We start from the raw sequence: 72,089 nt of genomic DNA on the forward strand, positions 1-72,089 counted from the left end.
TCCACAGACTACTCTTAGACAGGTGTATATGAAAAAAAAAATTATTATAGGCCTTTATAACTAAATCACATATAAACCATAGTAATAATTAACATTTACCACACACGCCGTACACTATGTAACATATATACAAATGTGTTTCGCCTAATGCAGATAAGGGGGAGAACACAACCATGACCTATAACAGAAGAGGTAAGATAAGTAAACACAGTTATCACATTAGGCAGTTCTTCAAAGTCGATCCCTAGCCTATGCAGTCCAGCCCTGCGAAGTGGGGAGCCCTGTGCTCAAACGTACAGCAGTGCGTTAGCAATGCATGGTTGTGCGTAAGAGTGAAAACGGGTCCTCTTCAGGGAGCTGTAGCAGTTGAGGAAGGGGGTTGAGGTGATGAAGAATAAAGCCCTATTATTCGAGGAGGATCTACCCTTGCAGATAGAGCTACTTTCGGAGTTCGGGAATAGCTGGGGAGAGCAGGCTAACCCAGCTAACGTGAGTATCTTTTCAGGGAGTCTCTTGCGTAAAATAAAATAAATGACTGTGCCAGGGGGCCACCCATAAGTGATGCAAGTACTCAACGACTCTCAAAACAGTCCGGACCAAACTTTGTAAGTCTAGTCCAGGTCGCTTGTAGGTTTAACCCCTACAGTTACACGTCACTCTGGGTCTCAGCGGCTGCGAGACGGGACGATCGTCCGTGGGGGGACAGTAGCCTTTTCTCTGCTCTCGAAGAAGAAAGGAAGACAGTTCCAATGCAGCACGTCTCAGGGTACAGAGGGGCAGGTCTGCAAGGCACCTACAGTGATCGTCACAACAGCGGGTGACACAGGGAGCGCGAATGCTTGTGGCGTGGCGCACTCTCATGAATCGGGACCCAGAGGAGCTAGGACAAGTTTTGGCGGGAAGGGGTCCAGGACCACCTGTCTGGACTCGGGACGCTCCTATGCGATACCATGGGTTTAAGCTGGTCAGTTCACTGGATGGCCGAGGAACACTTCTGAAGGGGCTCTTTGCGAGGGTAAACACGAGGTGCCAAGACTGGTTGGTCCCACTACTCAAAAGGGTTGAAGCGCCCTTGTAGGCCTTCTAGGTTTGATGCAAACTCAGGGGTCCAATGGGACAACAGCAGGGTCAGGGTGCCAAACCTTCCAGCACGTCTTCGGCGGTTCCACGGGTCTGCTCTTTCGTTTCAGGATACTTGGCTCCTTCTGTAGTTCGGTGTGAACTTCAGTTGTTCGACCTGGAATGGATGCAGAACCCCTTCTCTTATCCAAGATTCGTTTCACACTCAAATCTGGGATAGCCAATGTACAAACACCAAAAAATCCTTAGAGGGTGGCTAAGGCCATAAAACAAAAGGACCCCTATGAGCGGTATTGTAAGATACTTGGCACATAGATAAAAAGTTACCAAGAAATGGCAACATAGTCAACGTTTAAGGGAAGGATCGTTTGCCAGTAATGACAGCATGGAATCAATTGCGAATCTCTGATCAAACCTTGCATGTATACATTTTAATAATGCCCTGGACCTGCTCCACTTCTTTAAAGCCTTGGGGGGGGGGCAGACACCTGGAGAGTGCTACACCCCAATGACAGGGACGTCTCCTTCTTTTTTCCCATGTCCACAGCTCCTCCTCCCGATTCGATCTCCTCTTGGCTACTCTCCACCTTCTCTCATATGTAGATGAGGCGTGAATCGAGCCAAGGTTTTTATCTGACCATGGCCCGGTTCAGTTGATGGCCCGTATATGTGACCCGGCGCCCCCTCCCAGGCCCCAATGGCGTTTATTTGACCCCATTCTGAATTACATATCACAGAGGGATGCAATAGCAACAACCATTCACAATTATTATCAAGAGAATCCTACCAATCTCACGTCAGTGGCAAACACTTGGGATGCGATGAAGGCAGTTGTTAGGGGCAAACTCATAGCTCATTCAGCGGCCTACCGAAAGCGAAAGAGGGAACAGCGGACCCAATTAGAGAGAGAGGTAGCTGAGGCAGAGGAGAAACATAAAAAGAGATGGTCCCCTAAAAATCGCTGGTCGCTGCAGGTGGCCCGTAATAAACATGAAGCTCTGTAGGTGGAGGAAACTGCTCAATCCCTTTTAACCACAAAGCAGGGATACCATGACAAGGGAAACGAGGCCAATAGATTTTTAGTTAGGAAATTGGCAAATGTTAGATGGTGCAATTTTATAAGGCACCCATCTATGAAGGTGCAAAACGCAGACGATTTAAAGCTCCAACTAGCAGCCGTTCACCAGACCGAAAACATGTTGGCACACCCGTGCGATTTGGTAGAACAGATGCAATAGATACGTGAGGCATCCCTCCCGTACCTTTCCGGTGTGGATAATGAAGCCTTAGAAGCCCCAATTACCCTAGAGGAGGTGGACTCTGTAATCAAGTCCCTGAAGCCTAGGGCCCCAGGCCCGGATGGGTTCACAATCAGGTTTTATAAGATTTTCTGGGCCCAGCTGCTATCTCCACTCACGGCTCTGTTGAACTCCTTTCAACAAACCGGAGCCACAAACCCTTCCATGCAAATCTCCTCAACAATTTTGTTTTAAGACCGGGAAAAGACCCTAAAGATTGCACCTCTTTTCCGCCAATCTCATTACTTGACATCAAGGCCAATATCTATTCTAACGTCCTGGCCAACCGGTTGTCTCGAGTCCTCCCCCAATTTATTGATCCAGACCAGATGGGTTTCATTCAGGGTAGGATGACAGGGGATAATATACGTCGTGCCCTGAACCAAGTGGAGGTGGCGGCCTTTGAACATCAGAAGCTGGTGCTGTTGGCCCCGGATGTAAGCCACCCTTAAAGCTTTTTGGTTCGGGCCCACATTCTGTAAAATGATCTTAGCCAACTATAGCGCCCCTAAAACTTCCTTACAGGTTAACCTGAGACATACAGCTCCCATACCACTCAACTGTGGAACACGCCAGGGCTGCCCCCTGTCCCCATTGCTATTCACCCTAATAATGGAGCCCCTAGCCAAAAGAATACAGAACAACCCAGTCATAGAGTCTTGTAGTAATTGGCCATATGCAGCACAAGATATCCCTTTACGCAGATGACGTGCTACTTACCTTACCCAACGCGCAAGTCTCACTACAACATTCCCTTTCAGAATTAAAATCCTATGGCCAAATGGTAGGTTTCGAAATTAATTATAACAAATCAGTTGCCCTGGGGTGGGTATCACTTCCAATTACATTCTCTCCTTAAAACCTGTCTGCCCAATTAAATGGGATAGGAAATCCATAGAATACCTAGGGGTACGCATTGCAGTTTCCCTTGCGCAGCTTTACGCGACCAACTTTCCACCTTTTTTCAAAGCATTGGAAGCTGATCTGGAAAGATGGTTGGCCCAAGACATCTCGTTAATGTGGCGAATTACGACCTGTAAGATGAATCTCCTTCCCCGGTTTCTATACCTCTGCTCGGCCCTCCCAGTGAAGATCCTGCTGAGCCCCCTCCTCCACTTGCAATTGAAGGTTTTTCGGTTTATCTGACGGGGCAGAAGAGCTAGAATTCCCAAAAGGGTGATGATGGGTGGTCCCGCCTCAGTGGTTCCAAATTTACATCACTATTATACCGCTGCACAGTTGGCATGGCTTTTTACCTGCCAGGTTCCCTCTAACAAAGGTGAAACGGGTTAACATCAAACAATCCAGGACTTCACTCCCTGCCACATGTTCCCCTCTCTGCACGAAAGTCCTGACATTTGCTGCTCTCCTCCACAAAAGCAAAAAGCATTCGTAAAAGTCTGGGACTGGGTTTTGAGGTATAAAGGGATCCCAGGATGTATAGGTCCACTCATGCCAAAATTTCATAACCCTTCCTTCACCCCGGCCTGCAGCCGGGTCACTTTGGGCACTGGATCCAGGAGGATTGCTCACCGTAGCAGACTTGTTTGACAGAGCCAGCCTCGTACACTTGAAAACTGCAAGCAAAAGTTCAATTTGACTGAAGCGGACAGATTTACATACGCCCAACTTCGTCATTGGATCACAAACCCTACATGTAAACAGGGGGCTACTCACTCTCTGGGGCCTATTGAACTCACTCTGCAAGAAGGATCTCGGGGGGAAACATATCTAAACTATATAAACTCCTACAAGAAGACTTGCCTCGCTTCTCGGCCCAAATATATGCCCCAATGGGAGGAGGATCTGGATCATCCGATGGACGACCTGCTGTGGGTAGACATTTGGACGAGGTGCCACTCTTCCTCTCTTTGTGTGACGAACAAGCAGTGTGCCCTTAAACTGGTATTTCAGTGGTACCCTCCCCCAACACGGTTACAACATATGCAGAAGGCCTTGGACGCGACGCATTGGCGAAAATTTGGAGCACAAGGCTCGTACTTTCATATGTGGTGGAACTTCCCCCTAACTCGAACATTCTGGAAAAAGATTCTTGCCTTTATTAAAGATATCACCCACATTAGGGTCCCTCTTAAGCCCGAAGCACTCTTGCTGGGGGAACCAGTTCGGGGATATACCCCAGATCCGGGAGAACCGCCAAGCTGATTACCCAACTCCTTTAGGCCGCCAAGATTACAATAGCCCGGGCCTGGAAATCTCCAGAGGGCCCAATAATTGCCTTATGGTGGATTAAAATCTGGGATATTTTGGTGGCAGAGAAAATTACGGCAGCCAAGGAGGGTAGATTAAACCAGTTATCTGATATTTGGTACCCACTCCTAGGCTACGATGCAGAGTACCCAGCATTAACACAATCGCCACAACTGCTGAGACCATTTTTACGGGCGTAGCGGCCTCCACAGGCCTCAGGTTGGAGGAGAGGGGTGGAAGGTTGGGAGAGAGGGGGGAAGGTGCCTATGTGTTTTGTTATTTGTGGTCTATTTTCAATGCTTTAAACTCGTTGCATGAAATGTCACTCCATTTTGCAACCGACTTAAATAAAGTTGTTAAAAAAAAAATGTTTGCAATAACCACTGTCAGCACACAATAGAAAACTACCTTGATCTTAAAATCTTGGCATGTGATATACCACTCACACCTGTCTGCCCCCATCAAAAACTACATGTACGACAGCCACCGCCGACCCCCTCAAAAACCACACGCACAACAGCCACTGTCTGCCCCTGAAAACTACACAAATGCGTACAGCTACCGCCTGCCCCTTCAAAACCACACATGCACTACAGCCACTGCCTGCCTCCTAAAAAACCACACGCAACAGCCACTGCCTGCCACCCTTAAAAATCACACACAAGTGACAGCCACCACCTGCCCACCTAAACAAAACCTCTCCACTGCATGCACAAGCCACCTCATGCAAAATCTACTCCATCAATTCATACCCCAGACTGATCACCTTCTAAGCACCATCCTTCCCACCAATAAGTCAGTTTATCCAACATAACCATCCCTATACACCCTCCACCCATGAAATGCAACTGATGCCGTCCACACACCACCCGCCAATAAAATATTGAGTCAACAGCGTCCAACATTTAGTAGTCTGAACCCATCACAAGAGAACAAGAATCCCTCCCACTAATGTATTTCCATCTCAATCACTGCACGGAGGACATTAACTTAAATGTAGGATGTAAGGATTAAAGTGAGTCTACATGAGTTGCGCCTTAACACCCACCAACACAGAGTACAGAACAGAACACCTACAAGCTCATCGGGCCGAGTATGCCAAACTGAATGCGCCGGATGGTGCACAGCAGGCATGCGCTGTCCCCGGAGGGTGGACTGCTGCTCATCTTGACGCATGCGCAGCAAGTTACAGCCTCAGATGAAGGCTTTTGTTGGGTTGAGAGCTAGTGTCTTCAGGGAAGCGTGGAGGTGCAGTGTATGGTATTTACTATGGTGTTTCTGGTAGGCCTATACCCAATACCCAAAATGCTTGTACAGGGAGTGTGGTTGTGGGAATCAGCCATTCCAAGATGTCTGCTACCTCTATTTACTTACATATATTGCTGAAGGATTTCTCCGAAAACTGCATTTGGTGGAGTAGTTCCTTCCCTGTCACTTGGCTCTGTGGAGGTGTAAAAAGCTGCTTTGTGACATATGAAAGATTTGTCCCAGCACCCTTATCGCTTCAATACAAGCTACTGTATTCTTGATGTGTTGTTACCAGCTTGTTGGTTTAGAATTCTGGCGCATACACTCTACAACATTTTCTTTGTGCCTGGTGTTTTTCTCCCACAAAGAGGGTCCCCTCTGGGACCAGGCCTCATAACTCTGGCTTCTACACAGCGGTGACAAAGTAGCTTCAGGGAAGGACCACCAATATCTACTTACAAAGAAGATCCGATGGGCTTTGGATGCCCTGAATCTGACTCTTTGGCACTGTGATTCACTTGAAGATTTTCATTTTGCTGCTCTAGTAGGATGAGACCGAATGAGTGACACAGTCAAGTTGTGCGTTAATATTGGGCCCACTTTTACTGTGTAGTCCTCAGGACTGGAGGGAGGAAGCACTGGAGGAGGCAAAGGTAGTGATGGGTTGCGCTGATACCAGAACCTATCTGGGTATTGAGTCATTTTCGAGTCCCAGATTGTGATTCCCAGATTGTGATTCCCAGACTTTGGGGCAGCATTCATTGGCTGATCCAGGGTAAGTTATTTTGTTTTGTTAAACTCCTGTCATCCATGACACAATAGAATGCAGGTAGATGTCTGTGTTTGGTATATGTTGTGTTTGTTGTGATGCAGAAGTAGAGCTGAGTGTCATGATCATATAAGGTGCATAGTACTCTCTGATCATCTGTGACCGGGGCAGCAGTATATGTTGAAAATACATATAATAACTTAAACAACAAAGGCAACACAGCCGCGAGCCCCTGGAGTCTCCCAAAGAGGGGTAAAGAGTTTCATGGGTGAAAAATATGGCCCAACCGGGGAACCTTGCTCATGGGAAATTTTACACATTTGTGGCAATGTTACTTGTTTGTAAACCCTTGGATTAAAGTCTTCCAATGAGCACAGGACTGGCATGAGGCAAGACACATGTGTTTATTCAAATAAACAAATGACCAGCATCCTAGCTAATATCTACTTTAATTACTGAGCTCACACTGCAAGTCACTACCAATGTTCCAAGGAACTGGCTAATGAGAAAGGAAGACTATTGTCACTTAACAGATTTAATACATGGAGTGATTGCCGGTGCCCCTAAACAGGCTCTTAGGACATTTACATTTTAGGCAGGAAAATAAAATCAACATCGGAAAAATAAGTGAACGGAAAAAGGGAGATAAAGTAACTTGCACAGAATCAATCATTTTATATTAGAAAGGGAAACCAAGATTTAGATAGTTCTTCTGATTCCAAAAGTCTGTAAATTGGAACTGGACTTCTCCTCGATTTCTTCTTTTCACCTTGCCTTTTGTTTTTGAAATAACACATAACATGTTCAGTTCCATAAACTCCAATCATTCTCATATTTGTCATAAGGTGAAGCAGATATGGAAATATATTTGGCCAAGATCACACCGTTTCGGCCAACTAGAGAAACCATGATTAGAATCAGTTACATTATTTCACAAAATAGGACCCTTGATGCCCTAGTCTGAAGTCACAGGAATGGGAATCACATGATCCCCATGAGGGCCGAGTTTATGCGTTTTAAACTATATTTATTGGAAACCTGAGTTTGTGGCCATTATGTATCATGTTACTGACATGCTGAAAACACCTGCTATTAAACATGCAAAAAGATAAAGACATGCTGGCTTTACTACATCCGGAATCAGATTGGTTATTTCAGGGAGGTTGCAAATAAGAAACTTGTAGCTAAACTGAGATGACCAAGATCACATTTGTGAAGCCAGGATTGGAATCCAAGCCGTTAAACAACTGAATCCCTGTCTTGGCAAGTCTTTTTGAAAACGTATCCATTAGACCTCTTTTTGTACTCGCTTTCCTTTTTTATCCTCTCCACCTCTTCCCTCTACCTCCCTCTTAATTTTGTCCCTCTTCTTTGGTTGTTGGGACAGAATTGAAGGATGGAGGAATGTTCAAATTGCAGCATAGCTGAAAGCTGGTGGTTTGTCAGGGCGGATTGAAGGCTAGTAGACCGTGGGGTCTGCTTGTAAGTGATGGGTTGGAGTAGTGGGCTATGCAAGTGGAGGGTGTGGCTAAAGCGGTGCTATACCTGTGTCAGTTTAGATGGTGGACTGAGAAGGGGGACTAGCTGGTGGGAGTGTGAGAAGAGTGGTGGATTGCATCTGTGTAGTTGTAAATATATACAGGTTTGGTACTTCCTCGCCCTCCTTACCCAAGAATTTTTTTTATATTTAGCTAATTATCGCTCTTGTTAAAAGATTTGGTCAGTTGGCTGCATCAGTTTTTTCAGAATGTGACTCCAAGCCTATTGTCACAACATATTTAAATTGTATGGTTTGACACTACTAATGCGCCAGAGACCTCGAATTGGTTGTGTTTGTAACATTTCTTTTTTTACAAAGGTTTTTGGGATTATAAATTGCTGTACAACCTAAAACTAGTCAATGGTGACAAACCTTTTGCCAGTCATGTCACACAAATTAACAAAACATGAATTTGTTGTACAACATCTATTTTGTTTGTTACAATCCCAATACTTGTCTTGCTGTCCAACTAATTATCACAATTTGACTTTATTGTGCATCATGGAAATTGCGTGTTACAATCATAATGTTGCCATTCCTGCCTACATGTGTTTCAACCTTCAACTACAGGTCTTCATCAGGGATTTAATAAGTCAATAAAGTCAAATTGTGATAATTAGTTGGACAGCAAGACAAGTATTGGGATTGTAAGAAACAAAATAAATGTTGTACAACAAATTCATATTTTGTTAATTTGTGTGAAATGACTGGCAAAAGGTTTGTTTGTCACCATTCACTAGTTTTAGGTTGTACAGCAATGTATAACCCCAAAAACGTTTGCAAAAAATAAATGTTACTGGAAACTGTTACTGGAAACTGTGGCAACGCTGGAAGCATGCATAGTTTCCTTTGCTTGCCATTAGCGGTCTAGTGTTCCCCCAAGATGGCCGCCGGATATAAATAGGGGGCAGAGACTCACATCATTGCGTTGTATCCATCTTAGGTGTATGCTCAACAATGCTCTTTGGTTTAACTACTGCTGCCTTTTCCCGTGTATTCTATCTATCTACTTTTTCTGTGTTTCTCATTGTTTCCTCCTGGTATCTACCACCTTGGCAGGCACCTGTTTGACCTCTCGCTCATTTTTCACCGTTCAGGGATTTCAGGTTTGCAAACTTCGGGTTTTCCTGTTACCTACATCTATCTAGTGGTTTGGGCTTTTCTTCCTATTACTACTTTGTAACCCTTCTCGTTGAGTATTTTCTCCCCGCTTCTTGCAGTCCTCCATCATCTGATCTTGTGGACGGAGCCGTAACCTCTTGTTTTCCATTTACTTCCGCTCTTTCCTCTTGTATTCCACTTTTTGTATTCCTTTCTTCGCTGTCCTTACCTTCGATCCACGTACAGCTTCCTCTCTCATCTCGTCTTTTTCTGTGTTACCGCGCGTCTGTGATTAGACCGTTTCCTGTGTATTTCTACCTCCGGTATCAGTCTCTTGTCTTCCGGAGATTGTACCTGATCAAAAACAGCCCTCCAGACACCTTCAGGCATCCCAAGGTATGGAAAGGACCCCCTTCTCGCCTTTTTCTGGTCCCTGACATAAAGAAGGGGACAGTCATGTTGCCTGTCCAGAGCCCAGTCCCAGGGGTCCAGTCCCATCAGGGGAGATCGACCTTAGAGGTTTTGACTCTGACCTAACCCCTTGTGATAGCCTGCAGGTTGGTTGAAAGACTTCCCCAAAACACCCCAATTGAGAGAGCCTATCACGTGCCCTAGCCAGACTCACATTTTCAGTACCAATAAGGAAGGCTTTCCCTTCAATGGAAACCCTTTCTGTGTGATCCATGAAGGTAGAAACAACACATTCCTACTATTGCCATTTCGCTTGGAATTATGTTTCAAGGTCCACGAAGCCCATAGATTAACACCTAGGTCAGCAGATACAATGTTTCAAGCCAGCAGTCTACCATTAGAGGCATAGATTGAGTTGTATTAATGGTTTGCACTTGAGGTTTCTTTTGCAGCTATTCTGCGCAATTTGCATACCTAAAAGGGAAAGGTATGAGAGTTAGTTCAGAGTTAGTTATGTGATGTGATATGTGATCGGTGTCCGGTCAAATGGTCGAAAATAAAAGACCGAATGACCATTTGATCGAAAGTCAAAATGGTCGAAAAAAAAATTATTATTATTTTTTTAGTTTTGTTTGGAAAAAAAATGATACAGAAAAAAGGGGGTTGTGGGGGAACCCCCCCCCCCCCATAAAAAAAGAAATGTTAAAAAAAAAAAAAAATCGACCATTTTTTCGACCATTTGACTCTCGATCAAATGGCATTCGATCATTTGGTTTTCGACCAAATGACCTACAACCTATGTGATCATATTAAGCTGCTCTTGCTGAGTTGCGATAACTGTTCAGAAGACAGGGGTCCAACAGTGTTTCTTTGTTCGAAGCATGCAGGGTTGGAGATTGGATAAACCTTAGCCCACAGTCAGTTGTCAACTAATTGCCTCTCAATCGTTACCCTAAATGTTCAAGGGCTCAATGTACCCATTAAACGCAGATCTATTATACAGAGGTTAGTTTCACTGGGAGTATCTGTAGCCCTCCTCCAAGAGACACATTTACCTAAATGAGATGGAAAAAGATTGTTGCACAAATAATTTCCCAACATTTACTTTGCATTCAGTGGTACCAAACGTAAGGAAATAGCCATTTTACTACATAGGGAGCTTCTTATTCGCACTACAAGGTGTGGCAAGTCAGAAGAAGGACACAGACTCATTAGGGACATTGTATAAGTATTCTATTGAAATAAAAGGAATAACGCCTATCCTTCCCCCTATTTTACTATCTAAGGTGCTCGTCAGTCAGTCGTGATTGTCCAATCAAATAAATCGGCCATCCAAAAGTACACTTGCTGACCCTACCACTATGCAAAACGTACTTAAGTCATTAGAAAGACTCCCTTTTCCCGAGGGTACTTCTATTACCAGACTTTCTGTAATTGATTCAAAAATAGTGTCTTGAAAATGATTCTTGAAACTGATCTGATACCACTCTTCTGAGGGTATTTCTAATACCTGTCATTCAATAGATGACTTGTGAATAGTCTCTTATGACTACTTTCATTAAACTCTTCAATTCCTTAATTGGATTACTTGGCTATCTCTCTTCAGGGATTATTATCCCTCTAGGGATTCTCTTATTTATCCATGTTTCTTGTCTGTGATTCTCAACATGTGCTTTTCCAGTCTCTTTGTATACTTTATTTAATTTGTGATTCAATTGACAACTTATCTAGGTTATATTTTATAATTTGGTGTGTGGAGAGTTGTAACAGTGTTTTCTCACTTTTTTCCCTTGTGACAAGTGCTGGAGGAGGGGTCAGCTTAGATGCAGCAGCAGCTGTGAAATATAAATCTTCCAGTCAGGCGCAGAGCGCCATGTGTGTAGAGCCAGTAGGAGAGTGCCATATGCAGTCTGCGCAGTCAGGACGAGGACGGGCAGCAAATGAGAGGCAATCTTCGGCAGTCATCCATCGTCTTCTAGATTCTCTGGGTAAGACTCAAGCCCTCATTGTCCGGTCTAAGTATACTTTTCTCACGCCTTTATCTTGACAAGTGTCCTGCTGTTTGGCTGCTCACGCTGCCTGTTTCCATTGTGGGCTGCTTTGCTGTTTTTCCTACTCACCTTAGCCAGAAATATGGGACACGCCCACCACAGCTGAAGGCACTATAGAGACTCCAGGCGTTGCACATTGTGCACACACACCTTTTTGCAAGTGGCCCACTGTTTGGCTGTGCCGCTGCCCGGTAAGGACATTGTTTTTCCCCATTTGTGAACTCACATCTGTGCGAACTATTGACTGTTAACAAGTTTGCTGGTAAGCGAGTGAGGCACTAGCAGAAAACATGCCAACATGTACAAAATCATGCGGTGTCCGGTCAAAGATTCGAATCCAAAAGAATCGAATGCCATAGGATCAAGTCAATTTGACATAAAACAAAAGGGTCAAATTGTTTTTTTTTTTTACATATTTTTTTTTTGGGTTTCCGTTTTGGAAATAAAAGTGGTTTTTACCCAAAAAAAGGGGTGGTTGGGGGGGAACCCCCCCAAAAAAAAATGTAAAAAAATCTAAAAAAAAATAAATCACCCTTTTGTTTTAGGTCCTTTTGATTCAACCCTTTTGTCATTTGATCCTTTGCATTCAAATCTTTGACCTATAACCCAAAATCACGGCAGGAAACGTATAACCTGCGATCAAAACCTAAAAGAATGAAAAAAAAAAATAAGCAATCGCTCTGTACAAGATAATGGTGGGGCGTTGCAGCTGGTTGATGAAAGAGAAGCCCAGGCTGGAAGTGACCGCAGGAGCAAGATAACTAGCTTTTTTGAAGTGGAAGTCCATTGCGCCTCCTGCTGACCCTCTGACGTTAACATCCACGGAAGGAAACCTCCAAAATCAATCTGGATCGACAGGGATTGACAATAATAATACACTACTTGAATTATGTTATTCACTCCAAAAGAGCATTAATGGACATACTGAAGTAACAGTGGAGAGTGCATGGGAGCCAGCATCCACCATGGGGGAGATGGTCCAACAGAACCCTGTGAGGCCATCCATCAGACTCTCTGCCTCACCTATGCTCAGGATAATGAAGAAGTAACACTGACAGAAAGTAGTAAAGTCACCTGCAGTGAAAGTCTGGCACTCAAGGTGACTCAGTTTGCAATAAAAGTGTTGTTAAAACTATGCAGTAAGATGCACGAGGATATCAATTTGCAGGGTATGGCTCCAAGGCGCATTTAGAAAGGGCAACTAATTCTAAATAATACTTGTGAGGAGGGCAGATCGATGGAAAAGCCCATAAATGGACAAGAGCTGGCAGGGGGAAGAACAAAAACAATTGTAAACACTTAACGACCATTAGCACCCGGGGGCGCAGTCAATCAGGTTCTGCAGAACGGGGCTGAAACCTGTAATCTCAGCCCGCGTTCCACAGAACCCATAGTCTGCCTCCCCCAGCCCTGTCCTCCCGGATCTTTTCTTTTGTTTAAATGTCCCAACCCCCATCCCCACTTACCTGATTGCAGCGGTGGCCGCCCGCCACTGCAGCTTGCCTTCTCCGGCCGCCATGGTCATAGAAGAGGGGTTTGGTAACCCAAGGTGCTAATGACCTTAACAACCTCGCTGGCGGGCCGGATCGGGCATTAACATCACCACAAGAGCTAGTAATAATGCAAATGGTAAATTTAGATGAAAGCAATGGCAGCATCTGTCTAAGAAGAAAAGAAAGAAGACCGAAAAAGAGGGCTGCAATGCTGAAATCAAAATCGGTCCCGGATGGATCGGCTGACTGATTAAATCAACTAATTGTAGAGACGGTGGTGAACCGCGCAAAGGTAACAAAAAAATTATGAAAATGCCTCAGTCATAAACTGAAAAGAGCTAAAAAAAAAAAGAACAGAATTCTAACTAGCTGGCTCATGCAAACACATCATTCCAACAAAGAGCCTGAAGTGGAAGAGGCCAAAGAGGATAGCGATATAAAAATTATTGACAGCCTGGCGGAAAAATGGATTGAAATGGGTGATGGAGCTACTCCTCTGACTGTGAAAACTGGCAGGGACATACAAAACACTACTATGATATTTAAACCTAATTTGAACCAGACCCAGGATGGTGCCCCCTCTGGTGACAGTAAAGCATTTATGATCCATAACCTGTTCCCCAGTACTGCAGAAACTTGGCTCAATAGGTCGGCAGTACTGAAAGTAACTACCTTAATTCCACAATTGCGTGTAATTAGATCTAAGGATCTGGACTATGTTGAACAACTGGAGGATGGTTTTAAACAAACCGCAGTTGTACAATGCCACTCATATAACACTGTAGAGCTTATAGAACAAAACCCATCGCACCACCCTGAGTAGGCCTGGCCCCGTGGAACACGCTTATCTCATGCCTGCACAACCGCCCACCCACATCCAACTGACAATGGCCGATAGGGACATCAGGAAAGGAGGGGTAGGAATTACATCCCATGCACCAGGATGCCTATCCTGCTGAACTATGCAATACACCACAAGAACTTTGTAGGAAACTGTTTGTTTTCTTTTTTCTTTGTTTGAAGGTTATTATTAAAACTTGGCATAAATATATGACCTGAATGGTAAAAATGACACGTTGAAATGCATTGCTGTAACTAATTAAATGCCAATAAAAACACTTTAAAATAAATAGAACAAAACCCATCGCGACTGCATAAAATGGTGTATGATCTTGAGGTTGTTAAAAACAAAGCTAACTCTACTCTTACCCATGAGGCTCGTGACAACAGAAATAGGAAATATGAATGACACAGGCAGAGAAATACACACAGTGAAGAAATGGAAGAAATGAGGAACTTTGGAGTCTGTAACGCTGTTAGTGATAACGAAGAAAGAAAGGCAGTGATTGATAAGATAGTAGAATATTTCAAGGTTGCCCTCCGGGAGTGGAGATAGCTGGAGGGTTACTGTAAAAAATGGCAGTACTCGGCCATGATATGTTAATATCCTCTCCTGGAATAACCAGGGACATAGTCATTTTGTAAAGAAACCGAATGCACATAATATTCAGTTTGGATACAACATGTTCCTACTGCAAGAGACTTGGCTATGTCATGAAATACTGGTGGATGGCTATACGCTGCATCATGAGTTGGCTGTAAAAGAACCTAAGGGGAGGCCGAAGTTGGGCTGATAATTGGCCTTAGCAAAGAATTCTCTGCAAAGATACTGATATAAAAGAAACATTCAACACCATACAGTTGAAGTTCAGTTTAGGGGGAGGAAACTGCTCTTATTCAATGTTCCCCCATGGCTAAATGGTGAATATAGACAAGCAAAACGATTGTCCTTATTGCTAGGGACTTCAATGCTCATGGTATAGAAATACAGCCTACGGCCTCCACTGGTAATGCTACTGCAAGTAATGGATATGTAAGGCCACCTAGCCAAAAAGGAAGACACTGGCTAAAGTTTGTGGTAGAGTGGGGTCTGACTATAATTAATGGTAACTGCAGGTCAAAGGGAAACATCAGCGAGAAAGGTACTCGGAAGGGCCCCAGTGGAACGGCCATATTAGATTATTCTGTTATTAATGATGACCACTTTGATCATATTGAGGAGTTGGACACTAATTTCACTGAATACAGTGACCGTGCTGTTATAGCGCTACAAATGAGTGTCAAAAGAACAATGAATACACATTAAAAAAAATTGGGGATGTGGAAATAAATGGGAAAACCGCTTTACTTGGTCAGACAAAAACATTGAGGCCGTAAGGAGATACATGAGTTATTCGATAGATGTAGAATGCCCTGATTATGCAGAAACCACTGGGGATGAAATAGTGGCTTGGTATCAACGCCTGATAAGTAGAGCGGTTCCGGTGGGTAACAGGTTTGTGTCTAGAGGTAACTGGAGAAAGACAAGATGTTTTGATCCCTCTATTAGAGCAGCAAGATGTAAGTTTAGGCAAAGCATCAGAGTAATAAAAAGACAGATTCCCGACCTGCAGATGGCTAAATCCATGGATAGGAAAGAGAAAAACATCTATAGAAACTGTTTAAAACGCTATCATGCAAATATTAAGAGCGTAAAGTGGCTGAAAATGTTGAACATTCTGACCACCATGGACTGCAAGCGTACGTGGAAAGTATTTAACAAAGAGGGATTAAAACTGAATGTATCATAAAATCAGTTGATAAACAGACATGGGTAGACTATATCTCTAAGGTTTTCAGAACTGTGGATCATCTTGATACTAAGGATGCCCCTCTGAAAGTACTCCTTATAATATGGCCGTTGACAAATTAACTATTATCATGAAAACAAAGGCACTAAAGGGTTCTCGAGCCCCTGGTCCTGATGGGCTACCAAATATAGTACTTAAAAGCGATCCTGAAAAATGGGGGGGAATCCTTTTGACTTTATTCACCAATATCTGTAAAAATTGGAAATTGACAGAAATGTAGCATCAAGCCATACTTATCCCAGTTTTCAAAAACGATCAACAAAATGATCCATCCAACTACAGATTACTCCCCATGTTGGATTCTACGGGGAAATCGTTTGGGGCCTTAGTGCTGGGTTGGTTAAATAAATGGGCCGAAGAAAATAAGATAATTAGCCTGTTTCAGATAGGGTTTAGACCGGGTTCCTGTACCACCCAGGTTGGACAGCATGGGTGCCTGCACTAAAGAAGTTTTAATTAATAAAGGCATAAAGCAAGGCTGTGTGCTGGCACCCATGCTCTTTAATTTATATATGGTGGATTTGCCACATCACCTGACCTGCGTGAGCTATTTTCCACCTAAAATTGGTTGTCATCAGGCCATATGTATAATAAATGTGGACAATGTGGTCCTTCTACATCACACTAGAGTAGGTTTCATCCATACAGCATGAAAACTATTCCAATATGCAGTATCGAATTATTTAGTTATAAACCAGGCAAAGACAAAAGAGTGGGAGTATGCATATGGATAACTTACTGATTGAAAGGGTGACAGAATACAAGTATCTGCCTAAGTGAGAAATTAAGCGCTGCAATAGTTTTACAGGAGAAAGGGAATAAAGATCTGGCCCATGTTCATTAACTAAAAAATGCACTGAGCAAACTGCAGGATTCAGCCTAAAAGGCATTATTTCCATCTATTGACAGTGCATTGTACCCAATTACTTATGGTTTAGAGGCTCCTTTTCACTTAGGGTTTGATAGCCTGAATTGGTTGTCAGGTCGGATATGGAGGAACCTTTTGGGTATGGCGCAATGTGTATCTATCCAGGCGATGCGGTTGGAGTTGGGGTTCACCTCCATAATGGGTCTGTTACTTTTCAAACGTTGCCTTCTGTATACCAACGCTATTAAGGAGCCAAAATGTCCCCTATTATCTTGGGGACTTCTCTGAAAGGCCACATGATGACAGACATGAAGCTATTTATGAATTTATGTCTGCCTTCTTTAGGTGTGTTTGTTTGTTTATTTGTAGGGTGCCCAAACCCTTAGGTAGCTGGGCGCACAAAGTATCAAGATTACTTATAGCTTGGTTACAATTGACATAAATGAGGCATATACATATAAACATATATATAGTTACAATTTACATGGCACAGATGTATACTGGAGCGTAGTGTGCTTACGGTTACTAGATCGTTGAAGCCTGAGAAGAAGGAGGAGGGGGGGAGGAAGTGGGGCAGTGAGTTATCGATCATTGAGTCGTAGCCAAGAATGGGTGTTGCGCCTAAAGCTGTTGTCGGATTGCTTACTTCTTAACTCATCTGGTAAAGCGTTCCAGTACTGGGCTGCTTTTACAGGGAAGCTATTTCCACCTGTTTTTTGTAGGCGGAATCTGGGAATTTGGAGACAGAAGGAGTTAGCTATTCTGGTTGGTCGTGAGGATGATTTCCTAGTTATTCTTTCCGTTAGGTATGGGGGAGCTGCATTGTTTAGGCATTTGAAGGTGAGAGTGACCATTTTAAAAAGAATCCGATCAGTAATTTTTAGCCAGTTTTGGTTTCTTCTTAAGTGCGATATATGCTCTCTGGATGGGAGGTTCAATGCCGTTCTTAGCGCGTTGTTTTGCAGCATTTGTAATTTGTCGGTGGAGCATTGCAGTAGTCTAATTTAGATAGGATTAAGACATTGGCTAGGATAATACAACTAGCTGGTGAGAGGGAGGGTCTGCAGGCTTTGATAAGTGTGCCAGTATAGGCGGTGGAGGAGGCCAGGGAGTTTACTTGTTTTCTTAGGGATAATGTGGAGTCTAGGTAAAAACCTAGTGTCTTCACTTCTTTGGCAACTTTAATAATATTGCCATCGATATTAAAGGCACTATAGTTGTCGCTAAGCTTTTTTAGGTTGTTAGCTGAGCCAAGGATCAGGATCTCTGTTTTATCGTCATTCAGGCAGAGGCCATGGGTGGCCATCCATGCCTGAATGAGGGAGTAAATCTCATTCACTAAGGCTGTATCTGACGTGAAATTGCCCATAAGGGGGATAAGGATCTGAGTGTCATTCGCGTAATTTGTATAGGTGACACCCAGCCTGTCCAATTTGTCAAATAAGGGCTTAGTGAAGATGTTATACATGGTGGGTGAGACACATGATCCTTGGGGGACCCCGCATGTGGTTAACACCGGGTCTGCGGATGCTGCCGTGGAGAAGACTCTCATGCTTCTATTGTCAAGAAATGATCGGACCCAAGCTATTGCTTCAATTGAGAAGTGGGCTGCCGTTGCAAGGTGTTTGCATAAAACTGCGTGGTCCACCAGATCAAAGGCCGCCGAGAAGTCAAGGAGGAGTAGCATAGCTGTGTTTCCTTTATCATTAAGTTCATCAATTTGGGTTTTGAGGTCTATTAGTGCTGTCCCTGTGCCGTACTGGGGCCTGAACCCAGATTGGCGTGAGCCTAATAGTTGGTTGGACTCAAGGTATTTTTGGATTTGTATATAGGCCACTTTGTCGATTATCTTCAAGAGAAAAGGGACAGTCGTGACTGGTCTATAATTTGTGGGTATGGAGGGGTCTAAGGTTTGTTTTTTGAGAAGGGGTAGTACCCAGGACTCTTTAAGTCTACTTGGGACGGAATTGGATGTGAAGGACGCATTAATGAGTTTGGATATGAAAGGGGCTAGTTCTCTAGCTGCATCCTTGATTATTTGGGCGGGGCAGATATCACCTTTGTAGTTAGATGGTTTTAGTGAGGTAATGATTTTTTCTGTTTCAAGAATTGAGATTTTGGAGAATTTGAATGGTTCTAGGTGAGGTTGTTTGTTACTCGGCTGGTGGTTAGTGGGGGTTTCTGTTATTATGAGCAAGGTTTTTTTTAAATCAATTTTAGTTTGTAGAGTTTTTATTTTGTTTGCTAGAGCTTTTTGAATGTTGGTACACCATTGTATATCTTTAGGCAAGCTATCCGGTGGAGGTATGGGGGATTCTAATTCGCGTAGGATAACAAATAGTTCCTTGGTGTTGGAACCTGCATTGGATATTCTTTCATTATAGATTTCTTTTTTGGTTTGAATGATTTCATTTTTGTATTCAGTGGCCGAGAGTTTGAATTTGAATTTATTTTCTTCTGAGGGTGTGTGTTGCCATATGGTTTCTAGCTTCCTTTTTTCCATTCTAAGTTCTTTTAAGTAGGGGGTGAAACAAGAGTTCAGGTGTGCCTGTTGTTTGCTTTTGCAGTTCTTGAGTGGGGCGATGGAATCTAGGATCTTAGTCATAGTTTCATTATAGATGTCTACTAACATATCTGGGTCAGAGTTGCTTGGTATGGCGTTAATCACTAGAAGGAGACCAGGTAGGATGTTATTTGTCGTGATATTTTTCCTTGATCTGGTAGGGAGTGGGGGTGCCATTATTTTCTTAAGTGTTAGATTGAAAGCAATCACAGAGTGGTCGCTCCAGGGTAGAGGTGTGATTTTAGTGATCTTAGTTGGGCAGTTTGCGGTGGCTACCCGGTGTAGGGTCCTGCCTTTGTCATGGGTAGGGGTGAAGACTTCTTGGGCTAGCCCATGTTCGTTAAGCATGGCAGCTATAGCTTGAGCTTGTTTATCATCTGGGTCATTTAATCCTAGGTTAAGGTAGCCTAGGAGCATTATTTGAGAAGATTCTTTCGTACTACTGGCTAGTAAGCTGGAGATATCCTCCTCGAACAAGCCTTGGGGTCCTGGAGGTCTATATATAAGGTAAATATTCAGAGTGCGACATGGAGATATGGCCAGTTTAGCTTATAGTAGTTCACAGGATTTTAGTGATGGTAGTGTAGAGAGTCTTAATTCTAGATTAGGTTTGGCGATAATGGCTAGTCCATCTCCTTTGGACCCATTAGGTCTGTCCATTCTTAGGAGTTGGTACTCTTTTAGTATCGCCAGGGACAGCGCTGGGCCTGCTGCATCATGTAGCCAGGTTTCTGTCACTGCTAGGAGATCAAGATTGTCTGAAGTTAGGATATCTGCTATATCTATGGCATGGGCCACAGCTGATCTGGCGTTTATTAGAGCACCTACTACAGTGGTAGTTTTGGGTAGGTGTTCAGAGTTCATGGATGATGGGGTAGGGCCGTTCGATTTAACTAAGGCAGCTGCTTGAAACTTAATTTGTGGCCAGTTTCTAGGTGCTTTTTTAAGGCTGTTATGTCGATTTAGGTATATTTTGTTAGGTGGCTTGGGTTCGTGTAGGGGGAAGAGTCTAGACCGAAGTCTAGTTTTCCTGGTCATGGTAGGGCATGGTGCGTGTTTGGTTTGCTTCATGGTTGCCAGTGTTAGGTGTATGAGGAGCAGGGCTGCAGCTACCAATAGAGAGGTGCTGGGGTGCATAGTGCGGCAGTTTATGCCTAGGGGCTTAGATGTAGTTTACACAGAATGGCTGTAGTCAAATAACCGGAATGACTAGAGTCAGTTTTGTATAGGCGGGTAGGAAACTATATATGGCGTAACTAGGCAGTTAGCATGGCAAGGCTAGGAGCGAGTTTGCAAGGGAGAGCTAATATCGGCTGTGCCTGGCATAATTAAAGATCAATTGTACCTGGCAATTAGTCATGGAATGGCTAGAATCCACTTTGCATGGAATAGCTAACATCAACTTTACATAAAGTGCCTAGAATCCACTTAGCATGGAGTAGCTAACATCAACTTTGCATGGAGTGCATAGAATCAGCTTAGTATAGAATAGCTAACAGCAACTTTGCATGGAGTGCCTAGAATCAACTTAGCATGGAGTGCCTAGAATCCACTTAGCATAGAGTAGCTAGCATCAACTTTGCATGGAGTACCTAGAATCAACTTAGTATAGAATAGCTAACATCAACTTTGCATGGAGTGCCTAGTATCCACTTAGCATAGAGTAGCTAACATCAACTTTGCATGGAGTGCCTAGAATCAGCTTAGTATACAATAGCTAACATCAATTTAGCATGGAGTGCCTAGAATCCACTTAGCATAGAGTGGCTAACATCAACTTTGCAGGGGTTGCTAGAATCAACTTTACCAAGGATGTTTAAAATCAACTTTGCGTGAAGTAGCTAACATCAATTTGCAGTTTTAACATCAATTTAGCAGTTTTGCAAGGACCGTCTAGGGTCCCCTTTACATTGATTAGTTGAATAAGCTTTGCAACGAGAAGCTAAACCCATTTTAAAATGTAGGTATAGCTAAGGTATTAGCTATCAGCGGATTAGTCAAGAAGGCGTTTTAGTCAGCATGTGATAACTGGCCTACAGAGACATAGGTAAACACTTTGCACTCGTTACAGTGTAGGAGCATATGGCATTGACCTATATGGGCAAAAGTGTAGTTGGCAGCATATGTTTGAATCATACAATATGTATACAGATGACAGTGCGCAACAGACTTTCGATACAGTAGATTTATAGCAGTGTTCAATGGTACAGTTGGTACTTAGAGTAGCTGCAGTGCCAGTACATGCCCAGTGAAGTGAAGCACACAGGCGAGTGGATGGAGCGGCAGCAAAGTCATCGGGATGCGGGAGGGCAGAGGCGGTGACCAGAGTACGTTCAGAAGCGAGTTACATGATATGGGCGCAATGCGTTACGCATCAGCAAGGTGATGGTGCTAGCTCTCAGTAATCGTCTTTCCCCGATATTCGCGGTCGCAGTGGGGAGGCGGCAAAACATGGAGGTTAGTGAATTACAGCAGCGAAGTGCATTACAAATGCGCAGCATGTAAGATGGAGCTTGGTAAAGGTGACACGCTTTACATGTAGTGTAAAAGATAAAGCTCACTGCTAGCATAGTTTTTATAATCCGTTATGAAATGGTGTTACCTTATAGTCGGGGTCGGCAACTGGTTGGGCAGCATTCCTGGCGATCGGTGTGACGGCTAGGGACAGGAAGCAGCCTTGTTTCCTGGTTCTTGCTGAGGTGGGCCGGCTTACGCCTGCCGGCGCCATATAGGTGGTAATGTAGGCACCAGTAGCCAATCCGAAGCCTGGTAACAGAACTTAGACTTGGTTGGGTGGAGGGTGCCATCTTGGAAAGTGCACTCCTCGTGGTGCTCAATTTGGAATTTAGCATTCAGGTGGCGAAATTCTATTTTAGAAGCAGATTTTCATTCGAAATGCAGGCGATGGTGCTAGTTACATACACTTCTGTGAATAGATGTGCTCCAATTAATTTAAAAGCGGCGGTCTGAGATCAGGTGTAGAATTAGCAGTCTGCTTACTGCATTTGCTCTGCAGAAGGGGCTCTCCTCTTCTGGGCTGAACACGGGTGTTGAATGGATACCTGAGTAGGAAAAGGAAGAGATCACTCTAAAGAAGGAGTTCACTCACAAACTAAAAGTCTGGGATTGGGGTCAGAATCATAAACATTTGGCCGATTTAAAAACATATAATAACTATGTAGAGTGCCAAATTACTTATCTGAAATCTCAAATGTATCTGCTACGATCTCCGGCCCCTGCTCTAAGAAGGTTTATCATGCTTCTCCATTTTAATCAATTACCAACACATAATTATTTGCACGTTAAACACAGATTTGCGCGCCATTCTGCCCAAAAATCCCCATACCTCAAACAGGGATTTTCGGGCAGAATGGCGCGCAAATCTGCGTTTTACGCACAAATAATTCCATGAATGAGGGGTTTAGTGTCACTTGGCCTAGGGTCGGTAAAGCCCTAGGTGAAAGGGGTTGCCGACTAGACAAATGTCATAATCAATTGGAGACTAATTGCCATGTATTAACATGCTGCTGCAGGTGCGGAAGCCACTACATTTCTTACTAAGGAGACTTTGTTAGTAACGTGGAGGAAATCAAGAGCAAATCCTTCTGGAGGAATTGTTTTATGGCCAGAAATAGCCACATAAACATGGCCCTGTTTAAACTCTAGCAAAGGAATGAGGTGCTATCCGATACTGTATGTTGGAAAGTGGTCATAATATTGAGGTTATATGTGGAATGGTAGATGATTTGCTATTGGTTTGACCTATTGTCATGATGTAAGGCATAATTATCAGTATTATATCAGTAATTATATATTATTATTAAATTTTATGAAATGTGAGGTTTTATATATTGATATCATATACTGTACATTTCTAAACATTTTGTGAGAAGTTCTTTGAACTGAAACGTGAATTAAAAAAAGATATTGTGCTTCCTCTTTGGCTTTGTAGAGGATGTCGAGTTAACTTCCCCTTTTCCCAGGGTAACCTTATCTCTTCTATTTCTCTTTAGGTGTTCTACCCTTCAGAAAGATGCTTTATACAATTATTGTATTTGGATTCTATTTTTCTTCCATTTAATTCTATTTCAGATTTTGAACTGGGACGAATTAACTGATTGCTATAATGATTTGTTGGGGTCTTCCCAGGTCTTCGTTTCTCCCCTTTACCTTCCTGGTGATAGGAGAATATCCATGGGAGCCTCTGTTGTAGTAGACTCTTATTAGATGTACAGGTTGCCAGTGTCGCTTGCTTTGGCATCTCTCTTCTCGTGGTATCCCATTTCTTCAAGGGGATGCAGTCATTCTGCGTTCGACCATGCCGACTGGGGTTTCCAGTCGAAAGTGGTATCGGCAACGTTGCCTGGACTCCTGGCCCAACAACAACTCCTATCCCTGGTCTCACCACCACCTTCGGATGGGCTCTGGCCCTCTTGTTCTCTTAGGCTCCCTGCTTGCCCTTGCTTCGGCGTAGTGCTTGCCAAAGCTACGCAAGTTTGAAACTCACTTCCTTTTGAGTCTCTCTCTCTCTCTCCGATTCGGTGTATGCAGCTTGGGGAATCCCGGGCTAGCATACAGGTCTCTCCTTCACCCCGGGTTGTGTTACTCAGCTCGTGGCCCTTCCAAGCGGATGTGTCTGTGTTTCTCTCTCTCCATCTTCCTCTCAGTCATCCCTCAATGGACTTGTGTTTATCCACTTCTTCGCAAGTTGGATCTGCAGTTCTAAAAGGACATATCTATTCTCTCAGATAACAATATTCGTTAGGATTCTGCTTGTCCCAGTAGGGATAATTCACAGTTCTTGGTATAATGGCTTCCTTATTCCAGTAGGAATTATTCATTTTCAGGCATTATGGCTTCCTCGTCCCAGTAAGAACGATTCACAGTTTCAGAAATGGCTTCTTCATCACAGTTTTGATGTTTAATAGAATCTGGTGTTATGAAGCATTTCATGTAGGCCACAGTATGTACTTCTTGAGGGAGTTCCTCACAGGAACAGGAGTCCCGGTCCCCTATGCGGGAGTCCCGCCCGGTGAGGTCCCACTTGCCTCTACCCTTAGTGAGGGTATTACGGAGCAGACTCACCCTCCTAACCTCCCAGGAAGGGCCTTCCCCTTGGGGAGAAGTGGCGAGATGTCTTAATTCATCACCAGGGGAAGCGCAATCCTGAGGGGCGATGTGTATTGATCAAAGGCATGCTGAAGGCTCAAGTGCTCACACTGATATCAATTTACGCCCAAATGAAAATCAGGACACTTATCTGGTTGACATCATTCCAATTATAGCCCTTTTTGCTCAGGGTGATATAATTGGTGGGGATTTCAACTGCATTGTGGACAACACAATCTATAAAACCCTACCTCCATTTTATCAAGATAAGAGGAACTTCAATGCCATTGCCAAAATGCTGCGTGATCTCTCCCTAATAGAAGCATGGAGGTTATTCATACAGGGCAAAGAGACTACACTTTTTTCTGAGAAGTGCATATAGAGGTTTAGTGACTGGATATGTTTCTACTGTCCAGGTCTCTAATCCCCAAGGTAGGTTCCATCGAGATTTTCCTGAGGGTAATATTGTATCATGCTCCGGTTCAAGCTCTGCAGGACATCGCCCCCTACTTCTCCCAAGAGATAACCGTGGTGCTTAAATTATTTTATGTTACATGATCTGGGTGTAAGAACGCACGTAGGACAAATCACAAACTGCTACAAAGAAAATAACATGGAATGGGTAGACCAGCGTACAATATGGGATGCAGGAAAAGCAGTTACAAGAGGTGTCGTTATCAAACTAACTTCAGCTGTCATCATGGCCAGACAGGCCCAACGTTTAATCGTGGAAGAGGAAGTCCGCGGTGTGAACTAGAACACAAGTACAAAGGCTCCCAGAAGGGCCTAAGGAAGTTGTGAATAGTGAGATACCAATGAGAGGCCCACCAACCTGAGAAATCACTTCTCCACTCTACTATTCAAAGGGGAAAAAAGAAAACAGCAAATCAGAACTATATTTTTAGCCTATTAGACATAAATAGGTCTACACAGAAGGAGGGAAAATGGCCTTAATGTAGAGGTTTTATTAGGAAACAGCTTCCCAATTCCCAGTGGTCCTGGATAAACTAACTAACTTTCTAGGCAAGATCAACCTCCCAAAGATCACCCAGCCAAAACTCACCAGGGCAATCCAGACAAGGGAAATGTGGCTAAAGATCATAATACAATGGCACTATACCCCGGAAAGGCTTCATAAAATGTACAGTACAACCACAAACACCTGTTGGAAGGAGTGCAGAGGAGTTGGGGATTGGAGACACGTATGGTGGGACTGCCCAGTTATCCAGAAATTCTGGGGCGAAGTAAAGACACAAATGCAACAGATATTCACAGAAGCGGGGGCACTAGGGGAAGAGGTCTGGATGTGTGGGCTATGGGATCCCCGGGGGAAACTGATGACCAGGGCACAGAAAATGAACTTTATGGGAATGCTAATAGCGGCATGGCTGGCTATAGCCCAAAAATGGAAACAGAGATCCCACCAACGATATATGAATGGATACAAAGAGTAGGGTCGTACATCGCAATGGAGCAGATTACCTACAATCTACCGGGGGAACACAATACATTCCGGACAGACTGGGGCACAGCCCACAACTACTTGCAGAGTACTACATGGAGCAATGGTGCCCTCATAAAATAAGGATCCTCAATATTTTCAGTGAGAGAGGCAAAAAAAGGACAACGCCAAACCAAGACTAGTGATGAACATGGAGCTTAGTTCCGGAGAAGGGAGGGTGGAGGGGGAGGCAAGGAGGGTTGTTTAAATTATTTGCTTTCTAATGTAATCTGTTTAAAACTCAATAAAAATATGTTTTAAAAAAAAACAAAGATTACCCAGAAAATGCGAGCGACGCTGGAATCACTAACAACTGCAATGGAAGTAGCAGAAGCAATCGAAACCCTATCAAACAGTATAGCCCTGCTAAAAGGAACACATTTGGAGTAAGGCTCTGAGCCCCTCCTCATCGGTTTTTCCCACCTGGAATATAAACCAAGAATAAGACACCTTCACAGAATAACATAGTCACATAGATACATTTATTAGCATGAAACAAAGCAATTGGGCAGAATGAGGCGGTAACATATGTTTCACTAGTGTTCTCAGACTTACTGACAATCTTTCGCTCTTTAAATATTGTTTTTTCAGCTCCGTTAGCATGACACATAAATAACACAGGGACCTTGGAAGATAGATCACTGGCAAGGTGAACAGAAAGCTTGGTGAGTAATTGTAATGAAGAACAAATAAAGGGGGCGTGGCTACGAGAGCCATGTAGGAGGACGCGTTCCAGTGGAGCTCCCGAGATCCTGAACAGATCCGGGCAAATCAGTGCAATTCGACTGCTTATTGAAAACCGACGACATGCATGCCAGCGTGTGAAGGTGCTGCCGAAGTATTGTGAACTTTTGGAGGTCATAGTAGCTACGACGACCGAGATCGGAGAAGAAAAGTCGAGAGACGCTGAGAACAAAGGGCGATTCAAAATGGCCGACATAGACTTGAGACGGGATTGAAAAGAGTCGCGGGAAAGACCTAACCAGGTCAGCGCGTAATGCGCCCACTCATCATTCGGTAGACCTGCACATCCTCAGAACCATGTCCAGTAAGGCAGTGCGACCTAAGGCGAAACAACCCACGCTGGATGACTTCACCAAAACGTCCCCGGGCTCGGACGCCACCAAGAATAAGGATGCACCGGCCGTAGGTAGCGCGACGACTTCGAGCTCTAACAAAGAAATCCTAGCAGCGATTGCGGACCTGAGAGCAGCCTGGGAATCGAAATTAGAACAGGCTGTCTCTGAATTAAAAACGGCATTCGACCTCAAAGTTGGGGAGGTCCAGGAAGACGTCAATCTACTGAGACAAGACGTTAGGGTTCTGGCAGAGCGCACAGAGTCCCTAGAAAAAGAAGTCGGCCCGAATACGGCAGACTGTGCCACCCACAAGACAAAACTGCACGCCCTAATCCAAAGGGTGGGCAACCTGGAAAGTAGAGCGGAGGAGGCGGAAGGACGGGCCCGTCGCAACAATATCCGCATTGTGGGCCTACCGGAGGGGACGGAGGGCCGTGACCCTACTGACTTCGTTGAGACCATGTTGCTGCAGGAGATATCCGGAGGGGCCTTATCCCAAGGCTTCGCAGTGGAGAGAGCACATAGAGCCCTAACGAGGAGGCCGCCTCCTGGAAACCCGCCCAGACCCATCATTGCCAAAATTCTTAACTACCGTGATCGGGAAAGAATATTGGAACATTTTCGTAAAGGAGGCACGATCAAGAGAGGAGAAGCAAACATCACGGCGTATCCGGATTACACCCTAGCTGTGCAGCGGAGCCGCATGAACTTTGGAACTGTGAAACGGAGGCTGAGGGAGGCAGGTTACAAATATATGTTGCTTTACCCTGCAAAACTGAAGGTCATACAGGCGCATAAGACTTTATTTTTCGAGACCCCAGAGGACGCCATGGAGTGGCTCGACGCACAAGGGTGCCCTCAAGAATCGGCGGACCGGCCCCAGAAGGACTCGGAGGAGCTACGGAAGACGTAAAATGGCGTCGCAAGATGGCGCGACACATGGACCCTAAGACTTGATTATAGTCGGTTCGGAACCTTCGGTATGGAAGGTCAGTTGGTTGTACTGTTTGCCACAAACATTGAGATTATTATTGAACGGGAGCCCCACGGAGCGATACTCTCTCCCCACAATAGCTTAGGTTAGGTGGCCATTAGGGCGACCTCACCCTACTGGGCTCCGTGTACGGACTGGTGTTTGCGGAGCCAGATGTGGGGGTGCCTGAGCTCTTTTGTTGAAGCTGGGCAACAGTTGGGGTGTGTGGTGTTGGGGGGAGGGTGGGTGAGGGAGGGGAAAGGGGGTTGGAGTTTAGTTGTGTGTGCGGTTAGTTTGGGAATGAGCTTATCTGCGGAGTGGCCGCAGTGGGACGCTTTCTGTGTCATGAGAACTGTTGGAGGTTCCCTTAAGGGGGGTGGGAAGACACATAGCTGCCATGGGTGACCTCAAGATTGCCACCTGGAACGTCCGAGGCCTCAATAATTACTTGAAAAGAAATAAAGTCATGTTGTATCTTAAACGACAGAAGATCGACATTGCCCTGCTACAAGAAACGCACCTGGCCCAACATAAACTAGACCTTGTAAAGAAAAAATGGGGGGGTACAGTGGTGGGCTCCCCGTACTCGGCCTATGCCAGAGGTGTGCTGATCTGGGTGGCCCCGCATGTCCCACTCAGAATTATACGAGAGGAGATAGACACGGAAGGTAGGCTGGTAATACTGAGGGTACTGATTGAGAACAGAGGACTGAGTATTATTAATACATATGCCCCCAATCAGAATACTGCTGTATATTTCAGGACTCTATGCACACGCCTGGGCTCGTGCGCAGGAGAACCGATCATCTGGGGGGGGGATTTTAACTGTGTTCTTGACCCCAGGATAGATAGGTCCGACAGGAAAGTAGATAGGCCCACCCCAGCGGCCAGGGCTCTACGGGTACTATTAGACGACTATGGACTAGAGGATGTCTGGAGATTGAAACACCCCACGGCCTTGCAGTACTCTCATTATTCGGCCCCTCAACAGTTGCACACGAGACTAGATTACTTCTTTGCTACGCCAGAAGTGACGATAACAACTATACAGGTTGAATACAGAGCAAGGGTCCTGTCGGACCATTCGCCCTTGGTGATGGCCTGGCAATATGGCCGCCCTAGAGGGCGGATTCCAACATGGCGCCTCCGGGCGGAGGCGCTCAGAGACCCGGCCTTCAGAGAAGATATTAGAGAGACGATTACAAGGTATTTTGAGGAGAACACAGGCAGTGTGGAGTCGGCTGGTACACTTTGGGAGGCCTTCAAGGTGGTAGTGAGGGGCGATGCTATTTCTAAATCAAGGGGCCTTCAGGGGGGGGTTTTAGCTGAGCTGGGAAAAGTGGAGAAAGAATTGGAGCGTGAATGTACCAGAGGGGGAGGGGACACAGACCTAGTACTCGAATTACAACAACGATGCTCAGAGCTTTGGGAGCGGCTTTGTGACCTCAATTACAGGAAATACGTAGAGAGGCAACATGCAGGAGGTGACAAAACGGGTCGCCTACTGGCATGGCTCTACAAGAGGGAAACCCCCAGGGCCCCGGTCATGATGATAGAAAGGGAAGACGGAGAGGAGGCTCACACTCAGGAAGAGGTTAACGCTGCTTTCTTAGATTATTATAAAGCGCTGTATGAGGACAAAGGGGAAGACAATCTGGATAGAATCAGGGACGCACTGGAAGATATAGAACTGCCCAGGATTAGTGCAGAGGAAAGGGAGGAGTTAGATGGCCCCATTACGCTAGATGAACTGGAAGAGGTGGTGAAACGGCTGCCTACTTGCAAGACCCCGGGCACTGATGGACTCCCGAGTGAGTTCTACAAAACGTATAGCGCAGAGATACTCCCCCCTATGCTTGAGATGTACAACGAATCATTCGAGGGAGGCCGATTGCCAGACACGCTCAGAGAAGCGCTGATCGTACCACTGCCCAAGCCTAACAAGCCGAGACAACACTGTGGATCGTACAGACCGCTGTCGATGTTAAACCAAGACAGTAAGATTCTGACAGCGGTCTTGGCGGATAGGCTGCGCAAGGTCATCGGCAGGCTGATACACTCGGATCAGACAGGTTATGTCCCTGGCAGGAACATAACTCATAATCACAGGCGGCTCCACCGAGTGATAGAAGAAGGGAACAGAAGAGATGAGGAAATGGCAGTGATCTCCCTAGACGCAGTTAAGGCGTTTGATTCGGTGAGGTGGCCATGGCTGTTTGCGGTCCTGAGGGAATATGGGTTTGGGCCAGGCTATATCAGATGGGCGAGACTACTGTATAGCCAGCCTACGGCTAGGGTGCGTACAGGATCAGTGATATCCGACAAGTGGCACCTAAGTAGGGGTACTAGGCAGGGATGTCCTTGGTCCCCGATGTTATACATATTGGCCTTGGAACCCTTAGCGGTATATCTTAGACAGCAATATGACCTGGTGGGCATCGAGGTGGGAGGAAAGAGCCATTTGATATCCTTATATGCCGATGACCTGCTGCTGTACCTAAAGTATCCTGAAGAGAACCTCCAGTATGTTTTGGAGGTCATGCAGAAGTATGCCGAATTGTCCGGCATAGCGGTTAATCCTGACAAGTCGAGCATGTTCCCTCTAGGGTACTATTCGAGGGTCCCCACGGAACGCTTACCGGTATTGCCCGTGCCTTGGGCAGCCGAGTCCTTCCGATACCTCGGAATAGACATATATCACACTGTGAGAAACGAACATCTGCACAACACCGAGGTTGCTGTGGATAAAATCCGTGCGTCTATGCGATTTTGGGAAAAACTGCCGCTAGCGATGATAGGGCGAGGGGCGTTGCTTAAAATGGTTGTCTTGCCTAGACTGCTGCATTTCTTCAATAACATACCATACTTAATAGCTAGGAAGTTCTTTACCAAACTCGACAGTATGTGCAGGGACTTCCTATGGCACGGCACTCGCAACCGAGTGGCGCTGTGGAAGCTACAAAACTTCTACGACAAAGGAGGAATTAAATTACCACATTTTGAGGCCTATTATGTAGCGAGCCAATTGCAATATGTTACACAGTGGCTCTCTGATGAGGAATCTCCCGAGTCCAGATTGGTTGGGACAGATTGCACCCCGTTTTATTTGAAGGAGATTATCTGGGTCACTAGACAAGACTTAAACCTTTGCCCTGGTATGCTGTTACTTGGGTGGAAAATGTGGCGTAGAGCATGCCGGTTATTGGAAAGCCCGGATCCGTGTTCGCCGCAGGTGCCACTGGTTGCCTTGACTGCGGGGGATGGTCAACTTAGAAAATTGATCAGAATGTACTGGGAACCAGTTGGGTTGGCCACGTTAGGAGATATATGGCAAGATGGGGCCATCAAGGATTTTGCAGACTTAGAAGAAGAAGCTGGGTTACATGGGGGCCAATATGTTACATACTTCAGGTTGGTACAGATTATCCGAAAATCTTGGCCTGAGACGGTGTTAGCGGAGGATCCGGATGCCCTGATTGACACAATATATGACATATCAGAGGGCGGACACGAGATCTCCAGATTGTACGAGGTGGTGATGTCCCGAGTGGGAAAGGACTTGACAGACTTGAGACTGGAATGGGAAATGGAGGTGGGGGTTCAGATGACGGATGGGATGTGGGAACGGGCTCTGGGATATCATAAAAAAGTGTCCAGGAATGCTAGATTACAGCAAATCCAACTATATATCACACACAGAGCGTATTTGACCCCCAAGAGAATAGCTAGGTTTGCTAACTCGAGCAGGCAAGCATGCCCGAAGTGTAACGAGGAGAACGCGGACATGACGCATATGTTCTGGTCCTGCCCAGTAATTGAAGTCTTCTGGGGAGAAGTGTCACAGAAGTTGGCTGACAAAGGGGTCTCGATAAGCATTGACACGACCTGGGCTTGCCTTCTGGGGGGGTTCTCCAGACCAAAGAACACCAGACATCTGGGGAAACTGAGAGACCTAGCGTACATACTCGCTAAGAGGAGGATAGCTATGAACTGGAAGCAATGCCGCAAACCAAGGATAGAGATGTGGTGGAGGGATCTCCAAAAATGGGCGGAGGCTGAAACCAGGGTCTGGCAAGAGGCATGCAGTAAATGCGGGGAGGAGGATGTGGGCAACCTAGTAGCCTGGAGGTCATTAATTACTGGTCTGTTTGGGGTACGAGGAGAATCTACTGCCTCGGAGGAGGAAGTCACCCGGCCACACCAGGTCGATACGGAACTACCCTGTGGATGAGCTCTTGGGGGGGAGGGGGGGAGTGTAGTGTTGTGCTTTGTTAAGTGTTTCATTGGTTTATTGTGTATAATGTCACAAGTTTGTTTATACTGTTTTCACTTAAAATAAAATAAAAATATTTAAAAAAAAAAAAAAGAACAAATAAAGACATGCAGGGGGAGGCTCAACACGTTTTGCTTTCTATCCTTACCCTGAGGTCAGGGTCACCACCATCTGGTATTTGACTGCAAGCTATTTCCTAGCTTGAGAGCAGTGCCTGCAACTTAACACACACAGAGGTCATTTTTGGGTTTTCGCTGTTCGTGGACCATGGGCAAAACTGTTGTGTTACATTTTTAACAGAGAAAGAGAACTGGTGTTCATTCAATGTATATTTCCACAGCCCCCTGCCGAGACAGTTTGTTTAATTATTTTATAAAACGGTCAAAAACTCATTAATACCCTGTCTCAATGTCCTGTATAATTTCTTTTCAGATTCAGGGGCCACAGCAGAATCTATATCTGAATCAGCAACTATACTGATTCCTAAACCAGGGAAGGACTTCAAAGTTTGCACCTCTTCTCAGCCCATTGTGCTGCTCAATGTCAGTGTGAAAATGTATAGCAAAAGCTTTCCTTCTCAACTGATGCTGGTCCTCCCGACACTGGTTGGCCCAGATCAGTACGTATTCATAATCAATAGAGCGGTATATTATATTAGATGCACCATTGACCTAATAGCGGCCTGTCCACAATTAAACTCCCGCTGTGTGCTTCTTTCCCTGGATGCACATAGAGTGTTCAACAGTATTAATTAGAAAAAAGCCATCATTGGCAAAGGAGGGCCCTCATGTTTCAAAACTCATCATGGCCAATTTCAAAATTCCTAAAACTAGAACAAAGATGAATGATTTATGGTTGAATAAACTGTATATTTCTGTAACATTGTAAATTTTGTAACATTGTAAATTCTAGATTATTGTAACATTGTAAGCTTTGCATATTCTTTCTGCTGCGCCCGGTTACCTCTGGGTCTGGCGCACATTACAAATTAATAAACAAACAAACAAACAAATTTGATTGCTTTGGAGAGGGGCACTAGGCAGGGCTACGGCCTCTCCGCGCTGGTATTTACCTCAGCGATGGAACCCTTAGCCCAGTTCATTTGGACTGAACCCCTGATTAAGGGACTGACATGTAAGAATATATCCCTTAAAGTGGCAATATACGCAGACAATATTTTATGTTTTCTATAGGACTCGCTCAAATACCTCCAACTTTTAATTACCTTAAATGAGTTTGGGGAATTGTTCCGGTTTCCACATAAATAATGACAAAACAATAGGTATAAATCATCAGAAACAATTGCCTAACTAAGTAATTTGTTCCCATTTAAACGGTCACAGAAAGCGATTAACTCTCTGGGAGTTAACATTACCACACAAATTGCTACCCTAAAGGACACTAACATTCCAGAGCTATGAAATACATCAGAAAAACTAGCACAGTGGAAGCTCCACAATATCTCCTGGGTAGGCTGCATACGCTCAATAAAAATGGCTCTATCACCAAGACTACTCTGCGTTTCAGGTGCTGTCATTTCAGATATTAATCAATCATCAGGCTGAGACGTCGTGAATGGGGTCATAGGTGTTAATAATGCACGCCTCCCTATTTACTAATGCACCAGTACCATTATGCCCTTGTCATCATGTCTGGTCTCTGTCAGTTGAAAGGGGACAGATGATGTGTCCCATGTGAGAACACTTCTAGCGTATGTTGATAATGGGGAGCCATACATTCTTCCCACTTCCTAGCTATCAAGTTTTGCCTGTCGACCGTGATGTGCGTTACCTGGAGTAATGCACTTTGTACCCCCATCCTTCCTAAATAAGCATGCACTCAAAGTCTCTTGATTTAACTATTAATGCCCCAGATAGAATGTTGTTTCGGCCGTGGATCGTTCTTAGCTTCTGCGCTAGTACTTTATTTGCTTTGTTCCCTTTGCTGTAATAGAACTGTTTGGTATATGCTAGTGATTTGGCCGTTTGGTCGGCGCAATGCATTTCTAGAGCTGTTTTTGCCTGTCTCAGAGATCTTTCTATTTTTCTGGTGTAGCGTGTTTTCAGTTCAGCTTCTAGTTGGACCACTTCTATTTCCAGCTTAGGTGTTGCAATATTTGATATTCTTTTCTGTTCCGCTCCTGCCCCGATCAGCGAACCTCTGACTACCGCCTTCATTGCGTCCCAGATGATGTTGATAGGAGAGGATTCCGTAGTGTTCTCTCTGAAGTAGTTGATTATTGTGTCCTCCACTTCTGCTCTGATGCTTACATCTAGTAATAGGGAGTCGTTTAATTTCCAATACCTCTGGGTAGGGATTTTTTGGCCTGATATGGCTAGGTTCACGGAGACTGGAGCGTGATCGGAGATCATGCAGGTATGGATTTCTGCATTCTACTGTCATGATACCTACCCCCGGGCATCTGGACCTAGCCCATCAGCCCCGGAAGCAGGCATCCAGACGTTTATTAAAACCTCAGCAGCCCCGGGTAGGGGCTATCTAGGTTCAGTCCTGGCGCCTTAGGCGCCAGGCTCATAATAGAAATCAGTCCTGGGGCATAAGGCGCCAGGCTCATAGTCATTACTTACCTCAGGCAAACCATGCTGCAATTGAATCCAGGCCAACGTGAAGCCTGGAGGGGACTATTTTACTACAGGGACTATTTTTTACTCGGGTGTGGTTCTAGGGACTTCTTACCTGGGACTACTTTTTGAGGCTATTTAAACCACGCCCGACCAGCAACACACGCTTCGCGTTATTCTGCATTTCAGCAGCGTAATGCTCACCGTGCCTGCAGCATCCTGTCTTCTGCCACGCCCGCCTCGAACATGGACATCATCCTAGAAGAAAGGAAGATAAGAACAAGAACTTACCTTCTAATCTTCATCTGTTCCCGAACTCGCTGCACTTCCGAACTGGGAAAAATACTTCAGCAATAAAAGCATTGCATCGCTAGCAGTAGCGCCCCGCCATACTTACCAGTCTTCATCTCCACGGTCCAGCGCAGCTGCCATCATTTCGTCGCTGCATCCGTGGCACCTGGGAGAGACAAGGATAACAAGGTGAGCCAGGTGCCAAAAAAGACAATCAAAACAACCATATTATACTCACCAGAGTTACCGCCCTAGTCATCTTTCATCGGCATGCAACATCTTTAACGCTGCACCTGTGGGAGGAAAAGACACTTGTTAAAGACATTTTTTTTTTTTTTTACCGGACAGCGCTGGGTAATACAGACTCTTACCTGCGCGCAACCTGCAGCACTTCAGGTGAACTCCTCTCGGTTCAAGCTGCAGGACAAAAGGGGGAAAACGAGTGAATAACAGACAATTGAACTCTATAGACATTATACTTACGGCTCCTAGCCACTTGCCACGGAGTCCAAAACATCTGGAACTCGCCCAAGAATCTTCAAACAAGTGAAGCAACTGGAATTCTACGCGCCCCTGCGTTTGGTGCAGGATGAAGAGCTCATTATTACAAACAATAAGGTGAGGGAGCAAAAGGGAATATCAGAGGTGCTTAGAGGGAACGAATTAAGCAAGTGTTTCCTCGCATCCGCTGGGTGGCTAATTCCCTTCTCGCGCTGTTTAGGAAACTCCTTTTACGAATCAAGCAAACGAAGCAAGGAGGGCCGGTCCAGTCAGCAGTCTCAGCACTACGAATAACGCTGGTGGAGACCGTAGCAGTCCAGTTCCGATCGACGCCCCCGTGGGAACCAGGTGAGCGTAACAGAACGCGAAGCCTATCTATAAATCCCCACCCGGGCTAATGGAAATCTCAGAAACTGACCAACTAGCCCAATTGTTAGGGGAACTTTGGGCAGGAGTGCACTCCGCGCGCCAAGAAACTAATGCCCTCAGGAGAGAACTGATTATGTCAAAGGAGCGCACTGATGATCTTGCTAGACAACTGCTGCAAAACCAAGCTGGGCAAACACCACTACCTGGACTCGGGGGGAATCCAACTCCTGTTTCATCGAGCAATCCTGTGCAAACGGTTCTACCATGGAGCATTCCTTTAGCTCCACCCGAACGTTTTGCTGGGGACCCGAAAAGGTTCGCCGTGTTCATGAACCAATGCCGCTTGCACTTTCTATGCAGACCTGGAGCTTTCCCAAACGACCAAGCCAAAGTAGCCTTTGTACTATCATACCTTAGTGGCAGCGCAGCGGACTGGTCAATTCCACTAGTCAACCAGGATGACCCTCTTCTTCAGGATTTTCAGGGTTTTCAATTGAGCATGGAAAAACTATTTGCCAGACATTCACAGGGACAGGCCCTGGATAACGAACTTTTATCCCTACGACAAGGTAATCAGGATCTGCTAACATATATCGCAGCCTTCAATAGGTTGGTGGTGGAAACCGGATGGCCAGAGGAAAAACGAGTTACATTATTTCATCGTGGACTTCGGGGTGAACTCAAAGATGTTTTGGCCCAAGTTGTGAACCCACCCCAGGATTGCGCAGAATATATAGACTTAGTGGTCCAGTTAGACCACCGACTTCAGAATAGAAAGGCTGATCGAGTTAAGTTCAAGAATCGGGTATTGGTTAAACCCAATGTTACCCCTAAAGGAACAGATGCACCAGAACCTATGCAGATCGGGTGGGGGGGTGTTAAGGGACCCCTAACTCAAAAGGAAAGAGAAAGGAGACGGCAGATGCAATTATGTCTGTACTGTGGGGCCTCAGGACATTTTCTTCGGGATTGCCCTATAAAACCATCCAAGAAAGTAGTCGGAGTTGCTGTTAGAAATCAAACAGAGCCTGATTCGGGAAACGACCACGCCCGACAAGCGTAGAGGTCCGCTTGCCAAGCTTGCAGAAGGACACTCAGACCTCGCACCTAATCATACCAATGGTTCTTATTGACCCAAGGCAGCCATCACGTATGCACGCAGTAAGGGCATACGTCGATAGCGGGGCCGTAGGAAACTATATGGACCACAAAATGGCTTCTAGGATGAATCTACCTCTCTGCAAAAAGACCACTTCGGATGTCATCACCACAGTCGACAGAACTGAAATTGCCTCTGGGCCTGTAACTCATTCCACTACAGAGATGACATTGTTGGGTCAAGATGAGCATCGAGAGACTATTGTGTTTGATTTAATCAAAGCCCCGCAGTTCCAAATAATACTGGGGATACCTTGGTTGGAAACACATAGTCCTTGTATTGATGGGCGAGAGAAGAGAATAACCTTCCCGGATTGTGCGCACACCTGTTACCCGGAAAAAACATTGGACAAAGGCCTGGCCACAGTCACTAATTCAGTCGTGCAGTTACCTCAGGAATACCAATAATTCCAGGACGTTTTTCAAAAAGAACAGGCAAACACCTTACTGCCACACAGATCATACGATTGTCAAATCGACCTCATACCCGGTGCGCAACCTCCATGCAGCAGAATCTAGGCCCTTACGGAACCCGAAAACCTACACCTATGACAATATTTGGATCAATACCTTGCTAATGGCTTCATTCGTCCATCCAAGTCCCCTGCATCCTCAGCTTTATTCGTCGTACCTAAAAAGGAAGGTGACCTCAGAACGTGTATAGACTACCACGCATTAAATCAGATTACGGTGAAGAACCGATACCCATTGCCTCTGATCCCCGAATTACTAGACCAAGTAAAGGACGCTTGCATCTACACTAAATTAGATCTCTGAGGGGCATATCATCTTGTACGTGCAAAGAAAGGCGACGAATGGAAGACTGCCTTTCGTACCAAGTACGGATTGTTCGAATATCAGGTGATGCCCTTCGGGTTGTGCAATGCACCAGCAGCCTTCCAGTATTTTATGAACAATGTCCTTCGTGAACTCATTGACGTCTGTGTTGTCGTATACATCGATGATATTCTAGTTTACTCCTCCTCAGAATCAGACCATGTTAAGCACGTTCGTGCAGTCCTCGAAAAACTATGTCAGCACAGGTTATATGCAAAATTGGAAAAATGTGTTTTTCATGCTACAGAAGTTGAATTCCTTGGATTTATCCTGACTCCAAACGGAGTCCGAATGGACTCTCTAAAGGTGGATGCAATTCTCAAATGGACATCACCCAGTTCAGTTAAAGGGGTACAAAGCATGCTTGGATTTGCTAATTTCTACCGAAGATTTATTCCTGACTTCTCACATGTGGAACACCCCATCACAGCACTTTTACGAAAAAACAAACGCTTCTTGTGGACCGAAGAGGCTGAAAAGGCCTTCCAAGAGCTGGAATTGAAATTCACGTCGGCACCTGTCTTGAAGCATCCACGCTTCGAACTCCCATACGTAGTCGAAACCGATGTATCCAGTTTAGCCATGGGAGCTGTCCTGTCCCAGAAGGATCCTGAAACCGGTCAACTTCATCCAGTAGCATTTTGGTCCAGAAAGTTCTCGGCCCCCGAGTTAAACTATGCGGTTACCGATAAAGAGTTATTAGCCATCAAATCCGCCTTCAAGGCTTGGCGGCATTATCTTCTCGGTGCCAGGCACACCATTACTGTAATCACCGATCACAGGAACCTGCAGTATTTAAAAATAGCCAAGGCCCAATCATCGCGTCAACTTCGATAGGCATTATTCCTCGCCGAATTCGATTTCGTGATCACTTATCGACCAGGTTGCAAGAATGGTAAGGCAGATGCCTTATCCCGAATAGGGATGGGAGAAGTATATTCGAACCCAGAACCGGTGCCTATAATTCCAGAACAAAGAATCCTTGGCATAACTACTCTACAGACTTTAGAAGATATTCATTTAAAAATCCAACAACTTTTCGATTCAGCAGCCCTGCAGGATTGGGTGAAAAAGGGCCAAGATTATTCAGTCATCAATGACTTACCTTCCTATCAAGGGCGTCTATTTCTACCACACAAGGAAGTACAAGAACTAGTCATCTCCAATTACCATGATGCTCTGATGGAAGGACACTCAGGTATTGCAAAGACTGAAGCTAAAATTAAAAGACAATTCTGGTGGCCAACCTGGCGAAAAGACGTAAAGTCATTTGTGCTGTCTTGTGGTATCTGTGCCCAAAACGAAAGTCAGAAGAAAAAACCAGCCGGTCTTTTACAACCTTTGGATATTCCACCCACACCCTGGCACACTTTGTCTTTAGTTAGTTTAGTTTATTATTTATATGGCGTGCCATACCCTGGGGCATCAGGGCGCAAACAGACAAGGATATGCTCAACTTAGTTACAAGTACATGAAAAGTAGGAAAAAAAATACAGACATCAACAATGTTACAATATAGGCAGGTAAGTACAAGGTAAGGTCAGGGTCAAGGAACAATGGGTAACAGGGTACATACTTTCTGCATAGTCATAAGGTAGTGATATACAGTTATGTACAGTGTGACATATCAGGTCACCAATGTCAGAATGATGTGCTGCGCACAGAGCTTCAATCGCATGGTAAGTAGGCTCCTGGAGCAGGGAGTGGGAGTCAAGGGAGGAGCATTTAAAGGGTCATGCAGGTTAGAGTCGTTAGATGTCATTGGCTCTCAGCCACATAGTTAGGTTCTGTCTGAAATTGGCAAAGGACTGAGGTTCTCTGATGTCATGGGGGAGGGAGTTCCTTAGCTGCGCAGCCTTGACTGGGAAGCTATGTCCTCCTATAGTGGAGAGTTTGAAGCGCGGAACTTGGAGGCAGTTTATGTTAACTATTCTTGTTGGTCTGGAAGAGGTTCTTTTGCATAACCTGTCCATGAGGTAGGGAGGTGCTTTATTATTGAGGCATTTGTGGGTGAGGGAGGCGATCTTGAGTTGAATTTTATCAGAGGTGGAAAGCCATTTGTGTTCTTTTCTTATAGCGGATATATGCTCATTTCTGTTAATCTTGAGTGCTGCTCTCAAGGCATTGTTCTGGAGGACTTGAATTTTGTGGATGGTCTGTTTATTAGCCCCAATGTAGAGTCCGTTACAATAATCCAATTTGGATGGTATAAGGGCTCTGGCAAGTGTAATGCAGCTGTCTGTGGAGAGGAATTGTTTACTAGCTCCGATAAGTTTGCATGTGTATGCTATAGCAGAGGCTAGTGAGTTAACTTGTTTGATAAAGTTCATGGTGGCGTCTAGGTAGAATCCTAGGGTTTTCACTTTGTTAGCTACTTTTATGTTGTTCCCATCAATAATGAAGTTGGCATAGTCAGGGCTGAGTTTTGATATATAGGTTGGGGTGCCCAGGATGATCAGCTCGGTTTTATCATCGTTCAGGCATAGGCCGTGTGTGGCCATCCATGCCTGAACGATACGATAGATTCTGTTCACTAGGGCCAGATCCTTGGCGTAAACTCGTGAGAGCGGGAGGAGGATCTGGGTATTGTCTGCATAGTTGGTGTAGGCGATACCCAGTTGATCCATTTCATCAAAGAGGGGCTTCGTGAAAACATTGTAGAGGATGGGTGACACACAAGATCCTTGTGGTACACCGCATGTTATAGGGATCGGGTCTGCTGAGGCTGATGGAGCGAAGACTCTCATAGTCCGGTTACTCAGAAATTACTCGATCCATGTTATCGCCTCTTTTGAGAAATGGGCAGCAGAGTCAAGGTGGCTACATAGGACTGTGTGGTCAACTAAGTCAAATGCCGCTGATAGGTCCAGAAGGAGGAGAAGGGCTGCTTGGCCATTATCTTTGCATTCGTCTATTTGGGCCTTAAGATCTATTAGAGCTGTCTCAGTCCCATGTTGCGGGCGGAATCCTGATTGGCGAGTTCCGAGTAGGTGGTTGGATTCTAGGAAGTTTTGTATTTGCATGTGAGCCACTTTGTCTAGAATTTTTAGAAGAAAGGGCACAGTTGTGATGGGCCTGAAGTTTGTAGGAATGGCAGGGTCGAGGGTTTGTTTCTTTAGTAGTGGCAGTACCCAAGACTCTTTTAGGTTATTCGGTACTGTGCCTGTGGTAAAGGAGGAGTTGATAAGTTTGGTTATAAATGGCGATAGTTCTCTCGCAGCATCCTTGATAAGTTGTGCTGGGCATTGGTCGCCTTTGCAGTTGGACGGTTTAAGTCCCAGAATGACTTTTTCTACCTCAATGGTCGATACCTTAGAAAAGCAGAATCGGGCTTCTTGATTAGGCTGTGGTGGTGGCGCTAAGCTCTGAGGGATGTGAGGCATTAGGGATGCCTTCTTGAGAGCAATTTTAGTTTGTAAATTAGCTACTTCATTTGTTAAGGCAAGTTGTATACTAGAGCACCATTTTTTGTCCTTGGTGCAGTTTTCTTGAGGTACAACGGGAGTTTCCAGTTCTTTCAGAATGCTGAACAGTTCTCTGACACTAGATTTCGATTTAGATATTCTAGTATTTTAAGTTTCCTGTTTGGCTAATAGAATTTCTTTCTTGTATTGGGAGGAGGCTTTGGAGAGGTTGAGTTTATTTTCGACTGATGGGGAGAGTCTCCAAATGGTTTCAAGTTTTCTTTTGGTCAGCCTGAGATTTTTTAGATGAGGCGTGAACCATGAGTTAAGGTGTTTTTTCGGTTTGCTATTTCTTAGTTTGAGCGGAGGTATGTGGTCGAGGGCTGAGTTCATAGCTTCATTATACTGTTCAAATAACACATTAGGGTCCATAATGTCTGGTAGTGAGTTCAGTTTAGTTATTATGACGGGCATCAGATTTTCCGCTGTCATTAGTTTTTTGTTCCTCGTAGGCAAGGGTGGGGCAAGTAAGGACTGTGCAGTAGCAGGGTTGGTCGTCACTGTGAATAATAGCAGGTGGTGGTCAGTCCAGATCTGAGGTACGAAATCCGTGATATTTACTTCGCAATTATGTTCTGCTATCCAATCAAGGATTGGACTTTATTACAGATCTACCTCCGTGTAATGGGTTTAACACCATTCTAGTTATTGTTGATCTTTTTTCCAAGATGTCCCACTTTATTCCTTTAAAGGGATTACCTTCCGCTTCAATTTTGGTCAAGGAATTTCTCGAAAACATTGTTCGAATACATGGATTTCCTTCCGTATTGGTCTCTGACCGAGGTAGTCAATTCATCTCGCAATTTTGGAAGAAATGTTGTCAATTGGCGCAAATCGACGTGAGGTTATCTACCAGTCACCATCCCCAGACCGATGGTCAGACGGAGAGGACCAACCAGACTCTTGAACAATACCTACGTTGCATGCTACACCAGACCGAAAGCAATTGGAAGGATATTTTATGGATTGCTGAATACGCATACAATAACTCAGTACATTCAGGAACCGGACAAAGTCCCTTTTATACCATATATGGACATCATCCTCGAACCTCAGAACTCGATTCGCCGCAGCACTTAGAAATGCCGACAGTGACCCATCTGCACTCTACTATTACACAAGCCTTTAACTTTTTTACTCGGGTGTAGTTCTCGGGACTTCTTACCTGGGACTACTTTTTGAGGCTATTTAAACCACACCCGACCAGCAACACACGCTTCGCGTTATTCTGCATTTCAGCAGCGTAACGCTCACCGTGCCTGCAGCATCCTGTCTTCTGCCACGCCCGCCTCGAACATGGACCTCATCCTAGAAGAAAGGAAGATAAGAACAAGAACTTACCTTCTAATCTTCATCTGTTCCCGAACTCGCTGCACTTCCGAACTGGGAAAAAGACTTCAGCAATAAAAGCATTGCATCGCTAGCAGTAGCGCCCCGCCATACTTACTAGTCTTCATCTCCACGGTCCAGCGCAGCTGCCATCATTTCGTCGCTGCATCCGTGGCACCTGGGAGAGACAAGGATAACAAGGTGAGCCAGGTGCCAAAAAAGACAATCAAAACAACCATATTATACTCACCAGAGTTACCGCCCTAGTCATCTTTCATCGGCATGCAACATCTTTAACGCCGCACCTGTGGGAGGAAAAGACACTTGTTAAAGACATTTTTTTTTTTTTTAACCGGACAGCGCTGGGTAATACAGACTCTTACCTGCGCGCAACCTGCAGCACTTCAGGTGAACTCCTCTCGGTTCAAGCTGCAAGACAAAAGGGGGAAAACGAGTGAATAACAGACAATTGAACTCTATAGACATTATACTTACGCTCCTTGCCACTTGCCACGGAGTCCAACATGTCTGGAACTCGCCCAAGAATCTTCGAACAAGTGAAGCAACTGGAATTCTACGCGCCCCTGCGTTTGGTGCAGGATGAAGAGCTCATCATTACAAACAATAAGGTGAGGGAGTAAAAGGGAATATCAGAGGTGCTTAGAGGGAACGAATTAAGCGTGTTTTTCTTCGCATCCACTGGGTGGCTAATTCCCTTCTCCTGCTTTTAGGAAAATCCTTTTACGAATCAAGCAAACGAAGCTAGGAGGGCCGGTCCAGTCAGCCGTTTCAGCACTACGAATAGCGCTGGTGGAGACCGTAGCAGTCCAGTTCCGATCAAGGCCCCGTGGGAACCAGGTGAGCGTAACATCTACAAACCAACGAAACCCCTACAATCAAGCAACGAAGTCCACCTGGAACTCAAACCATACCTTAAGAAAAAACTTGGAGGAACCTCCTTCTACCACCTAGCCACAAAAACCTGGAACAACATCCCAAAAGAAATAAGAAACACTGAGGATCACCTACAATTTAGGAAACCACTAAAAACCTGGCTCTTCAACACCTCAGACTCAAACTGAAACAAAAGGAGAAATAGGATGACTAAACCGAAAAGGACACAGACAGCCCCAGAAATGACAAGGAAGCTCCTACGGCTCCTGGACGGGTGACACCGGATAGACTGCAACACAGGCGACACGCACAGAGACAGAGTCAACCACCCCAGCCAGTCCCACCTAACATCTCCACCCACCCATTAGCTACCACCAGATACCACAGTACTGTGGAATGGTCGAGATATTGGCAATTTCACCACACTACCTGACTTCTGGACATCGACCGGTGCGCTAGCCACAGGAGTATGTGGGGAGGAGAGGGGGGATATTAGCGAGCCGGATAGAGGTAGGGGCCAGAGAAGTAAGGAGCATTGGAATATCAGATGGACCCAGATCAGGACAGAGCCAAATCAGGGGAGACTACGTAAGCCAGCGCTTCAATTCAGGATAGAGATGCCAACTAACCAACTCCACTAACAATTTCCCCTCTGCATACACCTCTCAAACTCCAAACAAAACACAACCAAACCTACAGCACAACAAACCGCACAAACTTCACTACATTGCAACAACAAAACAAAAAGGCACATAGACTCGCACAACAGTACACAAACGACTACCGGCCGCAAACACCCCGGGCCCAGCCATCGGACCCACTGGGCTGAGGCCGCTAATAGCACATCACTGCTCTCTTGCACTTTTCCTGCTTACTCCCACTAACTCAACCTCCCCTCCTCTTTCAGAGCCGCCAGAGCGTCAGGGGACCACTCAGGTGGTGATAGTGCGTGGTACAAATGTGCTTTAACATTAACATTGTTAACGCATGGGAACATCATTCCGGAGATTAGAATGAAGTATATTCTTGAATAGCCCTTATGAACATTGGAGTAGTGTGTGTAATCTCGTGAGTTGTCATTAGATAGTCTCCAGGCATCGACTGTCTCTGTTTCTCTGAACAGTTTAGCTAGGGATAGAGCCTGTGTGAAGTCTGCATTTGTGAGTCTGCATTTGTGGGGGGGAGAGTTTTGTCCAGCTGCGGGTTTGGCATGGAGTTGAAATCCCCACCGATGATCAGGCGGCCTTCGCGAAAGGCTAAGATGGTTGAGAGAAGTTCTGCGATGAAGCTGCCTTGAGATGTATTGGGACTGTAGACTGTAACAATTGTGATGGGAAGCTCATCGAAGAGGCCTTTGAGTAAGAGATAGCGGGCCTCTGGATCTCTTCTTATTGTGATCTTAGACAGCGGGACTTTGTCACTTAGTAATATCGCTACACCCCTTTTCTTCTTCCCTGATGTGGCGAAATGAGCTTTATTAAATCTCTTGAATCTTATGCGATGTTCGTCTTCTTGTAATAGGTAGGTTTCTTGAAGTAACACAATGTCTCCGGATAGTTGACCCAGTCAGTGTTCCACTGATCTGCGCTTTCTTGGTGAGTTTATCCCTTGGATGTTCCAGGATAGGATTCGTATTTCATTTGTATCAGCCATCACCTGTTCTTTTGTGTTGAGTATGCCTCAAATTTCGTCCCCCCACCTGGATCTGTAAAGTTAGTAAGGGGTTTCTGTGGTTGTATTGAAGTAGTGTTTTTCTTGTTGTTGTTATTGCCTGTTGCTGTGCTGTTCGAAAGGACATAACTGGAGATGATTAAAGTCCCAAACTTTGGTTTTGCCCTTTTTTGTCCCCCCCTCCCCTCCACCCTTCCTCCCTCCCCCTCCCAACTTTGAACTGGTAGGAGAAACGTCATCCTATTGCCACTGGGGAACTGGTGGCACCAATACGCTTGGTGTTGGCCAACTGGGCCACCGAAATGCACTTTGGCAAAGCTCAGTCATTGTTCCCGCTTTGTTCGAATGCTGGTATGTGACTTTTCTTCTCTTTTCGCGTAGCCATACTGTTAACGGCCGCATAGTTTTCCGTTTGTGGAGAGTTGAGTTCGCCAGGTCTTGGTATAATGAAATTGTAGAACCCCGGAAGGTAATTTGTCGCATCCGCCTTGCTTCTCGCATTATATCCTCTTTTATTTGGAAAAAATGTATCCTCGCCAGAACATCCGGGGGGAATGTGGATGTTTTCCTCGGGATCGTTCTGTGCACCCAGTCTAACTCCAGGGGAGAGTTGTCCGGTAGGGTGATTATGAATCTAAAGAGCTCCGATATGTAGGATTTCAGGTCTGCCTCTGGGATAGAGGATGGGATTCCTCGAACCCTGATGTTGTTCCTTCGTGATCGGTTTTCTAAGTCCTCCTGTTTTGCTTCCAGGGTGTTGCATCTCGCCTCGAGGGCGGCTATTCTGTTCTTATCGTGTTCAATTTCGAATCTTTGGTCGCAGACCTCTGATTCTATTTCGGTGGTTCGGTGCTCTACTTCCCCCACCCTTTTGTCCAAGGAGTTGATTTTCTTAGTGACTTCTTCAGCGCTTTTTTGGATTTCCCTAGTCAGTGTCGATAGTAGGTCTTGAAGATCGGCTTTTTGCTACTTGTGGTGGGTTGGGCTCAGGTACAGCCGGTGTGGGGCATTATTCTTGCTGGAGTCCTCCGGCGGATCCATAATTCTAGACCTTTCTGTGGCTGAGGTAGTCATGAGGGTGGCAATGTCTGTTTGTTTGGCTGCCTTCCCGCTTTTAGACATTTTGTCGACGGAGAGTCTATATGGTTTAGCTTCTGTATGAATATTTCTGCTTCTCCTTCGGGTGTTCAGTTGTGGTCCTGGCGCTGATCCTCCACCCCCAGATAAGGCACGTTACGGTGTGCTCCTTGGAAATATTTGGACAGTGGCGGGGAGATTAGGTCATGGGGAGGATATGTTGGTGTGGGTTCAGGCCAAACAGGGTCTGCTGTCGATTGTTCTTGGTACTGGGGCCTATGTACTTGCGGGCACCCACTCTGGGGACCCACATGAATCAGTACCAGCTGCCTTTCTCCCTCGACTCCTCACCTCGTATCCCTGGTGCTGGTGTGATGTGGTTTCTGGCGATTGCCAGTGGCAGGTGCTGTGCGGTTCCACTGCTCCAGGAGGGTCCAACTTCTTCTGGCCGTCGCTTCGAGGTGTGGATTCCTCTCCTCCCTGATTGCTACTCTGCTTTTGGCAGAGGCAGGTCCGAAGGGCTGTCGTTGCTGGTGGGTCCGAGGACCCAGAAACCTGGTCGGGCTGCCGATGAGAGCCAGATCCTCTGGCCCGATGGGCCCTGAACTGGGCCCTGTGGCCTTGGATGGGCCGGCGCCTCTGGTAGTGTGGCCGGGTGGGTCTTTGTGGATTGCTTCTGGATCCACTCTGCGGGTGCGGGAGCTGGGCAGATAGTAGGGAGCAAGGAGGAGGACCCGGCGTGTTGGGAGCAGCCTGGGCGGGTGGGTGAGTCAGTAGCCCCCGCCGTCCTGCAGGGTTAGAGTTTCCGGCACCCGCCTCGGGAGGTGGCTGAGGGAAGCTGCTCCTGAAGTGATCAGGATGGGCGTGTACTGAACTTTTCGCGGTGTAGGAGTTGGAGATTCCGATCGGGAGCCCCGCGGGTGCAGGTGAGTGGAGCACATCCAGCGGAGGGCGGTTATGATCCGGGGCCTCCCCTGTATAGGGTCCGGATGGTGGAGCACTTGGCGGGTGCAACGGTCGCCCAAGGCAGGGGCGATGGGAGAGCTGAGCTCGTTTGGCGGCTCCGACGGTTTTTTGGTGGTGTTGAATTGCCGCTGAGCAGGAGACAGCAAAGCCAGGTGTGTGACGGCGAGCAGGACCCAGCTGGTGGGGGATAGCCGCAAGCCGGGGCTCCTCCTGTGACTGCCGCAGAGATCCGCTTCGGAGGGATTCGGGGCGGGGGCTCAGTAGTCCTGGTTTATTGGTCTCTCGATGGATTCAGATCAGAAGCAGCTTATGATCGGGTGGCGAGAGGCGAGCAAGCTGGAGTTGCCTTGACCATCTAGGTGGCTCTTCGGCATCGATATTATGCCAGCCCCTCCCTCTCATGGAAGGTCTCCAGGCCTTGGAGATGCGGCAGCCTTTTTACCGCCGAGTGGGTCCCGGTGTGAGAGAGGGACGGCATTAGGTCGTATCAGCGTCGGTCACCGGGACCCACTCAAGCGGCAGCCGCAGAAGGGTTTCCCCCGTCCGAAGCTTCAATTCCGGGCTCTGACGGGCTCTGGAAGCGGCACTTTTAGTGAACAGCGCATTGGGCCAGGCGGGAGCTCTTAGGCAGACATGCCGGTCGAAGCAGCTCCAGGCGACGCCCCCCACCTTTATATACTTTACTGCTGGGCCTTGCCTGTTTCCACTTGGGTCCCAGACCCTGTGGTACACTGGCAGGGCTTCCCTGCTGTCATATGGGTACCAGACTCTGTTCTTCTTCTTTGGCGGGATACCTGCGTCAGCTGTTCTCCACTTGGAACAGCTCTGGTATACTCTCCTGACAGATTCTATCCCACATAGGTTTATTCCCAATGTTCGAAACAATTCCTCTGTTATCCCCTTTTGCTGATAGGGATGTGTTTGTGTGATTTCTAAAGTTTGTGTCAAGTTGTACAATTCCTGTTATCCCCTTTAGCTCTTCGGATGTACTTATCTTCTTAACCAAGTGTGTATCAAATTGTATGATTCCTCTGTCATCCCCTTTTGCTCTTCTGGATATGTCTGAGGCTTTTCAATACCTTTAGCTCCCTCAGTGCCCCAATAACTGCACCACCATTTCCCTACCTTTGGGAAGTCTCTGGGTGGTCTGCGCTCTCCTCTGGAGGTGGAGCGGACCTTCTGTGTTGTGCTGCACTCAGCATTCTGTCTCTCGTGGCTCCGCAGCTTCAGACTCTCCCTTGCATCTCTGGCTGCTTGTGTCCATGTTGTCAGTCTACTTTCGCCGGTCTGGCTTCTATTCTCTCTGCCACCGGCCAGGCCCAACTCGCGTGGACCTCCTGGAGAGTCATGTCTCTCCACGTCCTGGGTTTCTAGCCTTCGGGTCTCCTGCCATGGAGCGGGCGTCTTCTTCCGTGCTCCTCCAGGGCTGGCTTGATGCTTCATTCACTTCGTTTTTTATAATTGGGGCTGCCTCTTGAAAACTGTATCACGTGTGTTGGTTCCACTGTGGGCTTTTTCCTCTTTGTGCTATCTTCTTCATCTCAGTGGTATGTTGTATTAAACTTGGGTAAGTCTTCCTCTTCCTCATCCCAGTATTTTGAATGAGACCCTCTATTCTACTATAACACATAGAGGTATGGGAACCAGAAAGCCCTGATTGGGGTATGAGGAGAGTGGAGGTACCAACGGATTAGGTGAATAACAAGTTTTCCCAGGGCCATTGTCACCGGTCCCATGAAGGTTTTCCCTCCCCATGGGATCCTCGCGCATAGAACCACCCCCAGGGGACTATCGGGTAGCAGCATCACCTCCCTGGCCTCATGGGAAGTAGCTTCCCCCATAGAAGCAGTGACAATACCCTGGGATTCGTCACACATCCCTTGGTCGCCGTCTCTCCAAGTACTGCCACAAAGAAGATTAGACCTTCTTGCTAGTTGATATGTACTTTTCTTGTAAAGATCCCAGACCCAATTCCTTTGTTACTGTAGCTCGGAAAAGTTTCATACACTATGCTTCTCAGGGTTTCTTACACCCTCTGGCAACCTCCACCCATAGGTTCAGCCACGAAAATACATTTAGGGTCTTGGCTTCAGCCCTCCAGTTGGTCACAGGATTTCCAGTGTCCTTCTCTGCTTCACCGGCGCTCTGGAGTTGTCCTTAGCTTGAGGAGCGGCACTGGGGCTTCAGACCCACTTCGACATCTCCCTTCTCGCCAGACTGCGTGTTGCTGTTGTGCTGCTGTGCAGCGCTGCTGACACTTCCCGCAGCCAGCCCTTGGGGTTTCTCAGCAGATCCGGTGGAGACCGCCTCTTCAGCATCTCTGTGCCTGGGTCTGCTCCTGCTGCCTCTCTCTGCGAGCCTCTGTCCCTCACGCGGTTCCATTACGGAGCGTCTGACATTCGGATAAGTGCCATGTCTGTTTTTACGTCCATTCCCATCAAGGTCTGCAGTTGAAAGCTAGACCATTCAGGTAAGTTTCATGGGGTGTTCCCGGAGGATCCAGGCCTCTTCCTTGTCTCAGTCCTTTCTTGTGTTGTATCACGATTGTCCTCCCTACTCTTCCTCGTCTTAGTCCTTTCTAGTTCTTACCTACCACAGAAGTGTATGGGATAGGAGCATAAGGGTGAAGAGAGTAGGGGGGAAGGAGAGGTGGGGGTGTTATGTGGATACGCTTTCTCTTCAGATAGTCATCCCTAGTCCCACAGAGGAAATCCCTCCTCATGAGATCATCCCGCTAGTACCACCCCCAGGAGGACTATCAGGTAGTGGCCTCACCTCCCTGGCCTCATGAGGAGGTGCTCCCACTAGGGGAGAAGATACGACGCCCGAAGATTCGTCACAACAGTCATGTAATTCAATATCATGTGGCCATCCATTTTCTGGAAGGGGGAGTAAAGATGTTGGATTCAACACAGGACATTGGGTTAATTTAATGTTGGAAAAGTTCAAAAGAAACACCTCATACTTGCTAGAGCTTGACACAGACATGTGTTGTGTTTACGTTTTCATTAATAATTCCACCACTTAATGGGATGCAGCAACCTCTACTGGTGATCCTAGAACTATGTTTACACAGAGCTGAACTGTTCTTGCTGCAACAGCCGCTGCACATAGATGAGAGGGCATCCCTGTAACTACTGTTCCCGATACAGTATGCAAATGGTCTCTGATACTGGCTGTGAGTTTGTATTAGTAACGCCAATACAGACTGTGAAAAACTTGAAGGTGTTTCACTACTCAGTCCCCGGGGATCCCTTATTCAGGTGGTCAGGGAAGGGCCATCACTATTGGATACTGACTCTGGGGGTGGACAAGCGAGGGAGGACCACCTGGGTAGGGGGTTCTCGGAGAGTGGGGAAGAGATACCGGAAGGTGAGACATGGTATCCTCCTTTTCCTGACAGTTTACCACACATCCCTCTACCTTTAGGGGATACTACAACTCCCATAATCTTCTCCTTTCTTTATCCGCCCAACTACTGAAACGAGCAGGAGGAAGACTCAGACTATGAAGATTACCACTAGTTACATGCAATGGCCCTCTCCCACTAATAACACCACGCAGGGTCAGGCACTCAGTCACAATCACACACACCTGAAACTCAATGACGGCTACCCAAAGTATAAGAGGTGGCACACAGAAAGACACAGCGAGCGAGATCATGTATGAGAAGGAACAGCAGAGGCTTTTGAACAACAGGCTGCGGTGAACGGAAGGCCAGGCGAGGGAGTCTTATCTCTAAGAAGCAAAGCCGGTCGCGAGAGAAAAGCAGAGAAGCTGGAGGAATCCTTTCCTTGATGTGCCAGAAGGTTACCTGTTTCCCTGGAGTGACAGGAGTGCTCAGGAAGGTCTGAGAAGGAAAGGGGAGTGACCCTGACCTCGGACACGATAGCAGAGAAGAGTGAGTTACAGTCTATCACTGCCAGTGATTTCTTGAATGAAGTGAGAGCCCAGTTTGTGAAGACGCAAATGTTAACAATGTTGCAAGCAAGCCAACGTGTCTGACAGCAAACACGAGAAGAGAAAAATGCAATTGTTGTTATTGGAATGATAAAATAACAGAGTGGTCCTGCAGAAAAAGAAAGACGCATTATCGAAAGTCTGTGTGAATTGTAATATCCCTCAGAAAAGGGAGCTGACAACTGTGTTAAAAAGTGAATGTTCATTGATCAAACCAGATGGACAAACACAGCAAACTAATTACTCTAGACGGACACCCCAGACCCATGAGCAGCAAGAACCGGGAGAGGGACAGGAAGGGGAAGGGGGTTATTTCACAGGGGGGTCGGAGGAAAGTCTATTGGGGTCTTTTCTAACCTTTCTCACAATTGTTTTGGTTAACAAAAACATCAAAAACTCTCTTTGTTGATCACATGCAGAGTTGAAATGTTAAATGATACTGCAAAGGTTATGTAATGCTCTTGTTGATCACAATAAAAATATATATTTTTTAAAAAGTTAATGTTTGAAGTAAGTCGAACAGGGAGGCTGACAATAAAATAAGCCATGATCCCAAATGGGCTTGTTATGGAATAAAGCAATGAAGTATGAAGGAAGTGAGACTTCCACGAAGTGCCAAGAAGGCGTATGTGGAATAAACAGGGCTAAGAAGAGCATGTATGAAAATTAATGAGCGAAGCAAGGTGCTGAGGGAGCAAATGTGAATATATACGGAACTACAATAACCCAGATGCATTGTGTCGAAGTGGTCATGCACAGGCCTGAGTACATCTATGCAGTTTCGAAAGTCTTAAACATTGAAGTGAATTGGCAACCAAGAAGGTTGGGGAAAGGAGTCCGACGAAAAATTGAAAGAAGTTAAAGGCCTAGGCTTGCGTGAGGGAATCCTGAGGGGTCTATGGTGTAAAATTCACCTGAAATAAGGTTGTACCAGAACTGTGATTTAATTGATGTGTGAAACAGGCAAGGGAAGACTTAGAGAACAGTGTTTTGTGAAACAGGCAAGGGAAGCCTGAAGAGAACTCTGATACATATTGAACTGATGTTGAGTCAGGCGAGGGAAGCCTCAGCGACATATGTGAATTCTTTGAACTGTGCCTACTACCCAACTTGAAGGAACCTTTAAAGAGCCCCAGTGACTTAAACTTGGGGAAGGGAGTTGTGAACCAACTCCATTGCCATTCTGACATTCTTTTCATACAGTTTTATTTTCATACATTTTCCCACACTTAGTTATTGTGAAGCGTGAGGGCAAGTATAGGTTTCTGACACAGACTTTCAATTTGTTTGACTGACAGACATGGGCTACTTTATTTTACTTTGAGGGTCGAGACTACTCCCATTATAGAATTAGGGCCAGTTAGGAAGTCTCCAACCCCCATTCAAAACTTAATAAAGGTGTTGAAACTTGTATCATTGTGTCTGTGGCTAGTGTACTGGCCTTTGTATAGTGTTGCAATGGCTTATCTATCTCTGCGTACCCTAATATCAGTTGCGTACAATAGCCCACCATGCCTAAAAATGCTCTCATCTGGGTAGGAGTATGGTGGTGTTTGCAAATCTTATATACTGCTTCTTTCTTAGAGGGAGCTATGTATTGGTTACCCAGCATAAGTGTTCGATAGTACTCGCTCTGCAAAGCTGTATTTTTTGCAAAGCAGCATTGTGTCCTGTAAATGCCAATGTGGTTAACAACACCTGTGTATCCTGTTTGCATGCGTCATATGAAAGGGAGGCTAACAGTAGGCCATGTACATATTACACCAGAACAGACCTCTCTGGAAACATATCATCCAAATCTGTATGACGCTGTTGTAAGAAAAGGGTAAGTGACTCTGTGTACCCCTGGGGAAGCATCATGCATGTATACTGAATTCATTCATAAGAACATGTGAATAAGAACTGATTATATGGATGTATGGGATTGGAAAAGAAAGCTGAAAAGAGGTCTAACACAGTGAAGTATGTAGCGGTTGGTGGAACACAGGATAAGTAACAGCTGTATTAGGTAGCAGGACACACAGCAATGACTACAGAGTTTACAGAGCTTTTAAATCCTGAACAAATGTATATGTATTTTTTCATGGCTTCTTGATGGGTAACATCACAATAATGAAGAGACTGGATGTTAGTTCTGTGATACCTTTCTTCAGTAGGGATTCTATAACTGGCTCTATACTTTCCGGTCTTAGAGTGTACTGAGGAACGTGGGGCAGCCTCTTTAGACTGATCTATTTTAATCTTGGCAGCTGCTGCATTGCTGATACAGTCTACGCCATTGCCATGCACTGACCATAACGATTTAGGGAAAGTATCAATCAATTCTTGCAAATCTGGTGACCATTCATTAACTGTCTTGTTGTATTGGTTTCGTCTGTAAAACATGCAAAGTGGCTAGGGTTGCTTCTGTATTCTTACTGGAAATAACCAAAAACAGCTTGTCCATTGTGCAATGGGTGCTAAAATTTACTTTACACAACAAATCTCTCCCTAACAGGTCAACTAGAGCTGATGGACTGAGAAGGAATGCATACATATATAAGTATTTAGAACTGAATTAACCATTCCTGGCTCAGAGGCATAACAGGGAACTGGAATGTTGGATATGCCCACTGCCTTTACTGTTTCCGAAGGCAGAGTGTTTCCAGGAGGTAGTCAGACCAAATGGCCGACCGTCTGGATCCTGTGTCTACCAAGCCAGAAATGACTTGCCCATTAAATTCACACTGAACATACAGTCCTTCCTGATCTACGGGTATCATAAGGTACATAGTGAGGTCTTCTCCTAGGCTGCCTCTGTTTTGTTCTTCCAGGCCTGGCTGTGGTAGTTTACTAGGTGTAAACCTGGGCGCATTAGGGTTGGGAAAGGTGCCCTGTCCTGGAGAGGGAGAAGGTTTATTGTTCTGTGGTCAATATGGACACTCATTCTCCTAATGTCCCACCTGCTTGCAAACTAACAAGCCATATAGAGGTCAATATACGTCCCAGGTTTTCATGATTAATTCCCATATGGTAACCCTCTTCTGCTCCCTCTTGCGCACATCCACCCCAAAAACCTCCTCTGCCTACCAGAGGAGCATAGAACTGCAGATTCTGTAATCCTAGCATCATGAGTTTATTCTCAATGTTCTCTTCCTTCTGTTCTTGACCCCTACATAGCGGTCAGCCACCGTCACTAGCTCAGATAATGGTTTATTCTGACGCCCTATACAAATCGTCATTAGTTCTGTTTGGAGTTTAAGGTGTAGTCCTTAAACGAAAATGTTGGCTACTGCCTCCTGAGCAGTATTATTATGATTGGTGATACATAAATATTAGATAAACACTATCTTCAGTCATTCTAAATAATCTGACCGGGTTTCTCTTACTATTGCTAATCTTGCACCAGTCTTTTTTTCTGGGGCACACTTTGGGAATGGCAGCAATACCAAGCTTGATCTAATTGCTCTCCGACTCCTGGATCTGCAGTGGCCATTGGGCTTGTAAAGCAAGTCTCTGTCTGACCTCCAGAGGCATAATTATCCTCACAAGCTGGTTCATGTCAGCCCAGGCAGGATTGTAATACTGTATGATGGTGTGGAGCTCCTTGATGAAACAGCAAGGCTCGTAACAAATGCTGGGAATATCTTTAGACAGGTTTCTCAAATCACCTGGAATCCATGGAACATCCACGGTCACAAATAAAGTATCTTCTCTAACTGCCCCTCCCACCACTGGGACCTGCTTGAAGGGCACCTGGAAAGAGTCTCATACATAATTGCTACCTCCCCTAGTCAGAGATGCGTTGAAATGAGAACTAGGGGGTTTGGAGGTGAATCTGCGATCCATGTCCTCAGCCGCAAATGGGGACAAAGGGTCAAGACTGCTCGCTACAGTACTGGTGGTGGCTGTTACTGTGGTAAAGCGGTTGGAGCAATCGTTAGGCGGGGTGTGGTGTACTCCCGAAAGCAGTGTTGTACGAACATTGGTAAAGAAATCTACCAAATCCTCTGCTGTTTCTTCATCTTGTTTTTCTTCTACAATCTTGGTGCAGATTAGAGTAGGTGGGTGTCTGACCATTTCCTGTCACGCCATGCCGATTTATCAGATGTTTAATCTGGCCTGGTACATTTCCTCAGACTCCCTTTCCTCTTCTTAGATTCCAACATGCACTTCAATACAGATAACCCCTCACCAAACCTCTTCCCCCGTCAGAAGGCGGGAATTGGGTGTGTCTATTTTCCCCTTGTTAAATGGTGCCATTCTTTGATGAATTTGCATCTGGCACTATTGTATGTAGTAAACATATAGTGGGCAGGTGTAACCTTAATTGATTCCGGCACCTGCTTCGACAGCCCAGTGCCCTGTTCCACACAAACTGGGACTCCACTTTCTATCCGGTCCTGAGAAGGGAAGGAATCAATTACCAGAGACACCACTGAGTGGTCCTGAAAGGGATCGAGGCACTTACTCTGCACACTCCCCATCTGGCCCTTTTTACAATGGGCGGTTGTAACTTGTTCCCATATCATTAGTTTTAAACAGATCATAAAGTATAGACACAGCTCATGAAACCAGAACAAGTATATATAGGAGGTCACTTAATCCTTACCGGACCAGAATAATTATCAATAGCTTAATAAATCATTGCCAGGCCAGAGCAGATGAACTAAAACCAGTATCATACCAATTAACTATTTACTTTGATTGAAAGACCAAAATAACAAAACTAGAATCTTAAATCAGCATTATCATAACCCTGGAAGAAGTGTGCATTTTGCTTTGTCATCATGCAAACTCGCGGCTGCCCTGAGCGGAAAAGCAAACGCAGCACTTGCAATCAGCCTTCTTCTCCTGCACCTCCTGCGCACCAATCTGGAATTTGTTTTAAAAATAGGACTCCTTACCTGTGGCGCCAGGACGTTTTGAGGGAAGTGACACGCAAGTTTTTTTTTTAGTTTTTTTTTAAATTAAAAATATTTGATTTTGGGTGTAAAACACCTTTACAAAATCACTTCATTAAAATATATTTTTGATAACATATACTACAAGTATAAAGAAAAATTAGGCTTATATCTGCTCATTATAAAACATGTAATCATACATTGTATCAAATGAATTTCCCTCACTACATAGTTCATCAGTTTAGTGTTTGATCTAGTTCATAAAACACTCTTTTTCCATTTCTTTTCTAATATCATGATATAATATATAATATATAATATAACATAATCAGACGTACCGTTGCTATTATGGCCGTATTGCTCGCTCCCCACATGCAGTGTTTCCAAATACAGTTTCTTGCGAAGATAGTGTTGGCATCTGTAAATTCTTTCAACATGATTACACATATATTTTCAAAGTAGGGACAGTATAAACATAAATGTTTCAGCGATTCTAGCGATTCTTTGCAGAATCTACAATCTTGGTCACTTCTCACATTTTCATCATTATTCCAATATCTTGTTCTTACTTTGGTGTGAATCAGATCCATTCTGAATAACATGTATATTCTACGAATCATTTGACCCACAAGTTGTCGGCACACCACCCACCCCCAATTGTGCGACAGCTCCAAGACCTGGTGCCAAATTATCAGAGAAAATAAGCTTGCGTATCGATATTGGGTAATGACAAATAGAAACTGCTTTATTTGTTTACTTGCAACGCAGAGAAAAGGAATGATCGATCTACCAGAAACTGACTGCTCTAGCCTAACACACACACCAGACCCTCACCTTTTTAGGTCCCTAGTCACCTGACCAATTCGAAGCCAAAGGACATACTAAAACCCATCACTAGGGGTTCACACTGATGCATTCCATCTTCTGCCAACTCAATGAACCCTTTTCATTAGTCCCTAGTCGTTCTATACTGTCAATTTAAGGATGGCGTGTGATATATCGCTTTGGTGTAAAGCGCTATATAAACTTAATAAATACAAATACAAATATGATGACTTCCGATACTGTGATTCCAGTTCTTACTAGTCTGTGAGATTACCTGGGCCAAAATGGCATTTGCTTGAATTCCTGCCAAACAGCACTTTTCTAGTCCCATCTTTAATCCTTTTCATTTTTTTGCTTCATTAATTATACTTGTAATTCATTTTATCTAAATTTTATTTAGTTGAATCTGCCCTTCTGCAACAATAGATATTTCTCTGTTCTGAAAGATTCCTGTTGCTCGCTTTTGCCAGGTCAAAAGAGTTATTGAAAAGTTTTTGCTGCCTACATTTTTTGCCAATTTGATCCCACTGTGACATACGATGCGTTTGGCAGTAGCCTTGACCACAGCTTTGGTCCTAGTAAGAGTGAAAATGAAATTTTGCTCAAATGGCATGCACGGGTCAAAGCCTAACCATCTAGAGAATTGAGATCTGAAATTAAACGTTTCAGCTTCACTGCACTGGGTCAACTCTTTCGCCATCTTTCAGCATCAGACATAGCAAAGAGTATAATTGGTGGGAAGAGAAAGGGGTGATTCCAAAACCAGCACTGACAATAAGGCAGAAGGCAAGAAAACAACATGAGGTGGGAACCCATATAACATTTGATATGTTTGTTCAAACAATCAATGAAAAGAGGTCATGAAATATTTGTTGGTATTACATAGCCAATTCTTTCCTTTTGCAAAGATTGAACAAGACAACATATAAGACATTGGAAGCCAATTATAATACATACATGAACAGTCACTACATATCAAATGTCATCATGAACCATATATCCAACCACCAATCATGCAAAGCCACTCATACATCCACATTCACTCCTCAACAAAAAAAAGTGCATCAATATTAAAGTGCAAAACAGTCTAAAACCAAAAGCTGGTAATAATAAATTCCAGCCAGCACCACCTTACTAGACACTGTGCGCCACTACTCAAATGTGGTGGTGCAGTAAATTAGCACCTACATATTCAAAACATTTTAAAGTGCATTTATTGGAGCAATCACCTTTTGTGCCCAGTTGTTGGTGCCAACTCGAGTTCCGGCCACGGGTTTGAATATTTTCAATGCACCCAGCCTTCTTCAGGGTAAACGAACTTAAGTGCTGATTGGAACACTATTATTTCTTTAATCTAAAACATAAACAAGACACATTTTAAACTTATGTTGCACTAAACGTGGTTCAGAAAAAGGAAAATAAACATAACAAATGTAACTCAACAAGATGCTCGTCATCATGGTATTAACCCCTGTTCACAGGGGGCTATGTCAATTCTAAAACATGCCTGCCCTCCACCTCGAGACCCCTCAGATGAGCCACCAAATCCAAAAACGGGTACAAGGTTCAAAAGGCAGGCTCAAGCCCAAACGAATGAATCTAGCGACAGAGGATAAGCCCAAGGTCTTTTGGTTGTAGCCCCGGATAGAAGCTCAGGGGCTACAAACAAAAGGCTAGCTAGCACAGAGTCCCGACATTAGTGTAGCCCCAAATCTTTTCCAGACCCAGCAGCACACCGGTCTATCAGGCACATGTTTACCCTGTGCAACTCCTAAATGTATCTAATGCCAAAATCGGAATTCAGATTGTAATAGAACACACATGCCCTTCATCTTATGTCTTCACACTGCTCAAAAATAGTCTAGAAAATTATCTGGAAGGATTTGGGGCAAACCAAACAAATCTTCAATTGGTTCTTGTACCTTTCCTCTGCATCTAAAACAGTGTATAGTATTCTCATTATTGAGCGTTGCTGTGAAAGACAAATTCCGCCGATGTTACATAAATAAGGGTGGTGTTTGCTTATTTGGCACAATGTCTTCATACTCCTAGCTTGGTAATCGTTCATGATATATTCCTGTTGTCATTTTATTTCACTTTGCATAATCCCAGCTATTGGCAAATGATGTGATAGAGAATCAAACTCCCTATTGCCTGACAGTCGTTTACACTTATTGTCAGTTTGTTGAATTTGTGTATCTAACTTCATGCCTCCAGCCAATGACAGACTTGAAAAGGAAGAAGACTAGGAGTGGTGTTAAGGCACCCAAGAGGTAATAGTCTCAGCTCTGCTGCGGTTTAACCTCCAGCTGTTCACATTGTCAGTCAGCAAAGTGGCACATTTATTTTTCACACGCATTTCTCAGATTTGTCATGCTTGCCCGTGTCTCTGAAATCTGGAACACAGGCAAGATAGGAACATTATACTCTAATCTGGGACTGTTATGGAACATGTGGGACGTGTGGTATTCTTACCTAATATACTCTAATCTGGGACTGTTATGGAACATGGGGGACGTGTGGTATTCTTACCTAAATGCACTGGCCCCACACAAACCATCTACAAAGCCCTGTACCACCCACTTAGAAAACACCCAGCCTTATACAAACACATATAGAAACTCAGAAGTAACCACAACCACCGTACAAAGCACAAACCTGAGTGGGGGAAGTGGTCAACAATGAGCTCTGGCTGCATCCAACAAGGAGGGAGTGGGATGGCAGGAGGGGTAGGGGAGGGGCCGATTAAGGCCGGACAGGGCTCGACCATTGGGGCTAGTTGCACTGTGGCACTACTAGACATTGCCTGCAATAATAATGAACAATGGCACTCTGTTACTGTCACAGATTTGCTAGGTAACTGGTGCTATGTGAAGGCCTTTCAGTTGAAAATGTACCATCAAGCATTAAAAAGGATCTACTGCTAAAAAAATAAGTTTTATTAAGGTTGAGAAAGGGGGGGAGAGAGAGAGAGAGAGAGCGAGAGAAGCTTGATCTTCAGTCTTCTGTTGCTTTGAACTAAAGATGCACATTTGCACTTCACAAAACAAATGAACTAGCAGTATGGCTACCAATAATTTACATCACACTTCCAATTCTGGACGTCCCTTAGTAAACCCATTGAGCCCCACCTTAAAAAAGCACCACGCCATCCCCCTATTCATTGTCTCACCGAGATTTATTTGCAGAGGATCAGAAGTCCCTCACCCAAAACGTAACCTGGTTTGCAGCAAATGTATTTTGAAAGTTTGCAGAGTTGGCAGTATCTTTCTAGATCTCGAAGGAAAGCACTTGTCCGCGTGCAAGCTCTCACGCACGAATATTACTTCCGCTCTGATAACATAGAGTAATTAGATAAGAAACTGTAGATAGGACGTTCTATAGGACGTAAAGTGTAAGTCACGTGATGGGGACGTGTTAGTAGGTCTTCCCTCTCGCATGAAACAGTCAATAGAGGCTAAATATAATTTGCTCTCAAACCTGAATGCGTACTTGGCCAGGTGGACGTTTGGATGTGAAATGTTCTGATGCCAACGAGGTAAAGTGATACATTAGGCTGGCAAAGTGATAATTTCGCCCTTGGACACGTCCCGTTACTTTAGTCTGTTTTTTTATTTACTTTTAAACATCGGGTTCTGATGTTTTTTGTCTAGGAGGGAGATGTGTAAAAGAATCGGGAGACGTTATTTTCCCCGTAGGAATACATTGGCACAGGAATTATTTTAAAGGAGAGAACGTGAAAAATATCAATATTTTTCCATTAACCGTCTGGAGTCTCCCACCTAAATCGGGAGTGTTGGCATGTAAGAAACATTAACCTTTAGGGCAACTGTATGAAGTATTTGTTATGTTTAACTCTGGGAATAACTTGGCAAAGTTATGTGGGAAAACACTAGCTTTATTGTAGAGAGCCCCCAGGTGGGTGCACTCTCCATTGTGGTCAGCAATACACTCCTGGTACCGTTCTCGAACTCCTGGGAGCTCGAGAACGGCCTCAGGATTACATCACATCTCCCCTCCATAGTAAAACAAGAAATACAAGATGAAGGCAAAAACAAAACACCTTAAACCAAGTTAAGGGCAGGGAAAACAAAGAAGGGAGGAAAGGCATAGCTCTCAACTCACACGCTTTTGGCAGGTGTCACCCGCCTTGTAAAGCGCTGGCTCACCCACCAAGCCTCCTGCACGCCCATACATTCCAATGGGCATCTCACCCGCCAAAAACAAAATCGGGTGATTTCACCTGCCTTCCCAACACAAATTCTTGAGAGCTATGGGAAAGGGGAACAACATATAAATGTGTATTGAAAACAAAGGATACACTCTATTTATCATGGTCTTCAAATGATCTGCTTCTAGTCCATTAAAAGGAATGTCCCAGGATGGCTGAGGATGATGTGGGGTTTTAATCATACACATAGTCCTTCTTGAAGTTCTTCAGAATTCTTCTATTCCTGGATGACATTTCTTTTCAACAGTTAACATCCCTAGTCTTCTCTGTGTCTATGTGTGTGTTCAGTCTTTTATTTTCAATTCTTTCGTGATTAACACCCAATGGTGGCTGTAGCTCATTCTTTTCTCACCTTTCTCTGACAACACCACATCATTACATGACCATCTCTTTCCATCTTTCAATACTTCCGATTTCTCTGTCGCTCTCACCACTCTCTGCGGTTCTCTAAATCTGGATAATCCTTTCAACAATCTCTTGTGTTTTCTCACACGAATCCAATCACATTCCTTAATATTACTTTTCTTCACATGTTTGTTGATATCATAGTATTCTTTATACTTCCTCTATCTCTTTCACCTTCCTCACAACATCCTCCATGTCTATTCTCTTGTGGCTCTTTGATGTTAAACCATGCTGGTCTCGGCCTATTTGATGCTGCTCTCCCTCTCATCATAGTGAAAGGCTCTTCCTCTGTAGCCGAATGTGGAGTCATTCTGTATGAATTTAACACCTCCTTTAATGTATCTTTCCAAGCTAATGAATTTGCTATGGCCAATTGTATAATACATTTTATGAAGCCATTCATTCTCTCCACTAATCCATTGACCATTTGGTGGTACAATTAAGTGACCTTATGTTCAATTGCTCTGTGTTTCAGAAAAGCTTGCATCTCTTCTGCGATGAACTAATCCCCATTGTCAGCTATCTCTCATGGATTTCGTCTGTTAAACACATCCTCTAAAAATCTTGACAATCTTCTTTGTGGTAAACGTGCCTTCCATAATACCCCCTTCAATCGATTTTGAGGTATAATCCAGTAGTACCACTATGTATATCTTCTGAGCATCTAGTGTTTCAAAAGGCCCTGTGACATCAATGGCCAATTTGTTCCATACCATGTGTGGAATCTCAACTGGCTGTAGTGATGTGTCACATTCATTATCTTACCCTTGACACTTACCGCACATGCCGTACAGTTCTTCACCAACTACTCCATTTCTCTCCACATCCCTGGCCACCAGTAATTTTCCATCACTCTCCTCTTCATGAGGTTTCTACCTAAATGGCCTTCGTGTGCTAAATCAGTTATTTTCTTCCTTAATGACACTCTCCCTGTATCACTTGGTCCAATAGACTTTGCTCCATGTCCTCTGCAGACGCCCTGGTCCATTCCTCCTTTTGTATTCTAGACTCAATATGCGCAATAATACATCCTGTGTCCATCTCATCACTGTTTACTTCCTCTTGTCCACCATCATCCCAATGCAGTCTCGATAAGCAATCCACTACTACATTAGACCTCCCAGGCGTATACACCACTTTTTTTTTTTTTTAAATTTGGTTTTTATTAGGTTTTAACACATTACAATTTTTCAATGGAAAAGAAACGAAATAGGAACAAAAGAAAAATTACATGTGGATTCATAGGCGTTAGACAGGTGGAAATAAAAACCAGAATGCATTGCACAATTTCATTACCATGAACCAAACTGAATAACAGTGAAACGTTTTACTTAGATTCCTTGTTTTCTTCATTCTCTTACGCTTTTCCCCCACCCCCGACCCCCGTGGACTAGGAAGTTGTGTTGCCCAGGAGTCGTGCTTGTATGGTCATGCGGTCATTGTCACAGCTTGAAACTTTTTCGATGTCGTGTGCAGGGGTTCTCCATAGGGAGGGCTTCGTATCCTATCTTGATTTGGATGTCGTCTGGTCGGTAGTATGGGAACAGGATCAAAGCGGAGGGCGGAGGGGGGACAGCATCAGGCGGGGAGGGACCCATTCGAGGCACACGAGCATTGGACCTTGTCCCACTAGGGTGGATGTCTGTTTGATGTATGTTTGGATAAAAAGTCAGACCACAGGGTCTCACAGTGTGTTGCTCTGCCGTGGAGTGAGGCTGTGATTTTTTCCATGGTGCATATGTTCATTACAATGTTTATCCATTCAGTCTCGGTTGGGGTCATATCTGATTTCCACTTGGTGGCTATTAAGGCTCGGGCTGCAAGCAAGAGATGGGGGGCCAAGCCTCGCACTCTCTTCCACTCATCGTCTATTTTCTCTAGACCGAAAAGGACTAGGTGAGGGTCCGCTGTTCTCTGAATCCCGTCCAGGTTTCTAATCCACCCCAAAACCTCATCCCAATAGATCTTAATTTTAGGGCATCCCTACCACATGTGCCAGTAGTCCACAACTTGTCCACATTCACGCCAACAGAGGGGGGGGATGACTGATACATTTTGGATAGTCTGTAGGGGTCATACTTCCAGCGATGCAAAAGTTTGATGGAATGGAGCTTGTATTGGCACGATATGGATGTACGCGTTGCCATGCGGCACATATTATCCCACATGTCATCATCTATTTCTAGGCCCATGTCTTTCCCCCAACGCGTCCTGAGATTAAGTGTGTTCCCTCCACCCGCTTTTACGAGTAGTTTATAGATGGCGGAAATCAGGCCTTTCCTGTCAGTTTTGGAGTCCAAGAGCTTTTCGAAGGGGGTGAGTTCTCTACTAAGTTTTGCCTTCCATACCGCCTTCGTTAGGACCCCTTTGATCTGTAGATAATGGAAGGTGGATAGTACGCCTGTATGAAGGGCCTCTGTCAGTTCCAGGAGAGTGATGAAGGAATCACATCGGAGGAGCTGTCCTACCCTCTCTAGTCCCGCCTCATACCACGCCTGGAATCTTTCAACATTGGGGATGTAGTTATTAATGCCCGGGGACCACAGGTGACTCAAGGGAGACGGCCACGTCGTGATTTCTCTCTTCTCTGGACCCTCTCTCCATATTTCCCATAAGGTGGCAAAAAGGGGATGCTCCCTTGTCTTCCTCAAGACTCTTTTTCTTGGGGACCATAGCCACTCCGAGAGTGTCGCTGGTTCTAAATAGTGGTTGTCCATAGCTATCCACTGAGGCTCTTTATGGTTGCGTAAGTGAGGGATGAGCACTCGAAGTTGAGCCGCGACATAGTACTTCTTAAGATCGGGAAGGCCTACTCCTCCTTTGTCTATGGGCAGTGTTAATATGTGGTAGGCGATTCTGGCTTTCTTCCCCTGCCACAAAAACTTTAGGGTCGCTTTTCGGACCTCGGCAAAGTATCGTTCCGGAATTTTAATGGGGAGCATCTGAAAGGGATAGAGGAACCTCGGGAGGCATGTCATTTTTATAGCATTAAGTCTGCCAAGCCACGAGATGGTTAGTTTGTCCCACCTGGCTAGGTCTGCATGGAATCTCGCAAGGAGTTTTGGGAAATTTGCCTCGTATAGGGCGTCTATTCGTTTCGTAATATGAATCCCCAAATATTGCATAGCGTCATGTTCTAACGTCAAACCAAGGGAGGAATATTTTGTTTCATTCGCCTCTGGTGTGCCCTGGAGAGGGAACAGTATGGATTTAGATCGATTGACCTTAAACCCTGATAACTGGCCATATTCTTCGAGGAGAGATATAACTCGTGGGGTGGATCTGGAGGGATTGACCACATGAAGGAGTATATCGTCAGCATATAATGCCAGTTTGTGGTTAGTATGACCCAGGTGTATCCCTTCTATGCTGGGGTCCGATTGTATTTTATGCGCCAGGGGTTCAAGCGATAGGGCAAACAAGATGGCCGATAATGGACATCCCTGTCGGGTTCCTCACTTCAGTCGGAACCACCTAGAACATGTCCCATTTACAAATACCGAAGCTGTGGGCCTCAAGTAAACTGCCTGGATTCCCTTTCTAAGTTTAGGGCCCATACCAATCTTGCAAAGGACTCCCATCAGGAAGTCCCAGTGAACCCTATCGAACGCTTTTTCTGCATCGATGGAAAATAATAAAGGATCAGTATCCAGGTTGTAGGAGGCATGTATCAGGTGCAGGGTCTTACGCATGGTGTCTGCACCCTGGCGGCCCAATATAAAACCAACTTGGTCGGGGTGGATGTGGCGGGGCATGAATGACTCAATTCTAGCAGCCAGGAACCTTGTGTATATCTTCGCGTCTAGATTGATCAGGGAAATGGGGTGATATGATCCACATTTTTTGGGATCTCTCCCCTCTTTCAGGATGACAGTTATGAGTGCTTTAACGAATGAGTCTGGAGGCTTCCCAGTCTCTAGGATTTCATTAAATAATTCTGCTAGGAAGGGCGTAAGCTGGGTGGAAAATGTTAATCGTTTTATGGTCTCCTGGATCTCCTCCTCAGATACGGGGGCGTCCAGGGCCTCTGATTCAGTGAGCGCCAGTTTGGGCATGTCGATGTCAGTCAGGTAGGAGCGAATACTGGACTAATCCGGTACCGTCTCTGGGGTATACAGAGCTTCATAAAAGTCTGCAAAGGCTTCGGGAATGGTGGTGCTAGTTATCGGAGTGTTGGGGCCTCCATCAACTATTTCCTGCACTTTGCATTCTGTCTGTTGTGCTCGCAGCCTGGCCGCCAGCAACGCATCCGCCTTGTCCCCTTTCTAATCAAACTTTTGTTTAAGGAAGAGGAGTTTGCGAGGTATTTTATCATGTTCCAGGTGACGGAGTTCCTATCTTTTTGTCCGCGCTTGGCAGGCTTTTTCATGGTGTAGCACATCCCCGTCCCTCACCTCGTTTTCTAGTTGGGTGATTTCCTTGCGGAGTCTGTTTTCGATCAAAGCCCTCTCTCTTTTCTTTTTGGCTCCCTCCCTTATAAGGATTCCCCTCCAGGTCCCCTTGCCCGCATCCCAGACCCCTTGTCTAGAAACATCCCCAGTATCATTCATTCGAAAGTATTCGGTGATCTCAGTTTCCATTTCCAGTTTAAAGACAGGGCGTTTCCATAGGGTTTCATTGCATCTCCAATTCCCACCTCTAATTGGCAAGGACTCCCATACCATGTCAGCGATCACCATGTCATGATCAGACCATGTGATTGGTGTGATTTCTGTGTGTGAGGTCGTACCGAATAAGTCCCTTGAGAAATAGAGGTGGTTGATGCGGGTGTAGGTGTTGTGTGGGGCTGAAACAAAAGTGTAGGCTTTCTCTGTAGGGTGCATTTGTCTCCATACATCAGTCAGTCCATAGAGTTCCATCATTGACCTGATTTGAGCGTGATCTCCTCCAAGTTTTTCACACGTTTCTGGATTACCAGGTTTCCAATCAAGCGTGGGATCTGCCCATATATTAAAATCTCCCCCAAGGATGACATGACCTGTTGATTCTAACATAATCTTGGGAATTGTTTTGGAGAGAAAACTAACTTGCCCTACATTGGGGGAATAAATGGTGGCAATCGTAGTGGACACATTCGCAGTGGTCCCCGAAACCAGTAGGGCACGGCCCTCAACATCTGACCAGACCTTTGTGACCTTGAAGTCCAGCCCCTTCCTAACGAGGATTCCCACTCCCCCCCCCTCCTCAACGGTCCCGAGCCCCAAAATTCCATCCCGGAACGCCTCCCCAAGACCACCCTCTCCTCTCCTTTCATATATTTAGTCTCCTGCAATAGAAGGATGTCAATATTTGATCTGCAAAATTCTCTGTAGACAAGTGATCTTTTTGTTGGTGAATTAAGACCTTTGACATTTAACGTCCCCACCCATATGGTACCCCTGCAATATGATTCAGCGGTCATCATAACGACAGGATCTAGGACCATCCATACTTTCTTACCGTTGCAACTCGCTTCCTTGATATGGAAACAGCCACATGACCGTTGCACTGCTCATAGTTCTTAAGTTTACATTTGATTCAACACGCGCCCCAGTCCCCCGACCCCTCCCCCCCTTCCCTCCCACTACCTGAGTTCGGTGGAGTCCGATCGGGCCGAGTTAGCTTCACTCGCCCTGAACCGAACCACCAGTGGAGACCGTTACCTCACGGTCCCCTCGTAGAGTAATCATCAAAATAAATAAATAATGAGCCCCCAAGAACCTCCCCCCAGAGTGAGCTCAATACCGCAACATGAGTGGAAGTCTCTATCACATTTCACCCAAAAAAAAAAGCAACCATGTTGTCCTTATATCAAATGTCAGTTCAAGCAAAGAGTACTATACTTATCGAGGCTTAGCTGCCCCCCTCCGGAGAACCGTTCCCTCTGCGGTATTTCCTCAAACCTTTCACCTTCCTCCTCTTCGGGCCCTGTGTCTGCCATTCCGACCCATCCCTGGGAGGACGGTCGCTGGATTCCTCGCAGTCCTGCGGGCCCAGTAAGTCAGCGATGCAATCCTTGATCTGCCGTTCCGGAGCTCAGCCTGATCTTCGTGCCTTCATGTTCGAAGGAGCGAGAAAAGGGATATCCCCACTGGTAGCGCGTGTCCCGAGACTTTAGCCACGTTGTGAGTGGTTTGCACATTTTCCTCAGGGCTAGTGTCAGGGCGGAGAGGTCCTGGTATATTGTTATTTTGGCCCCACTTAGGGTAATGGTGCCCCCACTCTGTGCCTTTTCCAGCACTCTCGACCTATCTTGATAACGGTGGAATCTTGCCAGCACCGACCTCGGGCCTCCAGGTGGGCCTCCTGCTCTATGAATGCGTTCCGTTTTGGGTTCATCAATGTTGTCGTTCGCAACTAGTAGCTTGATGATGTCGTGAGGAGTCGTTTTTAGGTCCTCCTCTGTCTCTCCTTCCTTCTCAGGAATCCCAAAAAAGCGTAGATTGTTTCGCCTTTCGCGATTCTCCAAATCGTCCATCTTGAGTTTAAATTCTTGCTCCCTCCATTCTAATTCGGTTATTTTGTGTGAGAGCTGCGTTTCTAGGACGTCAATTGAGGCCTGATTGTTCTCAATGCCCTCAACCCTGTCCTCTATGTTATCAAGGCGCTGTGTGAGCTTATCGATTTTTCCTCCTATGCTGGCACCCATATTTCTTACTTCCGCCAGTAAATCCGCAATATCTCCTTTTGTCGCGGCAGTTTCTGCGCCAACAATTGATGATGTGGCCATTGTGGGTCCGACGTCATTTCGGGGTGCTAATCCGTATGCGTATATGGCAAGTTTCTGGCGGGCGTTCATGCGCCTGGTGTTGCAGATTCAATGTGTCGCAGATGCAAAAGCTCAAGTACTTAGAACCACAGAGGAGGCACACGCCCCTAGACCAATTTCCCCCTTCTATTATTTTGGTGTCTGGCCCAGACGGACCGTTGTAAGGGTGTCGCCGGGGGCCTTACCCTCTGTGGGGGAGATGCGTCGGTTGTTACCGTCCAAGCAAGGGCCTTATTGTCTTGAGGGAGCAGGGTTGTTCGTAGTCTCTCAACGTCCCGCGGACACCTCCACGTGGGGACCCGCGAATCAGTCGCAAAGTGCATCCATCGTGTGCCCGCTTCTTCGTTATCTTCGAACCCCAAGGCACCACACGGCTGGAAGGCAGCGCGTTGCCTATATTCGGTTTCGCGGGTTTCCGGGTGAGGGGCGCCGGCAAGGCCGCAATCAGTTGTGTCGCAATTTCGGGCTGAGAGCTTTGTGCGCTACCGCCAAGCGATGGAGGAGTCAGCGGGAGTCACTCACTTCTCTTGGGTCACGCTCCTTGCAGAGGGGGGCGAAGTAATCCTTCCGCGAGAGTACGACTCAGCAGAAGAGGGAGCACAGGGCCCATGCCTCTGTCGCCTCCGCGGGGCGACCGACATCGCTCCGTCTAGCTCGTTTCAGGCCCTTTCCCCACTACTGCATCCCATCGACTGTTCCGTGGGATCCTCACTTCCAAAAGTGATGTTGCGTAGATGTGAGGGCTCAACCTCCGTTGGGCGCTCCTCTTGGTGCAAGCGTAGTAATCGCTCCCAGCAGGCACGAGGTTCCGAGTCGCCTCAAGGCCTCATCAAGTTTCGTTTTTGTTTTCACTGCCACGGGTTCTTGGCAATATTTACTGGAAGCCTGGGCCGTTTTCACCCGGGATTTCTCCCGTGTATGGTCGATGCCTTCATAAACCTTCGTCTCGAGTTTTAGCTCCGAGGGGGGTCCAAAAGTGGGGGCTCCTTCCACTTTTCAGGACCTCGGGACGGGAGCTCACGCAAGAGAGGAGCTCATCCGCGCGCCCCCTGGTGGCCACCGTATACACCACTTTAACATTGAATTGCATCACATCCAAAATCCATCTTCGAATCTTGGGTGATACCAAATGTGGACTCTTGGAATTCAATACATGAATCAAGGGTTTGTGGTCTGTCTTCAGCTCTATTGGCAGACCCCAATTTAAGCCTCTGAAATGTTCCGGGATCCACCTTACTCCAATCGCTTCTTTTTCTGCAGTTGAATAATTTCGTTCTGCAGCCTTCAAGACTCTTAAAGTAAAAGCGATTGGTACTGTATTACCTTCCTGAATTTGTTCCAACACTCCACCTAACCCCACATTGCTGGCATCTACCAATATTATGTTGTTAGCTGTACAATCGAACAATTTCAATGTTGGTGCACTGTTTTTTTTTTTTTTTTTTTTAAAGTTTTTATTATTTTGAAAACAAATAAACAATACAAACCAAACTTGCAGCATTATTTACAACAGACTCGTGAACATAAATTAATGCACATTACTGCTCCCCAAATCCCTCCCCCCTCAAGAGCTTGTTAGCGTTTCTCATTCTGTATCTGCTGCGTGTGGCCGGGTATCGCTTCCTTCCGAAGCTGCAGAATCCATTATTGTGCCAAACAGTCCTGTTATTAACACTCTCCATGCCATCAGGTTCCCCACTTCTTCTTCCCCGCACTTGCTACATGCCTCCTGCCATACTACCGTTTCAGCCTCCGCCCATTTTTGCAAATCCCGCCACCATACCTCAACCCGTGGCTTGTGGCACTGCTTCCAGCCCATGGCAATCCTTCTTTTTGCAAGCACATATGCCAGGTTCCTCAGTTTCCCAACATGTTTAGTATTCCGTGGTCTGGGAAACCCTCCCAACAGGCAGGCCCAGGCCGTATCTATGTTGAGCGTGACCCCTTTATCTGCTAGTTTTTGTGCCACTTCCCCCCAAAAACCTTCAATCACTGGGCAAGACCAGAACATGTGTGTCATATCAGCGTCTTCTTCATCGCATTTTGGGCATGCTTGTCTTCCTGCGTTTACAAACTTAGATATTCTATTCGGGGTCATATAGGCTCTATGCGTTATGTATAACTGTATCTGCTGCAATCTGGCGTTTCTGGACACCTTCTTGTGGTATCCCATAGCACGCTCCCACATCCCATCGGTCATCTGTGCCCCCACCCCCGCTTCCCAGTCCAGCCTCAAATGAGTCAAATCCTTCCCCACCCGGGTCATCACCATCTCATACAATCTAGAGATCTCGTGCCCTCCTTCTGATATGTCATATATTGTTCCCATTATGACGTCTGGCTCCTCCGCCAGTACAGTCTCTGGCCAGGTTTTACGAATAATCTGCACTAGCCTAAGATACGTGACATATTGGCCTCTGTGCAAGCCTGCCTCTTCTCCCAGTTCTTCGAAATCCTTAATGATCCCCTCTTGCCATACATCTTCCAATGTGGCCAGCCCGACCGATTCCCAATAGGTCCTGATTATCATTCTGAGTTGGTTGTCTCCCCAGCCAAGTCGACTAGCGGCACCTGTGGGGAACACGGGTATGGGTTCTCCATCAGTCGGCATGCTCTGCGCCACATCTACCACCCAAGCAACATCATACTCGGGCGTTCTTTCATTTCAAGTCTAGGCACCCAGATAATCTCCTTTAGGTAAAACGGAGTGCAGTCCTGTCCAAACAGCCTAAATTCAGGAGTTACCTCATCAGAAAGCCATTTGGTTACATATTGCAACTGACCAGCTACATAATAGGCCTCAAAATTTGGCAGCTTAATGCCCCCTCTATCATGGAAGTTCTGCAGCTTCCATAGCGCCACTCTATTGCGAGTGCCATGTCATAGGAAGTCTCTGCACATGCTATTCAGTTTGACAAAAAACTTTTTGGGTATCAAGTATGGTATATTACTGACGAAATGTAACAGTCTGGGCAGGACCACCATTTTGAGCATCGCCCCCCGTCCCATCATCGCCAGCGGCAACTTCTCCCAAAACTTCATACTTGTTCAGATTATTCCCACAGTCACCTCGGTATTATGCAAGTGTTCCTCCTCCACCGTATGATACACATCTATTCCGAGGTAGCGGATGGAATCAACCGCCCATGGTACGGACAACACTGGCAACCGCTCCAGAGGGGCTCCTCTGTAGCTCCCCAATATGAACATGCTCGATTTTTGGGGGTTCTCCGCTATGCCGGACAGTTCTGCATACCTTTCCATAACCTCTAGAATATATTGAAGATTTTCCTCCGGATACTTCAAGTATAGTAGTAAATCGTCAGCATACAAGGATATTAGATGTTTCTCTCCCCTTACCTCAATACCAACCATGTCATATTGTTGTCTGAGGTACACTGCCAGGGGCTCCAGGGCTAGAATGTATAACATCGGGGACCAGGGGCATCCTTGTCTGGTGCCCCTACTGAGTTGCCATCTCTCAGATATCACTGATCCTGTGCGCATCCTGGCCAGTGGTTCACTGTATAGTAATTTTGCCCACCTAACATAACCCGGCCCCATCCCGTATTCTTTCAGGGCCTCCAGCAACCATGGCCACCTCACTGAGTCAAAAGCTTTGACTGCATCTAGGGACACC

Source organism: Ambystoma mexicanum, chromosome 1p, assembly GCF_040938575.1.
Source record: "Ambystoma mexicanum isolate Mex_15411 chromosome 1p, UKY_AmexF1_1, whole genome shotgun sequence".
Taxonomy (NCBI): Eukaryota; Metazoa; Chordata; class Amphibia; order Caudata; family Ambystomatidae; genus Ambystoma; species Ambystoma mexicanum.